The sequence below is a fragment of the Cynocephalus volans genome, chromosome 4 (assembly GCF_027409185.1).
Source record: "Cynocephalus volans isolate mCynVol1 chromosome 4, mCynVol1.pri, whole genome shotgun sequence".
Taxonomy (NCBI): Eukaryota; Metazoa; Chordata; class Mammalia; order Dermoptera; family Cynocephalidae; genus Cynocephalus; species Cynocephalus volans.
This window is the reverse complement of record NC_084463.1, coordinates 65,141,094-65,204,851: the sequence shown is the minus strand read 5'-3', so window position 1 is coordinate 65,204,851 and position 63,758 is coordinate 65,141,094. Positions and strand designations below refer to the sequence as shown.

At 38.2% G+C, this 63,758-nt stretch overlaps 2 protein-coding genes across 2 annotated transcripts in view; both read right to left on the bottom strand.

Annotated features, from left to right (window-relative positions):
- Positions 1-19,746: 19,746 nt before the first annotated feature.
- Positions 19,747-52,528, bottom strand: LOC134376172 (tripartite motif-containing protein 77-like). The gene is made up of 7 exons (XM_063094815.1): positions 52,419-52,528; positions 27,203-27,602; positions 26,591-26,686; positions 23,452-23,682; positions 22,706-22,728; positions 21,948-22,045; positions 19,747-20,240 (listed from the first exon to the last, which is right to left on the bottom strand). The coding sequence occupies exons 1-7, from the start codon at positions 52,526-52,528 to the stop codon at positions 19,747-19,749; spliced, it is 1,452 nt and encodes a 483-aa protein (XP_062950885.1).
- Positions 52,529-62,961: 10,433 nt separating this feature from the next.
- LOC134376171 (E3 ubiquitin-protein ligase TRIM48-like) overlaps positions 62,962-63,758 on the bottom strand; it is a 6,685-nt gene continuing 5,888 nt past the window's right edge. Inside the window, 1 exon segment of the mRNA XM_063094814.1 lies at positions 62,962-63,455. Within this exon segment, the coding sequence (XP_062950884.1) occupies positions 62,962-63,455 (494 nt within the window).

Genomic DNA, 63,758 nt, shown 5'->3' with positions numbered 1-63,758 from the left:
CTTTCAGCTTTTCCCCATTCAGGATGATATTGGCAGTGGGTTTGGCATATATGGCTTTAATTATGTTGAGATACTTTCCCTCTATACCTAACTTATAGAGGGTCTTTGTCATGAATGAGTGCTGAACTTTATCAAATGCTTTTTCAGCATCTATAGATATGATCATATGGTCCTTGTGTTTGAGTTTATTAATATGGTGTATCACATTTATTGATTTGCATATGTTGAACCAACCTTGCATCCCTGGGATGAATCCCACTTGATCGTGGTGAATAATTTTACGTATGTGTTGCTGTATTCTGTTTGCTAGTATTTTAGTGAGGATTTTTGCATCTATATTCATCAAGGATATCGGCCTGTAGTTTTCTTTTTTGGTTATATCATTACCCGGTATTGGTATCAGGATGATGTTTGCTTCATAGAATGAGTTTGGGAGATTTGCGTCCGTTTCAATCTTTTGGAATAGTTTGTAAAGAATCGGTGTCAATTCCTCTTTGAATGTTTGGTAAAATTCTGCTGTGAATCCACCTGGTCCTGGGCTTTTCTTTGTAGGGAGCCTTCTGATAACAGCTTCAATCTCCTTTATTGTTATTGGTCTGTTCAAATTTTCTACGTCTTCACGGTTCAGTTTTGGGAGCTTGTGTGTGTCCAGAAATTTATCCATTTCCTCCAGATTTTCATATTTGTTGGCATATAGTTGTTTATAGTAGTCTCGAATGATTCCTTGTATTTCAGATGAATCAGTTGTAATATCACCTTTTTCATTTCTAATTTTTGTTATTTGAGTCTTCTCTCTTCTCTTTTTTGTTAGCCATGCTAATGGTTTGTCAATTTTATTTATCTTTTCAAAAAACCAACTTTTTGATTCATTGATCTTTTGAATTGTTTTTTGGTTTTCAATTTCATTCAGTTCTGCTCTGATCTTAATGATTTCTTTCCGTCTGCTAACTTTAGGTTTGGATTGTTCTTGTTTTTCTAGTTCTTTAAGGTGAAGTGTTAGGTTGTTCACTTGCCATCTTTCTATTCTTCTGAAGTGAGCATTTAATGCAATAAATTTTCCCCTCAATACTGCTTTTGCAGTATCCCACAGGATTTGGTATGATGTATCATTGTTTTCATTAGTTTCAATAAACTTTTTGATTTCCTGCTTGATTTCTTCTTGGACCCATATGTCATTAAGTAGAATGCTGTTTAATTTCCATGTGTTTGTATAGTTTCCAGAGTTTTGTTTGTTATTAATTTCTAGTTTTAATCCATTGTGGTCTGAGAAGATACATGGGATAATTCCAATTTTTTTGAATTTATTGAGACTTGATTTGTGACCTAATATGTGATCTATCCTGGAGAATGATCCATGTGCTGACGAGAAGAATGAATATTCTGAGGTTGTTGGGTGGAATGTTCTGTAGATATCTGCCAATTCCAATTGGTCTAGAGTCTTGTTTAGATCTTGTGTTTCTCTACTGATTCTTTGCCTAGATGATCTGTCTAATATTGACAGTGGAGTGTTCAGGTCCCCTGCTATTATGGTATTAGTGTCTATTTCCTTCTTTAGGTCTAATAGAGTTTGTTTTATAAATCTGGCTGCTCCAACATTGGGTGCGTACATATTTATGATTGTTATGTCTTCTTGATGGATCAGTCCTTTTATCATTAAGTAGTGTCCCTCATTGTCTCTTTTTATGGTTTTTAGTTTAAAGTCTATTTTGTCAGATATAAGAATAGCCACTCCAGCTCGTTTTTCTTTTCTGTTTGCATGGTAAATCTTTTTCCATCCTTTCACTCTTAGTCTGTGTGAATCTTTATGGGTGAGGTGGGTCTCTTGTAGGCAGCATATAGTTGGGTCCTGCTTTTTGATCCAGTCAGCCAGTCTGTGTCTTTTAATTGGGGAATTTAAGCCTTTAACATTAAGAGTTGTTATTGAAAGGTGTTGATTTATTCCTAGCATTTTATTGGTTGTTTGGTTGTCTTAGGTGTCTTTTGTTCCTTGCTTTCTGATTTACTGTTTGGTTTCTTTGTTTGTTGGTTCCTTGAGTTGTAGATAGTGTTTTTGTTAGCTTGTTTTCTCTTCATGAATGCCATTTTTATTGTACTAGCGGGTTTAGATTTTTCTTAGGTCTTTATGGCAGTGGTAGTTATTTTTCAGGAACCAAACCCAGTACTCCCTTGAGGATTTCTTGTAAGGGTGGTCGTGTGGTAGTGAACTCCCGCAGTTTCTGTTTGTCTGAGAAATATACTATTTGCCCCTCATTTCTGAAGGATAGCCTTGCAGGGTAGAGTATTCTTGGCTGGCAATCTTTGTCTTTTAGTATTTTGAAAATATCATCCAATTCCTTTCTAGCTTTTAGGGTTTGTGATGAAAAGTCTGATGTTAACCTGATTGGGGCTCCCTTATAGGTGATTTGACGCTTCTCTCTTGCAGCTTTTAAGATTCTCTCTTTGTCTCTGAGTTTTGCCAATTTGACTATGACATGTCTTGGAGAAGGCCTTTTTGGGTTGAATACGTTTGGAGATCGTTGAGCTTCCTGGATCTGAAGATCTGTGATTTTTCCTATACCTGGGAAGTTTTCTGCCACTATTTTGTTGAATATGTTTTCAATGGAATCTCCATTTTCCTCCCCTTCTGGAATACCCATGACTCGGATATTTGAGCGCTTGAGGTTGTCTGATATCTCTCTCAGATTTTCTTCCATGTCCTTGATTCTTTTATCTTTCTTTTTGTCTGCTTGTGTTATTCCAAACAGCCCATCTTCAAGTTCAGAGGTTCTCTCTTCAACTTCGACAAGCCTGCTGGTTAAACTCTCCGTTGTGTTTTTTATTTCGCTGAATAACTTCTTCAGTTCAGCAAGTTCTGCTACATTTTTTTTCAGGACATTGATTTCCTTGTATATTTCCTCTTTCAGATCCTGTATACTTTTCCTCATTTCATCATGATGTCTAGCTGAGTTTTCTTGTATCTCATTCAGTTTCCTTAGAATTATCACTCGGAATTCCTTGTCAGTTATTTCAAGGGCTTCTTGTTCTATAGGATCTAGAGTATGAGATTTATTAACTTTTGGTGGTGTACTTTCTTGATTTTTTATATTTCTGGTGTCTTTTTTTTTGGTGTTTATTCATTGTTGCAGGGCGTTTCACAGTCCACCGGTTTGAGACTAATGACTAACTAGGATGTTGCTGTGGTTGCCAATTTGGTATGGCTCCCGCCGTGACTGCTCAGTTGGCCTCTAGTGTCTTCTGTGTGTGGTTGCCTCGGGTCTTGGGCTTCTCCGGGGATCCACCTTTCTGGTCAGCTTGGACTCTGCTGGGCTGGTGGATCACATACCACAGGGTGTGTGATCTCTGTTGAGCTTTCACTTCCTGTGCAGGACTTCTCCCCGTTCCGTGTGCTCTGGCCCAGGCTGTTAGATCGTGCAGTGGCGACCCCACCGGGTGTGTGGTTTCTGTCGAGTCTCCGCCTCCCTGGCCGCACGTCTCCCCCCTCTGTGCACACTGTGCTGGGCTGGGGTGTGTCTTCTGCACCCCTCGTCTATCAGCTGGGCCTTCAAGACCCTGCTCAGCACCGCCTCGCCCAGGAAGTCTACCAGGTTTCTGCTAGGCACAGACGACCCGTCTCTCTGGGTGCCTTTGTAGCACTGTGTAGATCTTTCTCGGGTCTTGTTCACCTTTGTATCCCCCCGGTATAAACCGAGTCTAGTGCCCGCCTGCAGCTTGCTCTCCGGCAGGTTCAAGCGGACCTGGGAACTCTCCTACCACACTATTCCCAACCAGAAATTCGTTAGGCTTTTTTCCAAACTGGTGGTCGCAGAGATGGTATCTGCCTCCCAGTAACAGGAAGTTTACCAGGGCGGAGTCCAGGGTGTGGTGGAGTGACAGTCGGCCCGCCCGTACTTCCTTGCCCTCCCAACACTGGTCGGGACGCCCCACACCCCCAGCCCCGCCAGAGAACCGTGGAGGGAGTGGGAGTGGAGGCCGGCCTGCTGGCTCCGGAAAGCCCCGCGCCAGGCCAAGCAAATGGGCTCAGTGATGGCCGAGCAGGGCGGAGCTGCCCGCACCTGGGAAAATGGAGGCAGCACCGGGCGGTGAGTGGCCTGGTGGTGCAGGCGGGAGCCGCGTGGGCATCCACCCGCCGAACAGAGCTGTGCCAGGGATCACTCACAATGCTGTGCCAGGTCGGGCGCTCGCTCTGTCTCTGGTTTGTTGCCTTCCGTGTTCTCGGCGCTGCCACCTCGGGCTGTTCAGTCGCTGCGCTGCTCGGGCACTCCCAGGAATCTTCTTTAATGCCGGCCTGAAACCTCGAATCCTGAATAGGGCAGCTGGCCGCCTTCAGTGCGGCCCCAGCCTCCGGGATCCTGGCTGCATCCATAGCAGCCCTGGCACCGTGTTCCCTGTTTCAAGACTCGCTTTTGCAGCTAAGAATCAGTTCTTTTCCTGCTCCACACTTCAAAGCTGTTGCCTGTAAATGAGGCAGTCTCTCCTGCCGGGGGCAAAGTGGCGTTGAGCCCCCACGACCGGCCAGCAGCAGCAGTCCTCCCTTAAGAGATGGCAAGAGGAAGGTCCACAAGTTTCCCGGCTGCCTGAGGCCCAGTGGCCACCTTTTCCACCTCAGCTACTCCGCGCCAGCCGCCGCAGCCGCCGCCATCTTGCGCTCTTTTTTCTGACTTAAATTTTAAAGAAACCAGAAAGTGGTTGGGCATGAAGAATAGTGACCCTGCTGACCACGCAGAAATACCAGAAATTAGAGAGGCATCCTTACTTATCCAGTGTAGAAATAAGAACCATTTTTTAAGCAAAATATTTTTTAAAGAATAATTTGTTTTGGGGTGTGTGTATGGCAGTTACGTCTTTTCACAATGTGAAGGGGTACAAGGTAAAGGACAACCAACAAGGTTTTCTACAGACCCTGAGAGCTCCTTTTGTGCCTCAGTTTTCTATTTATGTTATATGTAAAAGGAATCCTACTCTTATCTAGACAGAAGTATATTATTGAGACACAACCTGAATCAAATTTTATGCCTTTGTCTCTCCAGTGCAGAATAAATTCTTCCCATTTTTTCCTCAGAAAAGTGAACTAAGACATCCCACAAGTCTTCCAGAAAGAACTTACCTGCCTCACCTGCTTGAACTACCTTATAGACCCAGTCAACATAGGCTGTGGGCACAGCTTTTGTAGACCCTGTCTGTCTCTGCCTTTCCTGGGAGGAAGCTTAAATTTCTGCTCATTGCCCAATGAGCAGGGAATCATCACACAAGATAGCCTTTAAAATCCATATTCTTCTTAAGAATCTGGTAGCCACTGCCAGAAAAGCCAGTCTCTGGTAATTCCTGAGCTCTGAGGAACACATGTGTGGGACCCACAAGGAGACAAGATCTTCTGTGAAGGGGACAAGAACCTGCTCTGTGTGCTGTGCTCTCACTCTCAGGGGCACGAGGCTCACAGACACCGTTCTGTTGAAGGGGCTGCTGAGGAATACCGGGTAAGTGGTGCCTCTGAGGGTACTATGGAAGCTGGAGGATAGTAGACGTAAGTGATTATAAGGAAGAAGATGATCAAGATGATGATTAATCTGTTCTTTACTGAGTGTCACAAATTGTTGTAGGTAGCAATGATGAAGTTGTGAAGAAAATTCACATGTAGATCTGCCTATTTGGAACTTCCATTCCCCTGGAAGAATGATTAAGCTAGTGGTCATTATCATAATTTGATTATATGTTATAATTCTCAAGGCACTGTAAAGCACTCATTATCAGAAAGAGCTCCTGGCCACCAAAACTGAAGTTCAAAAGGCTTGTACATTGGATACATATTTACTAACACTGGAACTTAGCAGGATAAAATACGTTGGAATTAGCAGGGGGAAGTATCTGTATATGAAAATTCTGATGCAAGACACCACACTATCTGAAAATCAGCCATATTTATTTGTCAGTCTCCCTAAACAAATGGTTACATTATATTTTGTGGCTCTACAGCCTGAAATATCTTGAAAGTTATAGTTATTCAGGGTCAACAAGGAAACATTATGATCCTTCCACTTTCTGTAAAGTATTTGTATCTAGCAACATCCCTTGATTCTCTCTACCATTGAGTCTAAATCCTAAATTTATGTTTCTCTTAGGTTCATATTAATACCGTATGTCTTTTCACAGCAGAAGCTCTTAAAGCCAATGAGATTTTTTATGGGAAAAGATACAAGAAAACCAGAGAAATCTAAATGAGAGCTGTACGATCAGTGTATTGTAAGTATGACACTGAATTTCCCTCAAAATCAGCCTGAAACAGACATGCTGGAGACTTATCCATGCATCACTTGAGCTGAAACCATCATGGCTCGAATTTTAGGAAGACCTCTTCTAATAGCTTAGAGTACAATGCAACATTGCTGTTAAGTGAAAATGGTCAGTGTATGGAGTAGGGAGGTTTGATACTAAAGACTTATTTACTGACATAGAGATCAGAATATCACAGAAGAGTGCTTATGAATCAACCATAAGTTACAATGGTTCATCTGTAGTCTTTCAGAGCAATGAAAGGCTTTTCTCCAGGTGTTTCCAAAACTCATTAGATGAAAGTAGTTTGAAGGAAGAATGGGTTTGGCTCTTCATATACTTAAATAATAGAAATAAATGTAGGAAAGACAGGAATTAACATATGGTTTCTGGAGGACATGAATTTGCGTGTATAGAATATTGGTAGAAGACATGAGTCAGAGAGAAATAGGTAAGGGTTAAGTGGAGGAGAGTAAAGTCAGCCTAGGTATATTAGCTAGGAAACCCATCTTCCTGCAGAGCTATGTGTATGTACAGACAGAAATGACCAGGGCTGAGTTTAGGAAGCTACATCCTATTCTCCAAGAGGAAGAAAAACAACTTTTAAAGAGACTTATAAAGGAAGGCAAAAGGATTTTTACAGCAACTCAAGAAAAGCAAAGCTAAAACAGTTGAAAGAAGAAACACCTAAGGGAAATTTATAAAGAGCTGATGAAAAATTGCTATCAACCAGATGTGGAGCTGCTCCAGGTAAGAACTGGGGACATACCTGATATTTTATCTTGTGGAGGGGAACAGCCTGTATGTAGGTTTTTATAGTCATATTTAGTTACGTAGCCCCTATGATAATATGGAAAATACATAAAAGCTTGTATAATGATAAACGCGATTCAACCCTGTCATATATTACTTATATAATGAGGAAGAGGAAACTCCAAAACAGGGCTCTTTGATCATAGAAACATTATTACACACAATGTTGGTTGTGTAGTGAGTCATACTAATGAATATTAAATTAAGGTATTCGAGTTTCAAGTGCAGTTAATTATGGTGACAGACCTATTAATTTTATATTTTAAAGTATTTTCCTTAAATGTTTCTCAGTAATTTGATTTGTATTTTGCACTGTAATTGATATAATCAGAAAATATACCTGACTAAACATAAAATAACTAAATGCAGAACACAGTTTATGAACAACAACAACAAAGCAAGTTGTCAGTTCAGGGAATATATAGAACTCTGTAGTAGACCTAAACCCAGAGGCTTAACTTAGCAGAAAGAGGAAGACAAGGGCTCAGATAGGGAACCAGATGTGAAAGGCAGAAAATTCTTAGTGGGGAATAACTTTTCAGAAGATATATTTAGATTTTCTTCTTAAACATAAATTTCCGTGCTTAACTGAAATATCATAATATCCCTAATAAATTGTTTATTTAGGTCTAAGATGTAATTTATTTATTTATTTTGCCTGAGAAGTAGCAGTGGGGGTGAGTTATATAGTTATGGAGTTGGCACAAAGCATAAGTCCCAGATTTTCAGGTGTCATGAAAAGTAACTCTCCAGAAGTAAGCTTTATAATCTCTTAACTTTTAGGAAGCTTTTTCCATTGTGGTTAAGTATTTGTTTCTTCTGCAGTTTTATTGGTAGCTCTTGAATCTCATATTTTTCTAGCCAAAACTATCCCTCTAATCTTTGTCTGATTTTTTTCCCAGTAAGACTCTATATAGATCCCCTCATCTCACAGGAATTTAAAAACTGATTTTGACTAGCATATTCTATTTTTTCCACAATGGAGATTGTTTTCAATAATAAAGTAACCAATCACAACATCAGGCTATTTAACAATGTGAGAAATTTGAGTTGTAGACAAGACTGTCAAGATGCATCTTTGAATTCTGTCAGGTATAACTATTTTACTGCACAGGAGCCCAGAGTTTCACCTCTGGAAAACATTAATGGGAGCTGAATGTGAGTGATTCTTGGGACTGGGCTCTAGGAGTCTGTAAGAATTCCAGGATAAGGAAGAATGGCCCAGTGACTGAATCCGATGACATATTTCTTCTGTTATGTGTGAGGGAGGATAATCATTGTGGCCTCCTGATCACTTTCTCAATGCTTTCTCAGTACACTACCTCTGGGCAGGGTTGGTTTGTTCCTTGATTTTGAAAGTGGAAGTGTGAGTTTTGTGAATTTTGCCAAGAGTTCCCTGATGTGGAGGTACCCCACTGGCTCCTTCAAGTTCCCTGTGAGGCTTTCTTTCATACTGGCCACACATGATCAGGGATAAGTCAGGAACCTGATGTGTGCTTGAGAACTCCATATCTGAGGGAGTCTTTCTCAGTTGAAGCAAATCAATAATACTTGACTGTCTTTTAACTTTTTTCTACTTTAATGTAACCTCATTTTATTGTTGTTAAATATAAAGATAGTGTGAAATATAGAATTTTGTCTATTTCCTTTAAATTAAGATAATGTCTTGTGTAGATTATATATGCTGTGCTTGTTCACCTGCTGTGTGAGCTTGCTGGAGTTCAGAAAATACTTCTGTGTGTGATTCCAGTTTAATGGTCTAATGCAGAAATATAGTTTGCACATCATGGACCGACCTGGTTTTCTACAATGCCTATGTCAGTCTGAGATTTTCTCCTCCTTGTTGATCTAGTAAATCTTACATATTTATTTACCCTTAGAGAGAAAAAAAAATCAGTTTTATAGTCATATCTCCACTGAACCTCTGAATAGGCCTTTCCTTATATAAACTCAGAATAGCTGATTCTTATTTTTTTTAAATAACAGTATAAATTACAATAGATAAAAGAAGTGTCTTAGATTCAGGCTATATTCCCAGCAGGTAACACAATGTCTAGGGCACTTATGTAATGGCACTTAAATTCTGTAATCGGCACTTAAATTATGTAATGGGCACTTAAAAATTTGGTGAGTGAATAAATAAACAAGTGAGATAATTACCTCATTTTCAGTAATGTTGGTTTACAGGGTATATTCCATAATATTTGCTGAACTGCATAATTGTATTTCTGAAAGAAAGTTATTTTTGAAACACTATGGTTCCAAAAGTTTCCAACTAGTAATAGGGAATAGCAATAAAATGAAATGCTATTAAACATTAAGAAGACTTCTAATGTAAGTAAACCAATTTCACAAGAAATGCTAAGGACAGTATGGAATAAATAGATGAGTAAAGCTAGTAGTCCTCAAAGTTGTGTTCCAACGCCACAACATCAGTATCACCTGGAACTTGTTAAAAGTGCAAATCTCTGGGTCACACACAAGTCCTGATGAATCAAGGATTATGTGCATGGGGCCTGCAATCTGTGGTTTAACAAATCTTTCAACCGAGTCTGATCAATATTAAAATTTGAGAAGCGCTGAATTAAGGTGATTTACAAATGCAAGGGCTCATTACATTTCCTACACATGAGAACCAAAGTATCACTAGACACTATTTGGTTTAATAGACTTGATTAAGTATTTCTTAATGAAAAAAGTAAATGGGAGAGATTAAGATTTTAAACAGAATGTTGGGGATTCAGAAAATAAATAAAAAATTTTGGATAACAGATTATTTTCATAGAACATACCCGCAAAATAAGCAAGCAAGCAAACAAACAAAAACTACTGCATTTCAGTTGATTAGAATGCGGTGCTATAACACCAAAGTCAAGGGTTCAGATGTCCCTGTCAGCCAGCCGCCAAAAAATAAATAAATAAACTACTGCATAATCATTTAAAAAAAAAAAAGAACATACCCATGGTCTTTAATTTTTGAGTCATTCACTTATTACCACTGAAGAAAAACCTTCAGTTTCAAAAATACAGGAAACAGGCAATAGCCTAAATGTAATGCAGATGAATGTCAAAAATTAATGTGTTTAACTTACCTTCTTGAATATTAATCAGAAAAGACATTGCAATAAGATATGCAGCTTTGTTATTTTCAGATGGTTTAAATCTCTGGGAGTAGCACTGTATGATGAGAAGATTCCAAGGGGCTTCTATATGCATATAAATATTAGATATGTATGTCAGCAATATTAAGCTGGTGTTCCTTTATGGGTTTAAATATTAAATATGTATTCTGAGATATTGGTGGCAGATGTTATGAACTCAGGATATCGTAAAAATTAAGCCATGGTGTAAGGGCCATTGGAGTGTGCTAACGGTGCAAAGAAAGAGAAAAAAGAGACTCCAGAAACCAAAAAGCAAGACTCAGACTCACCTGATGCATGGATGTTGATTATCACTAAGCAGGCAGGCATTGAAAGGAATGTCAAAAGGACAGAATTCCCATTAAGTATGCCTTGATATTTACCTGATATCATCCAGAGTAATCAATTTCAGATGCATTGAGAGCTCAGTGTAAAACGTAAATTTATTATTTTTTAAAATGTAAATATTAGAATATTCTTTTGGACCTATGTTAGAAAGTGATTTCTTAATAAAAAAACAAAAAGCACAAATTAAAGAAAATAACGGTATATTTGACTAGGAAAAAAAATAAAGATTTTATTATCAAAAGATAGCATAAAGGAAGATAAATGCTGGGATTAATACTGTAGTACATAAAACTAACAAAGTACAGGTGTCCAGAATATATGAAGATTGTCTGCAAATTATAAGATAAATATATGCAGTCTTCTCTCTCAACTACAGAAGGCCAGAGCAATTAATTCATGGGAAAAAAAGTCTAAAATCATGTAAAAGATGATCAAATTCACTAGTGATCAGGAAAAAAAAAATGATGAAATAAAAAGTCACTACCTTCAGATGAAGATTTAAAAAATGTCAGCTTTGGTGGTGACATGGAGGAAGTCAAAATATCCCATGATGTGGGGTGAAAATCAGTATAACTCTCTCGGAAACCAATCTCCAGTAAAGCTCAAGTTGTACACAATTAGACTCCTGAATGAACAGTTTAGGGAGAACTGCTGTGGATGTCAACTTTAAATTGGTCATAACAACAAAATACACAATCGCACAGTCACCAAAGAAATAACAACAACAATAACCACAAAAACCTGGGATCCATGGAAAATCCATCGATTGTGAATGGATAAATAAAGCACACTGTCATTAAGAAGTACAAGGTGTAGTAACCCTGAAACAATAAAATTTCTTAAAGAAAATACGGGAGAAACACTTCAGGAAGTAGGACTGGACACAGACTTCATGAATACGACCCCAAAAACACAGGCAACCAAAGGAAAAATGAAACAAGTGGGATTATATCAAACTAAAAAGCTTCTGCACAGCAAAAGAAACAATTAACAGTGTCAAGAGACAACCAACAGAGTGGGAGAAAATATTTACAAAATATACATCTGACAAAGGATTAATAACCAGAATATACAAGGAACTCAAAGAACTTTACAACAAAAAAACAAGTAACCCAATTAAAAAATGGGCAAAGGAGCTAAATAGGCATTTCTCAAAGGAAGAGATACAAATGGCCAACAAACACATGAAAAAATGCTCAATATCACTCAGCATTCAGGAAATGCAAATCAAAACTACACTGAGATATCATCTCACCCCAGTTAGGATGGCTAAAATCCAAAAGACCCTGAACGATAAATGCTGGCAAGGTTGCGGAGAAAAAGGAACTCTCATACACTGTTGGTGGGACTGCAAAATGGTGCAGCCTCTATGGAAAATGGTACGGAGGTTCCTCAAACAATTGCAGATAGATCGAACATATGACCCAGCTATCCCACTGCTGGAAATATACCCAGAGGAATGGAAATCATCAAGTTGAAGGGATACCTGTAGTCCAGTGTTTATTGCAGCTCTATATACAATAGCCAAGAGCTGGAACCAGCCCAAATGTCCATCATGGGATGAGTGGGTACAGAAAATGTGATTTATCTACACAATGGAATACTACTCTGCTATAAAAAAGAATGAAATACTGGCATTTGCAACGACATGGATGGACCTAGAGAGAATTATATTAAGTGAAACGAGTCAGGCACAGAAAGAGAAATATCACATGTTCTCACTTATTTGTGGGAACTAAAAATAAACAAATAAATACACAAAAAAAGCAGGGTGGGGGGGGAGACACAACACTTACAATTCCTTGAAGTTGATACGACAAGCGGACAGAAAGGACATTGTTGGGAGGGAGGGGGGGAGAAAAAGGAGAGGGGGAGGTTTCGGTAATGGGCCACAATAATCAACCACATTGTATATGGACAAAATAAAATTAAATTAAAAAAAAAAACAAAAGTATATGGTGTAGTAAAAACTAATAAATTACAGCCACATGCCACAAATTGGATAAATCTGAGAAAACAACCCTTGAGGTAAGGAAAGAAAATCACGGGAGAATATACAAAGTACAATATTTCTATAAATTTCAAAACATACAAAACTGAAAAACTGTACAATAAATTATTGGGGGTTAATCGATAAAGGTAAGAAAATGTGTGACACAAAGGAAACTGGCAGACCGTTGCTGCTCTGAGCAGGACAGTGGAAACAGGAAAGGACACACACTGGACCTGAGAGTTAAGGGCACAGCAGTCAAAACCACACAGTCTACACAATTACTGAAAATCAACGTTGTATCCCACATGTATATATAATAAAAAATTTAAAAATAAAGGGTAAAAATAAATAAATGAAATGGAATGAAGTGAAAAAAAAGAGGGGAGGGGTGAGAACAGGTGCTTCACAGCTCTATTCTTCCTCACCAAAAATTCAAGAAAATGCCATGAGGAGACTGGAAGAAGTGGCTTCCACCTCCCCATTTACAATTACCTATTTTTTAAAAATTTTCTCCTGGGCCGGCCCCATGGCTCACTTGGGAGAGTGCGGCGCTGGGAGCGCCGAGGCCGCGGGTTCGGATCCTATATGGGGATGGCCGGTGCGCTCACTGGCTGAGCGTGGTGCGGACCACACTGTTCCGAGGGTTGCAATCCCCTTACTGGTCAGAAAAAAAAAAAAAAAATTTCTCCTGTACTGGCTTCAGCAGCTGTGACTACAGTATCTTCTCCAGGACACACACCTGACCATGGATCAGAACTTTCCTTAGCCCCAGCCACCCACTGTAGCCTAGCATTGTGTTGGGCTCTGGGACAAAGGTTTCTCTGCCCATCAAAAGGGTAAGGAATGTCTGGCAGTGACATCAGAGAGGTAAGTTGGCTGGCACCAGGACAGTTTGAAGGCTGTAGGTTTTATTTGCCTTCAAAGGGACAGTGTCTGGGGGTGTCAGGCTTCAAGCACTTTTGGTGCAGCAGGGAGAAAGCACAGTGATTGCAAGGTCCTTCTGGCATGTGCAGCACTCAGAAATCACCAGGGATGGGCATTGCTCAAAGGAATTGGGAAACCTTTTGTCCAATGCCACTGGACAGTACCTGGCAGTCTTGGTTGGAGGATCCTAAAGCACCTTCAGCAGGGAGAGAAACCCAGTGCCAGGGGTCATCAGCCCCTGAGGGAAACAGTGTGATCCTGAGAGTCCCCAGGCATCATGATGGACCACAGCAATGGTAATCCTGGAACTCCCTCCTTTTCTGCCTTGGTTCTACACTTTCTGATGACCACAAGGGCTTCTCTTTCACCTGGTTTTTCCTGTCATGGGGGTGTGATGGAGTTAGGGGGCACTCATCTTACATCTACCCTTTAGTGGGGCCCACTCCTTACAGAACTACAAGGGCCTACAGCCTAGTTTCCAGAACTCTGATAGGAGCCCCAACCCTATCACCACCAAAGCCTGGTTTACATAATTTATTCAGCCAAAAAAGAAAAAATCTAGTAAAGTCCAACGTTGGTAAATTTAGCAGCTGAAATGAAATGGATCAATTCACTGAAAGACACACACTACCAAAGCTCACTGAAGATAAAAGTAGGTAAAATGAATAGGTGATCTATGTTAAGGAAATTGAGTCCATAGTTTAACAGACTCCCCAACAGACATGTCTTGAACAAAGACTAACAGGGATAGGATTTGCTCTCTCATCTTGAACATGTAAAAACACTAGAAATATAAAACAGTAATGTTCAGACACTGGACAATAGGCGTCACAGGAGACTAAACACTGAGAGAGAAAAAACAAGTAATGGAAGCCCAGGGATAGCTTCAGTGTACTGCCTGGAGATTTACAGACTTTAGCAAAGAGAGGAGGAAATCAGGTAGGGCCCATAGGTCTTCCTGAGATGAGGAGACAGCATTGGAAGTTTGGGAAGGTCAAGGTGGCTGGAGATCTCAAGACTGAGTACTGGTTGCGGGTAGAGTTGCAGAGAGAGATTTCCACAGCTGGAGTCTGCAGATGAACTGCAGATCAGTCAATGAATGTGAGAATACCCAAGATCAAGGAAAGAATCACCTCAGAGGAACAGAGAGAACGATACCTGCAGACCACACAGGGCTAGGAATAATTGATGTTCCCTTCATCCAGAGTGAAAAATCCTCATACTGCAGGAGACATCTGGTAGAGTACTATAAGGGTATTGCCTTAATGGTGGGGAAAATTCAACAAGATTGAAGTCTTCTTTGGTCCCTCTTTATGCAGCTTAAAAGCAAGCCTTGAAAGTCAGGGATTGCTCAGACTTAATCCCCACATCCCAAACTGAGGTGCAGTCAGTGGGACTGTGGCTGCTCTCAGATAAAAGAAACAAGAGAAAAAAAAAATTCTCACTCATACACTTTGCAAAACAGGGGCATCATTCCTGGTACCTCTGGCCACAAAGGATGCTTCCTAGGGGCAAATTTGCCCAGGCCACTCCTGCCACTTCATTTGTGCCCAGGCCACTCCTGCCATTTTACTCTTGCCATACAGTGCAGCTTCTTGTCTGGGGTTGGTCTTGGGGAAGAGCTGGGGAGGGGAGTGGGAAAAGGGAGGGGTGAGAGGAAAAAAAGAAAAAGAAAAAAAAAAAGGGATTTGCTACTACACTTTTCCATTTGCAGGGTCTTTTCCCGGTCTGTTGGCTAAAGAGTGGGAATTTCATTTGGAACTTTTGCTCTGCACTCCTGCTGTACAGTTCAGAAAACTGGGCCTTCATTCAATCTTGTCAATGCCGAGAGAGAAGAGAAAAAAATTGCACAAATCTAATTTCCATTATGGGTAGCTATTTGCCTTAACTTTCTTCTTCACTTCACCTTCTTTTGATAACTTTTCAGAGTACTCATATAGTTATTTTTGGTGGTCTATTCAGATTTTTAATAGTAATGAGTAGGATAGACTGGAGGACTTATTTCATTCTGGTCAATGCCAGAAGTCAGTACAAAAATTTTAAGTATGCAACAATCTTTGGAACACTCCATAAAATGAGGGGGAAATGCAGACTGCTTTAAATAATTCCTAAGCTGCTACAGGCATACCTTGTTTTATTGCACTTTGCTTTACTGTACTTCACAGAGAGTGATTTTTACAAGTTTAAGGTTTGTGGTGACCCTGCATCAAGCAAGTCTATTGGTGTCATTTTTCTAATAGCATGTGCTTACTTAGTGTCTCTGTGTCACATTTTGGTAATTCTTGCAATATTTCAAACTTTTTCATTATTACCTATTATGGTGATCTGTGATCTTTGATGTTACTATTTTAATTGTTCTGAGGTGTCACAAACCATGCCCAGATAAGACAGTGAACTTAAGTGATAAATACTGTGTGTGTTCTAACTGCTCCACTGATTGACCATTCCTCCATCTCTCTTCCTCTCTTTGGGCCTCCCCTAAACACAACAATATTGAAATTAGGCCAATTAGTAACCACAATGGCCTCTAAGTGTTCAAGTGAAAGGGAGAGTCTCACATTTATCACTTTAAATCAAAAGCTGGAAATAGTTAAGCTTAGTGAAGAAGACATGTCAAAAGCTGAGATAGGCCATGTGTTAGGCTCCTGCGCCAAATAGGGAGCCAACTTGTGAATGCAAAGGTTCTAGAAGAAAACTAAAAGTGATACTCCACTGAACACATGAATAAAAAAAAAAAAAAAAAGCTAATCAGCCTTACTGCTGATATACAGAAAGTCTTAGTAGTCTGTACAGATCAAATCAGCCACAACATTCCCTTGAGCCAAAGCTAGTCCAGAGCAAATGCCCTAAATTTTATGAAGGCTGCAGAAGAAAAGTTGGAAGCTAGCAGAGGTTAGTTTAAGGAAAAAAGCCATCTCTAGTAACATAAAACTACAAGGTGAAGCAGCACGTTGCTAATGTAAAAACTGCAGCAAGTTATCCAGAAGACCTAGCTAGGATCGTTGATGAAGGTGGCTAAACTGAACAACAGATTTTCAATGTAAATAAAACAGCATCGTCTTGGAAGATGTCATCAAGGACTTTAACAGCTAGAGAGGAGAAGTCAATGCCTGGCTTCAAAGGACAGGCTGAGTCTCTTGCTAGGTGCAAATGCAACTAGTGACTAAGTTAAAACCAATGTTCATTTACTATTCCGAAAATCCTAGGATCCCTAAAAATTAAGCTAAATCTATTCTGCCTGTGCGTTATAAATGAAAGAACAAAGCCTGGATTACAGCACTTCTGTTTTCAGAATGGTTTACTGAATGTTTTAAGCCCACTGTTGTGACGTACTGCTCAGAAAAAAAAAGATTCCTTTCAAAATACTACTGCTCATTGGCAATGCACCTTGTCACACAAGAGCTCTGATGGAGATGCACAAGATTTTTTTCATGCTTGCTAACACAAGAAATATATTTTGTGAGGCTGTAACTGCCATAGATAGTCACCTGATGGATCTGGGCAAAGTAAATTGAAAACCTTTTGGAAAGGATTCAACATTGCAGTCGCTATTAAGAACATTCCTGATTGATGAGAGGATGTCAAAAGGTCAACATTAACAGGAATTTAGAAGAAGTTGATTTCAACTTTCATGGATAACTTCAAGGTTTTCAGACTTCAGTGGAGGGAAGTAACTACAAATGTGGTGGACATAGCAAGAGAGGTACAAGTGGAGCCTGAAGATGTGACTGAATTACTGCAATCTCATCATAAAACTAATAAATGAGGAGTTGCTTCTTATGGAAGTGCAAAGAAAGTTTCTTGAGATGGAATTTACTCTTAATGAAAATGATATAAATACTGTTAAAATAACACAGGATTTAGAATATTACAGAAACCGAGGTAACAAAACAGCTGCAGGATTTGAGAGAAATGACTTTAATTTTGAAAGAAGTTCTACTGTGGGTAAAATACTATCAGACAGCATCACATGCCACAGAGAAATCTTTTGTAAAAGGAAAAGCCAATTGATGTGGCAAACATCACTGCTGTCTTATTTTAAGAAATTGCCACAGACACCCCAACCTTCAGTAACCACCACTGTCATCAGTCAGCAGCCATCAACATCAAGGCAAGACCCTCCACCAACAAGAAGAAGACTCTCTGAAGATTCAGATAGCGTTTTTTAGCAATAAAACATTTTTAATTAAGTTATGCACACTTTTGAAACATAATGGTATTACACACCTAATAGAGTACAGTATAGTGTAAACATTTACGTGCACTGGAAAATCAAAAAATTCATGCAACTTGCTTTATTGTGCTATTCACTTTATTGGATTCATTTGGAAACAAACCGATACATGTCTGAGGTGTGCCTGTATCTGAAAATCTAGATCTAGCTTCTTTTCTGTTAAACCTTCACAGAAGTGAATTTAATCACCAGACTATTCCCTACTTAATATTCAGTTTGAGGTAAAGCAAAAAGGAAGGCAGAAGTATGGAAGGAGAAAGAGAAGGTGAAGGAAGATGGAAGGGATGTCGGAGGAGGAGAGAGAGAGAGACGGAGACAGAAAGAGAAAGGTGGAAGTATTTTAATGTCTGATTACTTTGTAAACTTTTTATATCTGGGTCTAGAACATTTGCAGAAATGAAATTTGACTACTGGCTGTTGGATAATTTTCTGAGTTTAAGAAGTCATGTTTATTGCTCATTCTGGGAAGTGTATTTTCCAGATATCTTGACTACATGTATTTTTTCTTAAAAATAGTGAAGTACATAGTGCTCAGATCTTATCATTTGAACCATTATAACTGATAAAATTTGAATATATTCCTGTAATACTTTGTTCATCACTGAGAAATCCATATAGCAACACTGAGGAACCAAATTGTATACATTCTTTTGTAAGTTATAAAGCATTTCTGAATCCATAAATCTGACAAACATAATTCACTTTTTCTTAAATATTTCTCAGCACTTTCTGTCCCACTCATTGTAGCTACAATCTTGGATCTTTGTGTTGAATTTATAGCTTTTGGTTTTAATAATTTTCTTACACATTTATTTATTTATTTATTTATTTATTCAAATATTTCTTGAATGTCTCTCATATCCTTAGCCTGGCATTTCATTCCTGGAATATGGCTGTGAGCATAACTGACATGGGCCTTCCCTTCTCGTATTTTGCAAAGCAGAAAAGAAAACCCAAATTCTGCTAAGAGTTTTACAAGGAAAGATATAAGCTGTTCTTGAGGTCATCTTACAGTGAGACCTTGTCAGGTTCAGAAAGCTAAGAACTGATGGAGGAATAGGATTTAGCCAGGTAAATAGAGGGAGAAGAGAATTCTAGGCTGACACTGGGTTTTCATGAAGGCTGTCTGGAAGGCAAATCATCTACCCTTTGCATTGACCTATTTAGCTGGGTTTTCACACACATGTACTCTTTTACCTCTAGCTTGTAGAATGTACTAAAAAGCATATGTACTTCACAGGGCCTGGCTTTCCAAAGTCTTGCAGTTTCAAATATTGACCTTGCAAGGACAGGAAATTTTCCTCAGGCTATAAGTCTCCAGTGTAAGATAAAGAATTGTGGCACAGCAAGTTGCTGGCTCAAAGACAGACTAGTTACTGATTGTTATGTAAAGATACTGAGAAACTGCTAGAGGGAGAAGGAATGTTTGTTAAGATCAAAGCTTTTGTTGATAGCCTTACTGGAATGTCATCTGGCTTGTTTCACTGAAAGTTACCAGCCTATATTTTTAAACTATAACCCCACCTTTGTTCTCTTCCTGCAACTTCCTGGACTGGAAAATAAATGCAAGAAGAGAACCCCAATTTGGCATTAATTTCCCAAGGAAGGGATGGCTCTCACTTGAGGGATCTGTTGGGAGATTAACCACTTCGGGGCCTCTCACTGCTCAGAAGAGATAGGCTTTGAGTAATCTTTTGCATCTCCATTACCCAGGGGAAGTGGGGCGACAAACCATGGGGGGCGAAGCAACACAAAGCAACACTAGCTAACTCAGATAGTTAAAAGAGCACACATCCTTCACAATGTAATAAAAGATATTGCTTTTATTTAAATAAAATAGAAAAGACGAATGCACATACTTAACATGATCAACACTTTAAAAAATGGTAAAATTATTATATCTCCTGAAGGTAAAATGAAGTTAATGAAGTATAACTGATTTCCCCATTAAAGAAGTCACCAGGATAGGAAAATCCTTCACTATTAGAATTCCCATCACCTTGGTCAGGTGTGTGACCTGACCCTGATCATTTGGGTCCATAACAAATGAAAGGTCTGAGAGGGAAACAGAAGAAACATGAGAGAAAACTACAAATGAGGGAACTTTTGGCAACATTAATAAAGCTTACTGTACCACATTCATAATCCAGAAACACCCCTAAGAAGCCCTGAGGCCTTTGAATATAGTGTGGTAATAATGGGGAAGTAGAGAAGAGATTGAAATGGTCATCCACCTTGACACAAAGAAGTAGAAAGATGCCCTCAGAGTCTAGTCGCATGTCATTCCTCCTTGTCCAGGATTCTCTGCAAAGTCCTACAACACAATTACAAGAGTTTCCCACATCTACCTCCCAGTAATGTTTGCCAGAGGTGAAGGTCTGAGCTCCCCATGAAGGAGCATACTCTGAACTTGCCGGGTTATGAGGCATGTTTGGATAGTCAGGGCTGCCTTGCAAACGTCTCAGGTCTTCAAAGAGAGGCACATGATAACTGCCTATCTTGTGATCCAAGGTAATATATACTGCAGTAAAAACAAAACAATGAATTCAGAAAAACAGAATTTAAAAGTTCAGAGGGTGGTCTGGCAAATGTTTGACAAGCAAATCCCTGAAAGCAAACATACAAACAAACAAGCACAACTAGTTTGTTTGTTTGCTGGAAATGTTCCTATCTCACTATGGTGAACTTCAAGCTATCAACCATTTAATAATCATTCACAAAACTCCAAAACATTTAACAATTAGTTTTCATGAGTCAGTATTATCTGGCTCCAGCATAGCACTTTATCACAAGTGGGATACAGAGTGTGTCACGGGTAATACTGAGACACTTTAGCAAGGGCTTCTTGTTCACTTGCAGAGTAAACAAATCTCTAATCATACAACCAGATAAAACAAACCTTGAAGAATACATAAAGCAGTAGAAGGTCAAGGTATGACTTTATTTTTACTAGCCCATTGATAATTTGGGAACTTGCTCATAAGACACCAAGTAAATAGCAAAATGACTTTTAATTTACTTACGCCTTCCCACTAATAAACTGTCACAAAGTAAAATAAATGCGACAAAAATAAACATATTATATTTAATCTATGATATTATTATTATTATTAGTCCTAGGTAGTGACGATTTTTGCCTAAGGTGTGAGAACTTCACAAACTTAAGCAAGCAAAGGTGAAATGAACTGAAAATCTGTATGTGCCATTTTTAGAAGTGGTTTCCCTCTCATCATTTCTGACTTTGGCACCATTAAATCAGAGTTCTCCTGATCCCTTCCCATGGCTGCTTCTCTTCTGTCGAATAGACACACCATTCATTTTCATCTGTCTTATGCAGCCCTAATCTGCTTTGTGGTTGTACCTTTTGTTTACAAACATATTTTAATGCTTTTGTCAATCTTGTTTTTCAAATACATTCTTTGAAAATTCAATCTTAGGTAAACATTTAAATAACATTAAGATGTTTCTAAGAAAAGAAACATCTCAATATAACCTTAGTTGAAATGACCTGAATAAATATGCAGTTTACATGCTACATTGAAAAATTAATATGTATCATAACATCCTTCCATGTCTTTTCCTAAGTGAGGTATATATATATAATTACTCACTGTAAGTAATCACATAACAAACAGCCTGCCACATTGTTTTGTTTGTTTATTTTTACCAGGCTTCAGTTAGCTTTCTCTGACAGTAAAGTGGCAGTTGTACAGTTAGTTATAAAGGTTTACATATTAACCTGCTTCCCTGTTCTCTTCAAAGACTAATAGAGGAAATTGACCCTAACATGAAATTTCAGCAAGACTTTGTGTATATATAAAAAAATTCAATGTCATTTTTAATGTACTTTGCCTTTTTCTAATTCTCACTGTAGGTTAAAAAAGAAATACAATAAAATCAAAAAAAGGAAAGAAAAATAAAAATTACATAATCTTTCATATCAAAATAATAATTAGTCAAATAGAATGCACAATTTCAATTTGTTGAACTGGCTTGTAAATTTAATGGTTTTTTTGAAAACCATTTCAAGCCATGAATACATAAAAACGTATATGATATCTTTTCTACTCTTGTGTTCCATAATGATTGTGCAATTTAGGATTAATTAAATTGAACCACTCAAAAACTAAAAAATAAAAAAAGAATAGAGAAATGATGAGAGGCCACCCTAGTGCATCTACTCATGTAGAATATACTACAACTGCCACACCAGAACACTGCCTCTTACCTCTGAAGAAGTTAAGCCTTTCTGACATCCCTGTGATGGACCATGCACTGAGCTGTGGGTTCACAGGCTGAGGCATGTACAGCTGCACTAACTCACTCCTGCAAAGAAGAAGACCCACTTACCACCAGGCCCACAGGTATCATTAGCAACCCGTCGACATGCTCCATCAGAATCCTCACAACTAGGTTTAAAGGATGTGAACTAACTCAATTTGAGAAATACTGCAATTATCACCGTATTTTACAAGCTGCTTCTCTGCTCTTAACACTCAATCTGAGTAGAATGTCATCTTAGTCATAATCGTATCAGTTTCCACTCTTCCAGTTTCCCTAGTGAGCCATGCAGCAATTTTCACTAAATCCCAAAAATTCAATAGATGCCAGATTTTTAGAACATGTCACCTGCTGCATTTGAAGCCTCAGCTCTATAGCATGTTCCTTCATGGTGATGCTCCCGTTCTTCTAATCTCACCATTCTTCTACGTGCTGCCTCTGTGAGATTTTTGCCTTTTCCAATTAGGATTTGGAAGGAAAAAGTTGTCTTACTGCTACTTTTATATTAAGCCTTGCAAATGAAACTGCTCCCCATCCTTCACTTTTATCTGAGGTGAGTCAGTATAAAGCCTAGATGACTTTTAGAGAAGGAAGGAATAAATAAGACAGAAATAAGTTTCTCACTAAAATGTGTGGGTCTGTCTCAGCAGGAACAGCCTGATCACTGTTGTAATTACCATGATTTGGATAGAGGGGCAAACTTACCTTTTTATTATGTCTCCCAAATCCTATAGAGAGAGAGAGAGAGGGGAAGGCTTAGTTTAAAGCAGAAGATGGCTCTCCTGTCCACAGTAGTCTGAGGATATCACTCTGGACTGAAAAACTCAATATTTCTGCTTTCCTTCTTTAGGTAAAGTCATTTGTCATTTTCTTAATCCTTATAACAATGAAACTCAGTCTCACATCTGTATAGAGTTGATAAAATGTAAAGTCCGAAGTTGTTCTTAGGTTAAAAAATGGAAGCGTAAAGAAGATGCTCTACTATGTGGTAATCTACAGCAAGATTGACAGAAGTCTTTCCAAAGTCCTTGTAAAGGTATGTGGGCCCCAAAATTAGAACTTGAAAACTGAAAGAGTACATAAATTATATAAATCCCACATTTTCACATATTGACAAGTCCAGGTCCAAAATTATGTATTCACAATCTGCTGCATTGCAGTTGATAAGAAACTGTAAATATAGCAGGAAAAGTTTAGAAAGGATTTTCTGGGATCTGCTACTGGAATCTTTCCACATATTTTTCCTTCTGCAGTATAAGGCAAGAGTGAGACTGGGTCTACAGGTTACACTGGAGGAGTAAAACCTGCTATTACAAAGTCAGGAGAGGCAGAATCTGGACTGTAGAACCAGAAAAATAACAGAGATCAAATAGGATGCAGACTCCAGCAGATATAAATGACTCTTATGCAGGCTGGTGTTCAGTACCCTGACTTCTTTCCTCAGTCCTTACCTGGAGCAGGGCCACATCAGCTTTATGGCACATTTTCTTCAGCTCCTCATACATTTCTTTCAGGAGTATCCCCCTCTTAGCCATTCTTGCTTCACTTCTCTTGAGGTGCTGAAAAATTATCTTGCCTTCCTTTGCCAGGGTCTCTAAATGTTTTTGCTTTTCTTCATGGAGGTATTGATACACCTTAGGATATTCAGCCCTGATCATGACCATCCGCAGATTTACAAAACCCTGCAGTGACATTGGGTTAATTAGATCATGTGTCCAGATGGTTTCATTCTTTCCTTATCACCTGTTCTTTGTCTCCTGTTTTGTACTGTTTTATCAAATGTAGTGTTTTGTTTTTGTTTTTTCTTTTAAACATAACTGATTGTACATATCTATAGGGTACAGAGTTGAATATCCATACTGGTGTGCAATATGTGAGGCTCAAATCAGGATAATTAGTATATTTAACATTATACAATGTAATCATTTTTCATAGACCTTTGCAATAAACTAGCAGGAAAAGAAATCAAGAAAGCAAGCCTATTTACAAAAGCCATCATACCTAGGAATCAATTTAACCAAGGAGGTGAAAGATCTCCAAAAAGAACAACTACAAATTGTTGCTGAAAGAAATTAAAGAGGACACAAAAAGATGGAAAGACATTCCATGTCTTGGATTGGAAGAACTAACATTGTGAAAATGTCCATACTACCCAAAGCAACCTACAGATTCAATGCAATCCCCATCAAAATACAGTGACATTCTGCACAGAAATAGAAAAAATAATTCTAACATTCATATGGAACAACAAAAGACCCTGAATAGCCAAAGCAATCCTGAGAAAAATAATAAAACCGGAGGCATAATGCTACCTGACTTCAAATTATATTACAAAGCTATAGTAACCAAAGAAACATGGTACTGGTGTAAAAGTAGACAACGGAACAAAACAGAGAACCCAGAAATCAACCCACATACTTACAGCCAACTGATCTTTGACAAAGGCATCCAGAACATATATTGGGGAAAAGACTGCCTCTTCAATAAACGGCGCTGGGAAAACTGGACATCCATATGTAGAAGAATGAAACCAGAACTGTACCTCTTGCCATATACCAAAATCAACTTGAAATGCATTAAAGATTTAAATATGAGACCTGAAACTATAAAAGTCCTAAATATAGTTTTATGCCTTTGCACTTCTGAAAAATCACAAATTTAGTTTCTTCCCTTCTTTTTCTCCCTCCTCTCCTTCCTTCCTCCATTTATTTCCCTGCATTGTTGTTTTCACCTACTTTCCCTCAAACCTCCACATTTTATATATATAGAAAGGAATTTATGATCAGCCTTTATGTTGTGTTATATATTATAACGTCTTCATTACTAAATCTAAATAATAATTCTCATCAACAATCCTACTCAAATTAAATGTACACTTTCAGGAGAAAGCAACAATTTACTTCCTCAGGAAAACAGAAGACACCATACATGATCTTTCTAAGTCACCTCCATTTCCAAACCATTGTTTTTGCCAGTGCTTGACTCAGCCTGCTTCTTACTCAAGACTCCTCATACCTCCCTTTCTCTAGATTGCCGTCCCACAATATCTATTCTCTCCTGCTGCCTCTGTGTCCCACTGTCTCTGTCTCTCTTGCTTGTTTTGTCTTTCTGTTTCCCTCTTTCTGTGGTGTCTCTCTCTCCTCCTTCCTCTCCCTCTCCTTCTTACTTAATTACTTTTTCACACTATCTTTTCCCTTTTCACACAGCCGTTAAACATGCTAAAACTTTTATCGCAAGCAAAGCCAGGCATAGTGATCAAATGTAATCAAACTTGCTATGCTCGTGTGTGCAATGACCCCTCCCCTACAACTCACCGAGAACTTCCTCTTTCTAAACTCAGATAATAAGCTTTATTGCTAAGGAAAACTCCTACTTCACTTTCCTTCCTGATTCAACACTATTTTCTACTCTTTTATTTTACTTATTATACCTTGTGTTTCCTGCCCCAGAAAGATATGGTCCCAGAAAGCCACTAGTTCATTCCCTTAGCCCCTTCTTATCTCTGCCCAGAAGTAACCTCACAATGGATCCTCCCTGACCAGTGCACGTTCCCCAAACCTGTATTCTTTATACCAATTTTCTGCTTTATTCTTATCCCAAGCACTTCACACACATGACATATTATAAAGTTAACATTTTTATTTGTGGATTGAATACCCTCAGTAGATTATATGCTCTGGGGTCAGTGATTTGTTTCTACTTTTGTCCACTTCTGTGTCTCTTTGTTGGGCTAGAACACTGAGCAACACATGACAGACTCTCATAAGAATGCAAGATTCATTAGCAAATCCATCCTAAATGATGAACATAATTTTATTGATCCCCTTTGGAATTCTTGCAGCACCGTATACAGATTCCTGCTTACTAAGCTATTATTCCCTATTAGTGCCTGTTAATATGTCTCTTTCAGGAGTGCTTGAGTTCTTTGAAAATAAAAAATGTAGTTTAGTTTACTTCTTCAGTTTCAATTGTACTTTCAGGTGCTCAATTGTAAATTAATGAAGATACAATCCAAAATCCGTAGCTAGGCATCCACATTCTAGACCTGGCTATCATTGCATTTCTAGCCATACCTCTCATCACTGCCTAATTTCTTACTTCACATACTAATCAATAGGAGCTATGTACAGGTCCAAATAATTTTATGGCTTCTTTCATTTTTAGCTTTCTTGCTCTTCAAACCACTCTGTCACCAATGCCCATGAATTTTCAAATTCTACTAACACATTAGCATCAGATAGATTTTCAATTGTTTGAGAAGCTTTTGTAACATTCAGTGTCAGTTAAGCTCCTGTAGAATCACATTTTTACTTTTACCTTAGCAATCTTACATTCCATTTTTAGCACATTTTCCTTTCTAATGTATTATTGGTAGATACTGCTTTATCCAGAAAATCAGGAAAAATCATTTAGTTACATATTGGATCCAACATGAAATCCCACATGGAAGTTTATGATACCCTGTAGCAAAACATACACAGCTCATTTTTCTGGTCATCCCTCCCAGGGGACATTATGAGTTCCTTCCCTGTGTGTTATCACAGTGTCTGTCTCAAGCTGGTTCTGAGGAAAAAGGTTCCTACTGCTTACCTCCCATGCTCTGATTATGTTGGTCTCTCTGTTTAGATTTCTCTTATTTTTCTGTTTATTTTTCCAAATAGATTTCATTTGCATCAGGAGAAACTCCTGCAAAAGAACTATAAATTTGAGCACTAGAAAAGCAAATATAGTACATTTTAGATGCTTCAAAAAGAGAGGGGGACAGACATGAGACAAATAAAAAGTATAGAGAGCAGAGATGTCAGGGCTTGGAAACACTATGGTCAAATCTGAGAGGCCAATCAAACCAAAGGTAGAGTTTCTGAACTTCAAAAATGTGATCCATTTTTCTGAAGAATCTGCTTCATATTTAATCTGAAAACATCAGTCCTCAGTTTTTCTATGAAACTGTTAATACATATTGGCCAGTGTTTCTAATCTGCTATTAGAACAGGTTCATTGTAATCGCGGTTGTGTTAGTAAACTTCAAGTAAGCAGCAATGTTTGGTTTCTTCAGTGCTTTATTCCTAGTGTTTAGAGCAGTACCTACTACATGGTGTTTAGTAATTCTATTTGTTTGTTGCACAAAAGAATGTCTTCACTTATTACCTGTCAGATCACGGGTCCTTCACATTTCAAAGTGCATTCAGAGGCAGTACTTACCCTGTAATACTCAGCAGCCTCCTTTACTGGACAGTGTCTGTGAGTGGCATGCCCTGGGGATTGAGAGCACAGCAAACACAGTAGGCTCTTGTCAGTTTCGCAGATGAAATTCTTGAGTTGCTGGTGACTCCTACAGACCTGCATCGCAGAGGTTTGTAACTGGTAGACAACTGGTTTTGGTTTATTAGGAAAAATAGTGCTTTTGAAGTCCATTTTCTGTGATACTGTCCTACACGTAGGGCAGCGAGCAGATGGTTGGGCATCTTCCCATAAGAGGCAGAGACAGGGACTACAAAATCTGTGCCCACAGCTTATGGTGACAGGGTCTGTAAAACAGTCCGTGCAGATGAAACAGGTGGATTCACTGGGGGAACGCTGCATGATAGCACAATCTGTGTTTCTGAGAAAATAAAAGGAAAGGGACATTCTTTACCCCTGGGCATGTGAGGTGAACTTACGATTTCTCTCATCAATATATGTATGCACTGTGGCAGGACAGGCTATGTTCTGAATATGACTGAAATAGGAAGGCGAGGCACAGAGAGTGCCAAAGGTTGATAACATGCATTATTCCTTGCCAACCTTGGCCTGAAACACTACTTTTCAGCTTCCTATTAGAAATCCAGTATTTTCACATATGTTGTCTCTTCTACAAAGACACAGAAATCACAGGTCCTGGGCTGATCCCTAGCCACAGCAGGTAGGACATAATTTTTCCAAAGATATCAAGGTTTCTCTCTCTCTCTCTCTCTCTCTGATTGGTTAGTGTAAAGCATGTACTCGAATTCTGGCCAATGAAACAAGAAAGTAATGCTTAGAATTCTGTAAAAGGTGTTCTTGCTCCAGAAGAAATGCATGGAAGGAAAAACTGCTTTTTCTGCCTTTGGACATTATTTGGATGGAATACCCGTTTGTATAGCTATTTTGTAGTCTCAATGGAAACTAGCTTAAGTACAAAAGCCAATACTCTAAGGATATCAAAGGTGTGGAAAGAACCTGAGTCCTTAATAATGCATGAACACTGATTACCTAATTCTGCAGAGGCTAATTAATAAAGTAGAAGGAATGGTGGAAAATCACCATTTTACAGACATAATATCAATTATTAAATTAGTCAAGAATTATTAATGGATGATAAAATAACTAAGTCAAAGATTTTGGGGAAGACACTATTCATGTATCATCCAAGTTCCACCCATGTATTAGCTTTTTTTTATCTTCAGTGTTACTAAGGTATGATTGCCAAAATTGTATAATTTAGGGTGCACAGAGGTAGAACATTAAGGACAGCAGCACCACCTCTGTAGTATTATTGTCAAAAAAGTTTTACCTGAAACTAACCATGAGAGAAAATTAGACAAACACCTTTCAGAGACACTATGCAAAACCATAAGCCTGGCTTATTCAAATAATTTTAATTTCTAAGGGGAAAATGTTTAGAAACAGTTATATAGCAAATGTTACTAAAAGAAACATGAAAATTACATATGTGATATCATTAATTTGTTCCTGGGTTGAAAAAAATAATAGTCAATAAGGACATTATTGCGTATTCATGAACATCATAAAAGATAATAGGGTGTTCCTGTTTCAGCTTATAAATGGAGAAGGTTGGAAATACTATTGCTGCCTTCCTACAAGAACAAAAAGGCTAGACGTACTAAAAATTAATGAGTTTTCTTGAAATCCTTAGAGAACTGAGGTAGCAAGAAAGATAACTAAATCAGATTCAATAGAGACAAAACAGAAGCACAGAGAAAAACAGAATTTGTGCATATGTTTGTCTTGAGCAGATTCCACTAAAGGCCATGAAAACATATAATAAACAAGGTAGCTTTAATTAAGTGCTAAAGACCAAAGTGTGGTAGAGTGAGTGTACAAGACCTTTAGGGTTATGGACATAGAGGGGTTGTCACCACAGGGAAGGTCTTTCAACAGGAACCCCAAGAGGCTCCCACAGGGAAAATAAGGAAGAATCAAGAAAAGTCTTTCCCTCCTATGATCCTGGCTGGGAGAGGAAAATGGCATCCACTGCCAAAACCACCCATCCTTTTTCACTTAAGTAACCAAATGTTTGATCTTCAGTAGGGAGACCATTAAGATCTATATAGAGCTCTGATGGAATCCCATTGCAGCTGGGAGAGGAGAATTGATGCTGTCAACCTTCACCAAGGCCTATCTCCTCAATTTTCTCTAAGTAAAAAAAGGTCTTAAATCATCAGGGGAGGCATTAAAACCGCAGCTTGAGGTCACTGGCAGATGGATACTCAGTGCAGCTGGAAGGAAGAGAATATAGGGCTTTACTCCTGAAGGAAAGAAAGAAAATCTAGTAAAGGTCACACATCTAAGACACAGGTTCTTGGTGCTTCCCAAGGCTGGGACTTAAACACAACATAAGAGAACACCCCATAGTACTACCTACCACCACCACACTAACAAACGCCTAGTAAAAATTGAGAGGAATATAGCTGGAAAAATGCAAGAGATAAAGCCTCTCTGATAAGCAGCACAAAAAGTGAGAGCCCAAAGCCAAAACAGGAAGCCAAAGCAAATATCTCTACTGATTCTCACTTATGGGTTAGCCCTCCTGCCCCAATCAGGGGACATTTGACAATGTCTGTGGACGTTTTGATTGTCACAACTGGAAGGATACTGTTGGCATCTAATAGGTAAAAGATAGAGATTCTTCTAACTATCCTACAACGCACAGCATACCCCCTTTACAACATGGAGTTGTTACTAACTGTGCTGAAGTTGAGAAAACCTGTACTAGAGGTATTGAAGACACTGCTGCCCATAGCACCAACATGCTTAAACTTCATAAACTTTATCAATAACCAACTTTAAACCCAGGCCAAATTCTGACTAAACTAACACAAATTTCCATATAAAGCCCTAGTAGAAGGAAGTATGTGCACGTCACCAAACGTATAAAGATCTTACCTCAGTGTCTACCATCACATATATGTCAGATGTTCAACAAAATTTGAGGCATAGCAAGAGTCAAGAAAAAATTCAGTCTGAACAGACGAAACAATCATGAGAACCAGGCTTAGATACAACACAGATGTTGCAACATTCAGACAAGGAATTTAAAATAGCTATGATTAATATGCTTTGATAGAAAATGTAGAAAACATGTAAGATCAGATAGGTAATTTTAGAAGAGAGATAAAAACTATAAGGCATAATCAGATAGGGTAGAAATAAAAGATGCAAAGTTAAAGAACGTCTTTGCTGGGCTCAGCAGCAGAGGCAATACAACCAAGGAAAGTATCAGTGGCGATGGACATAGGTCAATAGTTTGCTCAATAGTTATTTACTCAAATTAAACACCAAGTGAAAAAATAGTGAAAAATAAAAACAGAACAAAGTATGGAAGAGCAGTAAGACAATATGAAATGATGTAATATGTATAATTGGAATCCCACAAGGAAAATAGAGAATAGGGCAAAAAACACACACACATTTAATAAAATGATTTTTGAGAATTTTCCAAAATTAGTGACAGACACCAAACCAGAGATTCGAGATGTTCAGAAAATTTCAGGCAGTACGAATAAAAAAACCCATACCTACACTGAAGCAAGTCAAACTGATTGAAAACCAATGGCAAAGAGAAACTCTTGAAAGCAGTCACAGTAGTAGGAAAAAAAAAAGTTAACCTACAGAGGAATGAGGATAATAATTACAGCAAAAATCTTTTCAGAAACCATGAAAGTCAAGACATTTATTAAGTGTTGAAAGAAAACAACTGTCAACCCACAATTCTCTACCCAGATAAAATATTCTTTAAAATTGAAAGTGATATTAGAATTTCTAGCCAAAAAAACAAAACAAACAAACAAAAAAAACACACACACTAACTAAAAAACTGACGTAATTTAATGCCAGAAGACCTAATCTACAAGAAATATACAAAGTTATTTAGACAAAAGCATATGATGCTAGGAAGAAAGTTGGACATACACAAAGAAATGAAGAAAACTGGAAATGGAATAAATACGGATAGAATATAGCTTTTGAAAATCACATTTTAATTTCTCTGAAAGATAACTTACTATTTAACACAATAATTGTAACATTGTGCTATGTGTATATATATATATATGTAAACGTAAAACGTATGACAACAATGGCACAAGAGATGGAAAGGAAGAATTGGAAATATACTGTTATAAAGTTTTGACATTACATGTAAAGTGGCATAGTGTTACTGAAGGCAGATAGAGATTATATTAAAAGTATATATATATATGATTTTTATTTTATTTTTTAGAGTTGAGTGAAGCAGTGGGAGTGGAGAAGGAACAAAGAAATCTGTAACTGGTTGTGATCAATTAGTTGTAAACACCAATACACTCAGGCCCACCTAAAATGTATATTTTAAATTCTAAGGCAAACACGAAAAAGAATTTTGAAAGAGGTACAAATAATGAATAAATTAAATAAAATGCAACCTTAAAATTCCCACTTAATCTCAAGAAGACAAAGAGTGGAACAAAATTTCAAACATAGAAAACAGCTAAGAATATGGTAGATTTTATTTAACTGTGTCAACAATCACTTTAAGTGTGAAAGTTCTAAGCACACAGATTAAAAAACATAGGTTGTTAGAGTGCATGAAACATCAGATGAAACCATATGCTGCTTGCAAGACTCCCACTTTATATGTAAATAATTAGATTGAAACTAAAAGGATAGAGAAAGATACATCACACAAACCCTAACCTAAAGAGTTCTGCAGTAGCTTCAATAATTTCAGATAAAGTAGACTTAGGGACAAGGAAGATCATTAAGAATTAAGAAAATATTACAGAATCATAACAGGTCAACTATCTGATGGTACATAAATATCCTGTGTGTGTACATGAAACAAAAAGGTTTTGTAATACATAAGGCAAACACTGATATATCTGAAAAGAGAAAAAGACAAATCCACAAACATTTTTGAAGATATTAACACTTCCTTTTCAGCAATTAATAAAATAAACAGGGATAAAATCTATAATGATATCCTGAAGAGCACCATTAACTCACTTGATTTAATTGACATCTATAGAATACTGTATCCAAAACAACAGAGTACACAAGTACACATGGAAGATTAATCAAGATAAGTCATATACTAGGCCATAAAACAAACCTTAATAAGTCTAAAAGAATAGTAATAATACAATATTTTTCTTGGACCATATTAGAAATTAGGTAAAAATTATCAGGAAAATCCCCAATTACTGGGGGGAGGGGGCAGGAGCAAAAAACCACACACACACACACACACACACACACACACACACACACACACACACACACAAATGAACAAACACACACTTCTAAATAATCCATGGGTCAAAAAATAAATCTCAAGGGAAATTTTAAAAATACGTTAAACTCAATGAAAATGGTGATAAAAACATAGAATTTGGGGATGTGGCTAACCAGTATTTAGAGGAAAAATTATAACATTAACTGTATATGTTAAGAAGGAAGATAAATCTAAAACTGATAATGTAAGATTCCACCATAATAAACTACAGAGAGAAAAACAAATTAAACCTAAAGCAAGCAAAAGGAAGCAAAAGTTACAGCAGAAAAACAGTGATGGTGTAAACAGAAAACAATAGAGAAAATAATTGAATTCATAATCAGACAAAAGAAAAAGAAAACTACAATCCTATATACCTCATGAACATAGGGACAAAATCTTCAACAAAATATTAGTAAAATGAATCTAATAATATATAAAAAGGGTAATAGATCATGACAAATTTGATTATTCCAGGAATGTGAGGCTGCGTCAACATTTCAAATATAATCAGTATAAATTACTACACTAATTTACAAAAGAAGAAAAAACAAGTTGTATCAAGAGATGTAGAAAAAGCATTCGACAGAATTTAACAGCCATTCATGAGTAAAACTCTCAGCAACCTAGGAATAAAAGGTTGCACCTTAGTCCAATAGAGGGTTCCTATGGAAAATCTACAATTAACATCATACTTACCAGTGAGAGACTAAAATCTTTTTCTCTAATATCAGGAATAAGGCAAGATGATGGGATCGCTACCCTCAGTACGGTGTCGTCTGCACCACGCTCAGCCAGTGAGCACACCAGTCATCCCTATATAGGATCCGAACCCGCGGCCTCCGCGCTACCAGCGCCGCACTTTCCCGAGTGAGCCACGCCCCCTCCATTTTTTAAAAATATTATTATATTTTGTCAATATACAGTGTGATTGATTATTGTGGCCCATTACCGAAACCTCCCTTCCTCCTCTCTCTCCCCTCTCCCTCCCAACAATGTCCTGTTTGCTTGTCGTATCAACCTCAAGGAATTGTAATTGTTGTGTCTTCTCTCTGCCCCCCCCCCCAGTTTATTTGTGTATTTATTTATTTATTTTTAGCTCTCACACCACTTCTACTCGACTTTGTACCGGAAGTCTTAGTACAATAAAGAAAAAAAAAAAAAAGAAAGGAAAAAGGAGGAAGAAATACACGTCAAAGTAAAGCTCAGGACCTCATACCATCACTGATGAATTCTACCACACATTTAAAGAAAAACTAATTCTACCACACATTTAAAGAAAAAGTAATATCAATTCTTCCCAAACTATTCCCAATAATTGAAGAGGAGAGAATACTTCCAAACTCACTGTATAAGGCCAGTGTTACCCTGACGCCAAAACCAGACAAGGACACAACCACCACAAAAATAACTACAGGTCAACATCCCTGATGAACATTGCAAACCAAATTCAACAAAACATTAAAAAGATCATTTACCATGATGGAGTAAGATTAATCCCAGGGATGCAAGGATGTTTCAACATATCAAAATCAATAACTGTGGGGCCGACCCCGTGGCGCACTCGGGAGAGTGCGGGGCTGGGAGTGCAGCAGCGCTCCCGCCGCAGGTTCGGATCCTATATAGGGATGGCCGGTGCGCTCACTGGCTGAGCGCGGTGCGGCCGGTCACAAAAAGACAAAAAAACAAAACAAACAAAAAAAAACTGTGAGTCATCACATTAAGAGAAGGAAGAACAAAACTATATGATCACTTTAATAGATGAAAAAAAAGCATCTGACAAAATTCAACACCCCTTCATCATAAAAATACTCAACAAATTAGGCATAGAATGTATGTGTCTCAATACAGTGAGAACCATATATGATAAATCAATAGCTAATATCAAACTGAATGGGGAAAAGTTGAAAGATTTTCCTCTAAGATCTGTTAGAATGGTTATTTTCAAAAAGAAAATAAATTTGGCAAAGATATACAGAAAAGGGAACTCTTACATACTGCTGGTGGGAATGTAAATCAGTACATCCATAATGGAAAACAGTATGGAGATTTCTCAAAAAAATTTAAAATTATTTAAAAATTTAAATAATTACCATATGGCCCAGCAATCGTACTATAGAGTATAGGGGTATATATCCAAAGGAAATAAAATCAGTATGTCAAAGAGATATCAACATTCCTGTGTTATTGCAGCGCTATTCACAATAGCCAAGATACAGAATCAAACTAAATGTTCATCAACGGATGAATGGATAAAGAAAATTTGGTACACGTCATAATGGAATACTTATTTGGCCATAAAAAAAGAGTGAATCTTGTCATTTATGTTAACATGTATGAACGTGGAAGATATTATATTAAGTGAAATAAGCCAGGCACAGGAAGGTAAATACCACATGATGTCATTCATATGTGGAATTGAAAAAGTTCTTCTCATAGAAATAGAGAAGAACAGTAGTTACCACAGAACGGAAAGGGGGGATGTGGGAATGATTAGGGATGAGCCAAGGGTACAAAGCTACAGATAGCTAGGGAGAATAAGATCTGGTGTTCTATTGCAGAGTACGATGACTAGAGTTAACAATATTGTGTTGTACATTTCAAAATAGCTAGAAGAGAGGTTTTTGAATATTCTCATTACAACAAAACAAAAGTTTAAAGTGATGGATATGCTAATTACCCAGATTTTTCATTTTGATGAGCCAGGCAAAAGGAAGATAAATACGCCTGATCTCACTTATATGTGGAGTATAAAAAATTTTGAACTAATAGAAACAGAGAGTAAAGTGTTGGTTACCAGAGGTTCAGGGGTGGGGATGTTGGGAAAATGCTGCTTAAAGGACACAAAATGTTAGCTAAGTAGGAGGAATAAGTTCAAGAGATCTGTTGTATATCATGATGACTAGAGTTAATAACAATATACTGCATATTTAAAAATTGCTGAGAGGTTTTAAGTGTTCTCACTAAAAAAAGTGTGGAAAGTAATACATTCGTTAAATAGTTTGATTTAGCCATTCAACAATGTATACATATATTAAAACATCATGTTGTACTCATGAATGTACACAATTTTTACCAGTCAATTAAAAAATAATTTTAATAAAAATTTTTATATGAAAATGTGATTAGAAATCCTTGTGATACTGGGCTATGCAAAATTTTTTTTTAGTTACAACACCAAATGCATGATCCATAAAAAAAAATACAGTTGTGCCTTGGTATCTGCATGGCACTGTTTTCAGGAGCTTTCAGATACCAAAATACTCAAGTTGTGAATATAAAGTTGTATAGCATTTGCATACAACCTATGCACATCCTTCTATATACTTTACTTTTATTTTTTTTATTCAGAGTATTTTAATATCTACTTGTACATATTTGAGGGGTACAATATGTTGTTTCAATACGTGCATATACTACACAATGATGCACTTAGGGTAGAGAACATAGTTTTGTAACCATTAGCCAAACATTTCTCCTCCTCCTCCTCTCTCCCCCTACCCCAGCCTCCGATGACCATTATTCATTATTCTACTTTCTACTTCTATGAGAACTACTTTTTTTTTTAGATTCCACATATGAGTAATATCCTGTGGTATTTATCTTTCTGTGCCTGACTGGAAATCATCATGTTAAGCCAAACTTCTTAGTTAGTGCCATAACATATACTTTAAATATTTGTGTATTCATGTTCTTGTTTCATAAAATATCCACTTCTGTCACGTCTTTTCTTAAGTAATTTTTATTATTTCTTATAAGCATATTCATTATTACAAATCATGATGCCCTTTACCCAAACTATCCCTCCACAAACTCCCACCCTGCCTCCCCACCACCACTAATATCCTTAGGTTTGTTCTCTCCTTCTGAAAGTTCAACATATTGTTTTGTTTTGTTCTCTCTCTTTCTTTCTTTCTGTCTTTTTGTCTTTCTGTCTTTCCTTCTTTCTTAGCACCCAGAGATGACTGAGAACATGCAGTATTTCTCTTTCTTTGTCTGGCTTATTTCACTTAAAATAATTTTTTTCCAGACTCATCTATGTTGCTGCAAATGGAAGAATTTCATTCTTTTTTGTGGCATAGTATTCCATTGTGTATATATACCACGTTTTCTTTATCCAGTCATCTGTTGATGGCCATTATCAAAAAGACCAAGAACAACAAATGCTGGCGGGGATGCGGAGAAAGGGGAACACTTCTACACTGTTGGTGGGACTGTAAATTAGCATAGCCATTATGGAAAACAATATGGAGGTTCCTCAAACATCTTCAGATAGAACTGCCATATGATCCAGCAATCCCACTACTGGGCCTATATACAAAGGAATAGAAATTATCATGTCGAAGAGATACCTGCAATCCCATGCTCACTACAGCTCCATTTACAATAGCCAAAATATGGAACCATCTTTCCATATACTTTAAGTCATCTCTAGATTACTTACAATATCTAATGAAATGTAAGTGTTATGTAAATAGTTATTATATTGAATTGTTTAGGAAATAATGACAAGGAAAACAGTCTGTACATGTTCAGTACAGACATGATCATTGTAGGCCTAACTGCATAGTACATATCAGCAACAAAATAATATTTTCAATCCACATTTGGCTGAATTTACAAATGTGGAATCTGTTATATGCAGGGCTGGCTGTACTAATAAATTGAACACATCATCAAAATTTTTTTAAATCTGCTCTTTAAAGATACCATAAAAATATGAAAAGACAAACTATCAGACTAAGAGAAGATATTTGTAAATAATATATCTTATGAAGTATTTGTATCCGAAATCTATGAAAAATCTGAAACTTGGAAAAGAAAATTAACCAATTAGAATGTAGGCAAAAAATTTAAAAAGACATTTCACCAAAGAAGATATGTAAGTGGGAAATAAGAATAGGAAAAATAGTCAACATAATTTGTCATTGAGGAAATGCAAATCTCAACACACCCAGGAGAATGGCTAAGATTTAAAAAAAAAAAAAGAACAAAAATGCCCCATAGCAAGTATTGTATGAAAATATTCATAACTCATTATTTGTAATAGCTCTAAACTGGAAAAAAAAACTCCAGTGTTTACCAGCAGGCCAACTGATAAATGGTGGTATACATAGAATGGAATATTACTCAGCAATAAAAAGGAATAATCTATTGATATGAGGGGTCTTTAAAAAGTTTATGAAAAACTATCCATGGATTGCAAATCATTTTGCACCAAAACAAATGCATACTAACTTGTTATAAAATGTATGAATAAAGGCTAGTTTGAGGCACTAACAAGGATAAGACATCAGTTTGAATAGAGTCCCTATCACAGCGTCATGAATTCTGCTAAAACTGAAGCAAGAACAAACATTAAATTGATGGTGAAGTGTGGGTAGAAAAATGGTGGAATCATTGATGCTTTACAAAAGGTTTATAGGGACAATGCCCCCCCAAAATCAGCAGTTTATAGATGAATAACTCATTTTAAAAAGGGATGACACAGATGCTGTTGCAGGTGAAGCATGCAGCAGCAGACCATCCATATCAATTTGCGAGAAAAAAATTAATCTTCTTCATGCCTTAATTGAAGAGGACCAACAGTTAACAGTAGAAACAATAGCCAACACCATAGACATTTCAATTTGTTCAGTTTACACAATTCTAACTGAAAAATTACAGTAGAGCAAACTTTCTGCTTGGTGGGTGCCAAAACTGTTGCACCCAGATCAGCTACTGACAAGAGCAGAACTTTCTATGAAAACTTTAAAAAGCTGGGGTCAAGACCCTGAAGTATTTCTTCAAAGAACTGTAACAGGAGATGAAACATGGCTTTACCAGTACAATCCTGAAGACAAGGCACAATCAAAGTAATGGCTGCTAAAATGTAGAAGAGGTCAAGTAAAAGAAAAATTGGACTGGTCAAGAGCAAAGGTCGTGGCAACAGTTTCGGGGAATGTTTAAGGCATTTTTGCTTGTTGACTTTCAGAAGGGTCAAAGAAAAACAACATCACTTATTATGAGATTATTTTGAAGAAGTTAGCCATAGTGTTAGCTGAAAAATGCCCAGGAAAGCTTCACCAGAGAGTCTTTCCGCACCACAACAATGCTGCTCATTCCTCTCATCAAACAAGGGCAATTTCATCAGAGCTTCTATGGAAAAATCACTAGGCATCCACCTTACAGTCCTGATTTGAATTATTCTGATGTCTTGTTTCCTAATCTTAAAAATTCTTTAAAGGACACCCATTTTACTTCAGTTAATAATGTAAAAAAGACTACATTGACATGGTTAAATTCCCTGGACACTTGGTTTTTTCGGTATGGACTAAATGGCTGGTATCACTGCTTACAATAATGTCTTGAACTTGATGAAGCTCATGTTGAGGAATAAAGTTTATATGTTTTATTTTTATCTTTTAATTTCATTTTTTCACAAACTTTTAAAAATTCCATATATATGATATATTACAGATGAATATCAAGATAAGTATATTGTATAAAAGAAACTAGACCAAAGTGAGTACATACTGTATGGCTCCATTTATATTCATATCTAGAAAATGCAGACTAATTTATAGTTACAGGAAGCTAATTAATGGTTGCTGGAGAACAGGGTAAGACAAGAGGAGTGAGAGGGAGGAATTATAAAAGAGGATAAGAAAACTTCTGGAATGATAGATGTATCCAGTATCTTGATTTTGGTGATAGTTTCACAGGTTTATACATATGTCAAACTTATCAAATTGTATACTTTAAATATGTAATAGGGTATTATCCATGCACTAGGAGAGCAAAAAAAAATCTATAAATCAAATTTACAATTTAATAGTTTCAAACATCAAAGATGATCAAATATTCAGGAAAAGCAAGTCATTTATTGAAAAACCTGAGAGCCTAATGATCTTGACATCTGGATGGATGCCCCTAAGAAGTTTGGCTTCCAAGATTTCTCTGGATGCACAATTACTACAGAGGTTGCCACCCTTTTTATTAAACTTAGAACTGCTTTGGAGCGAGTTTGCAGAGGTTTCTAAGAGTCACTAGGGAACCTACTCAGGATCTGTCCTCACCTTTTATTCTGGCTTGTTTAAGTCTCAGCAAAACTCAGACAGAAAAACATGTGGCCTAAATGGGAGTAAAATACTATACCCCAAAGTATCTGAAGAAATTATTCAGCATGTAATTTCAGAAGCTGGGGGAGTCCCTTTATGACTAGATTTTGAGGATACTTGATCAAGGAGGACAACATATGGGATAAGACAGAGTTTATTGGGTTGGGAGCATTTTCTGAGGATATAGAATATAGTAACCTAGAAATGACATCAGGGAATGGGGCACACTTGATAATTGGTGGCTCCCATAGGCCTGAAAAAGAATCAGTGGTCCATGGTAAGCAGCACTGAAGTGGTGAAATTACTGTAATAGATGGCAAAGGACAGAATTAAAAGGCAGAGGGGCATTTGCATGTTGGAGCATGCATATTATTATGCCAGACAATCAACTACAGAATTATGTTTCTTAGGATTTCCAAGAGGATACATCATTCACCAAGGTTATCAGGAATATGCTGCTGAGAAGAAACTAGCATCAGTAAGAAGTTCAGTGATAGCTACACTCTCCAAGCCTAAGCTGATGTTAGAAGTGTTTACAGAGCTTGGTTGTTGATAGCAATCAGGTGATGAGGTATTTAACCTCCAGATGCCAGCAGATTGCAATTTTTGTAATTACTAAGAAGGGCTAAGCAGTAACCAAGAGGGCTTGACTCACATAGAATTGTGAAGATGGTTAACAAACAGTATCCCCAGGGGAAAAATAGATTGACTACCAAGGGTACTGCTTTAAGATGTAATTAAAAAGAAAGGAAGAACAAATAAGCAAGAGGCCAAGGATAATTTCCACTGATGAATTTAGTGAGCCCTTTCTCAGTTCCTAAGTCTAAAACAATTTTCAGGCCCAGAGCTCTTTGATTGATGTGACAAGCACATCCCTAGGAGTAAGTCACTATGACAAATATATTCTGTAATGATTTCCCATTTTTAACCCATAGAAACCTATGGCTTTTTACTTGAGTGAATGTTCATTGGGGAAAAGGAAATATGCATACATTCGAATTCACACAGGTTGTGAGTTTTCACTGATACCTGGAGACTGAAAGTATAATTATCTTATGTTAGAGTGGGAACATGTGAGCATTAGGTAAGAAAGTAAAGTCTGATGAAAATTCAGAAGACTGTGAGTCAGTTGGATCTATAGACTCACCTAGTGGTCATTTTCCTGATCACTAACTATATAACAGAAAAATGAATAGTTCACTTACAAGTCTGGAAAATGGTGCTGGATGCTGGCTGGTGTACCTTAGCTGGGGCTCTTGCCTAGCATATCTTGATTTGGCCACTCCATGTAGCTGCTTGGGCTTCCTCGCAGGATGGGAGTTAGTCTCTTAGAAGGAGCATCCCAATAGAGCCAGGTGGAAGCTATATTACATTTATACTACAAAAAATATCTCATTTACTGTAGTTACAGCCCTACACAGATTCAAGGGGATGGAACACTTTCAGTGGGAGCAGTACTTAAGTTAAATTGTAGCAAAAGAATGTGGAATGGGATGTATTGTTGCAGCTATTCAGTGGGCGTGGGGTGGTGGAGGTCATGGGGTAGAAGAGAAGAAATGCAACCTTCTACATCTAATCTTCCTAATAGGCAGATATCAGAGTCCTAGATCCAGAGTGAGCCTCTTATAGATCTATCATTCAAACTCCAGATTCCTATCAAAGGTCCCTCTGATTCTCTGGATTATGGACATGGTAAATATTCCTTTGGAGAGGTGGGTGCCCTGCAAGGATTTGAGGTCAAATGGACAATCATTCTCTACACAACATTGTTAAAGTGTTGACACAAATATACACAATAGTGAAGTAGGGGGATGGGAGAGTTGTTGTCTACCTCCTTGTCAGGACCAGGAGCAAACTTGGTAATTCTAGGATAGTGAGGTGGAAAAGGTCAATACCTATCCTCATAAAAAGCCCCTTTGATGGCTCTATATTTTTGTTTTTGTTTTGGTTTTTTTTTATTTGTTCATTTTTGGTGCCTAGCCAGTATGGAGATCTGAACCTCTGAACTTGCTGGTACCAACACTGCACTCGAATCAACTGAACTAACCAGCCAGCCCATGATGTCTCTATATTTGACTGAAAAGTCTCACTTAAGCAGACCTTCTGGATGTTCTTTACTTCCCATGACTTCTTGATTACAATGACCATATTCTGGGCTTCTGTCCACGTGAGTGTTTCTTAGTGAAGAATGAGGAAGTCATTCCCTTAATAGAGGTTCAGAAACCCACAGCTGAGTCATCCGCTGGACTTGACCAGTAAGAGTGGCCTGAAAACAGAGAAACTTTGGTCCTGTCCTTGGGCAAAATCTGTTTCATTCTCACTGTTCTGTACCTCACTGTTCTGTACCTCCCATATTCAGAAGGGAAAATCAAGCTAGTTCCTGTGACTTCCCACTCTTCAGAGCTGTGGAAGTTTTTGATGCCGGCTCAGAGATATGTCATCTGTTTGCTAAAATATAATGTCTTATTAACATTCTGTGGTGAAAGATCGGCCCTGTCCTTGCCACGGGCCCTGACCCTTTTCCCATAAGCACCTTTACTCTGGCCCTAAGTGACTCTGAAATCCTTCTCTGTCTTCAGTTCTCTGTCTGGCTCAGGTCTCAGTATGCATGTCTGTTCCTACCCACGTTCCAAGGCTCTTCCCTAGCTCTTCACTTTCATAACATAAGAAGAACTGATCATCTAAATATCCCAGAATGAGAAATAGGGGTTTCCTTTTGTTGCCTAAACCATAAGAATGCAGGATCCTGAGGGAGAAGAAGGAGGCGAAAGCAGAGGCTCCCCAAAATGTTCAGTCACATCCTTGTGATGGGATTTCAAGTAGCTGGAAAGAAGGTTTTCCTGTCCTGATGGATGCAAGAAACATGAAAGGAGGTCATGCCTAGTAGGACAAGGGGTATTGGGGATTATGTAATAGGAAGAGAGGAAGAGGAAAGTCAAGTCCAGGTAAAGGAATGGAGATGACAGTGGGACTAGAGAGCCAATAGAAGTAGAGGGGAATTTGGAGAAAATACTGGAAAAGGCAATATAAAGAAATTGGCAAAAAATTTTTAAAAATGTTATACAAAGTAAACTTTCCTTACTTTAACTGAATGCACCAATGAATACAAGATACACATAGCCCTTGGGGAATAGCACAACATTGTATAAAATATTGGATCCTGATAAGGAAGAAAACAGGCCAAACTTCCTGCGCATTTTTAAATGAATCTTGAGTGCTTACATTTTGAGCAACTGGCATGAAGTTTCTGCTGTTCATCAATCCTCAAAGTGAGAAAGACAGTGGAAAGCAAAGGGGCATCACGGTTAAGAGCACGGGCTTGAAGCTAAACTGCTCATGTTTGATTCCTAGACCCACTGCTTACTAGCCCTGTCACACGTGGTATCTCAGTTTCCTAACTTGAAAAGAAAAATACCTATTTCAAGGTGTATGTGTATGTGTGTGTGTGTGTGTGTGTGTGTATTACATATTAAATATATATTTATATAGAGTAATAGGATATATAGTAATATATATAGCCTACATGTACTGTGTATAGTAATTGGATCAGTGCCTTGTTAATTGTTACTGTTAAGTACGTGAACAAAATGACCAAAAAGAGAGAGGGTCAAGAGTGAGCACACCCATGAGAAAGGCACACAGATGGGAATGAGAGAAAAAGGAGAGCAACTTAGGAGGAGGCAATGAAAATAGAGCAGGAGATTAATTGAGAGAGAACCCAAATTTGAGACAGCAGTAGGTGAAATATCCAGGAAAAGTTTCTTAAAAGCACCTAATAACTTTCAAAATTTGTCATAGAAGAATGATTTTTAAAAAGGACACATTTGGATACAATTCTGGATAGAGATTTCATCTGTTTCTCACACTCATCTACGACCCCTATGGTCATGACCCACAACAATAACAGGTCAAGGATCACTACCTAGACCTCCCCAATGTAGATCAAAAGACTCAGCCAAAGGTGTCTGACAAGAAACTCACAATCTAGGAGTTGAGCTTTAGCAGATGGGACCTTCTTTCATGTGGTCCTCAATTTGTAGGGTTGGGGGAAAATGCTACTTTTGGGCTTCCAGCAAACCCCAAGATGAATCCATGCACTGTTCCCCCAGGCTCCTGGACCTTGCTATGGATTTCAGTAAAAGCCTCTCAGAACCACAGCTGGTCTCAGCTACCCTTAGAGTTAAGTGAGACCAGACTCCTCTCAGGTCCCCAGTAGAGCCACAAAAGGATGGGAGACTTTATGAGGCTGTGTGAAGACCATAGGCACGTGAAGTAAGGAGAAGTCACTGCATGTGTCTTGGCCACCTCTTTTTGGTTAATCACCCGGCTGGACACACGACTCAGTTTTCCCTTTGTTCAGTTATGCCATAGCATGCTGAATGTCTCCAAATATAGCTCTCATAGATTAGGGTCTGGATCTTAGTTTCCATTCTGAGAGGAAGCACCCCAGTATCATGCACAGCAGAGCTTCTTATAACCTTTCCCCCTTCCCTGGGAGACGTGGCCACTGTATCACGAGTATATAGGTGGGGTACTAATCATGTACCCGAGTTCCAACATAGTTTTCTTGAAAACAGGCATTTAATCACCCTCCTGGAGTCAGGGTTTCCAGGTAGGACTCTTCTGCCCTCTGTTCCTCAGAAACAAATAATAGTATTTCAGAAAGAGAGAAGGAATAACCATAAGAAAGAAATGAGTTGAATTACCTCCTTTATACAAACTGATTTTTACAATTCCACTCAATGAACACTAACAAAAGAACCATCTGTACAGTTCTGCTACAAGACATTAAGTGAAGCCTTTCTCCAGTATCCATCTCTACGTTGCCTATCCCTTACCTCAATAAGCTTCTCACTACAAACGCAGGAAAAAAAGAAATAATTTTTTAAAAAATCCCAAATCTCATTCATCCTTGAAAAACATGGCTTCTATTTCCTTTCTCATCTCAGAGACTACAAAGTTTTGGGGAGGACTGGGAATATCTGACGTTCTTCTCTCCTCTTTCCATGTGCTCATAAGTGCTCACACACACATGCACGCAAGTTATTTTAAAGATTTAAAAAGATCGTTGTGATTAGTGATTAAGAAAATAAAATTGAAAACATCATTTAAGGCTGGCTGGTTAGCTCAGTTGGTTAGAGTGCAGTGTTACAAAACCAAGGCCAAAGGTTTAGATCCATCCACCGGCCAGCCACCGAAACAAAACAAAAACATAATTTGATTCCTAGAAGTTTTGCTCATTATGCATTTTTCCCAAGTAGTATATCAAAAGTGCAACCGATTTCATGCTGTATCTTCTCTCTTTACCTGTCTTTCTCTCTCAATACATATAAAGAGCAACATTTCCACTCAATCCCACTCAATTTTTTGTTTAATTTTCTTAACTTTTCCCCCAATGGAATGCAAAATGTAGAATAACTTACACCAAAAATATTTTTAAAATATTAACAAAGACTAATTATGTATAATGGGTTAAAATAATTTAATGTAATTTATTTTTATATTCTTTTGAATTTTACAAGTTGGAGAATAGAGGTAGACAGCTCTCTCTGTGAGATCCATACACCCTCGAATGAACAATTTCAAAACTCTTTCATTGATAGAAATAAAGCCCATAACCTGCCAAGGAGCTCTGGAGGGTAGTCTCCATGTGTGGAGGGCAGTTCTCACTCCAGTTCTACTTCTTTGAAGGCTTTCTGAATAATCACTGCCACCATCTAGGTGACCAGAGGTGGAGCTTTTCCACATTAATATGCTTACTGAACTTTTATCTCATTTTTTGTTTTCAAACATAGGGCAGAGATGAAGCTGAAATTGTGATTAAAGTGTTTATTAAAGGCTCCATGTAAACTACAGGGAAAGAAAAACAAACAGTGTCTGGGAGGCAGGTAATCTGGTTTATACAGCTCACTTTTCTCACCTTCTAGTTGGTGCTTCTCCTTGAGGAACCTTGGCTGTCTGATCCTGTCTGCATCCACCACCTGGAACTGAAACTCTGCACCTCTACCCAGACTGTCCGCATCCAGGAAGGGGCGGGGATGGGAGAAGGTAAAGAAGCTTTCCTTCCAGCTGTGCTGTGTTTCCTTTCTGAGAAGGGATCCTTCTCAGATTAACATCAAGGTTGATGACTTAGCCTTCTAGGTGCATCAGAATCACCTGCAAAGCTTGTTAGACCATAAATTGCTGGTCCTCAACCACAGATGTTCTTGATGCACTAGATCTGGGCTAGGGCCAGAAAGTTTGGATTTCAAATGATTTATAAGGTGCTGTTGGTGGTTCTGGTCCCTGGACCATACTTTGAGAATCTCTGATGTAGCCCAAAAAAGATGGTATTTTTACGTTGTATGAGTAGGGACAATTTAAAGAAAAATCTTATTGGAAAGCACAAAGTCCAGCTGTGGACTTGCCAGTGGTTTGCGGTGGGGAGAACAGAGTGGTGGGAGGTGCAGCCCCTTCTGCCCACACAGCCACAGCTCTTTTGGGGAGGGGGCGATGGTTACCATGTAGCACACTTTGTTTTCGTGGTCTAGGAGGTAAAGCAACAAGATGCATGACTGGTTTTTACAGGCCCAGACAGCCCCACCTTTGAACTATTCCCTTCCCCACTCCAACACCACAACCAGTAGATGACCAAAAAATGAACCCTAACTACAGGGGTTCTCAGAGTGTGGTTCTGAAAACCTTGGGGCTCTTAAAGTCAAAATTATTTTAATAACAATATTTAGACATTATTTTCCCCTTGAACTTTTATTTTTCTACCAGAGTACAGGAGAATTTTGCAGGGACTACATGACATGTAATATCAGAAAACACTGAGTGGAAAACAGATATGAAAATCCAGATGTCATCTACAAAGCCAGACATTAGAAGAGATTTGCAAAAAAGTGTAAAACAATGTGACTCTAATTATTTTTATAATTTTGGAAAATAGAACTATTTTTCCCAAAATATTGTTACATATTATAATTTTATAACTGTTATTAAAAATTATTAATAAATACATATTTAATGATTTCCAGTTTTAATTTCTAATATGGCATATCTTGACATTAAAAACCCACATAAATAAAAGCTTTGGGGGACCCACAGTGATTTTTATCAGCTTAATTTAGGTGTAACTTATAGACCATAAAATTCACCCACTTAATAGATAGGTACAGTTTGATGATTTTAATAAATTTTTGTTAAATTTATTTCATGCCACCATCACCAGATCCTCTTTTAGAACACTTCTATCCTTCCCAAAAGATCTCTCCTGTTCTTTAACAATCAGTTTCTCGTAGCATCCCTGGCCTCAGGCAAACACTAATCTTTCTGTGTATAGAGTTTTGCCTTTTTAGAAATATCACATATGTAATTATACAGTATATAATCCTTGTGTCTGGCTTCTTTCACTTAACATAATGTTTTTGAGAGTCACCATGATTTTGTGCAAATGTGGGTTGCATATTCCATAGTATAAATATACTAAATTTTATTTATCTATTCATCAGGTGATGGACATTTGCATTGTTTCCAATTTTTGGCTACCATGAGTAATGTTGCTGTGAAATTCACTAGCAAGTTTTTCATTTATCATGGGTAGTTGCTTAGGAATGAAAGTAGGGAATTATTTGCTGTGTATGTTTAATTTTTTAAGAACATGCCAAACTGCTTTTCAAAGTGGCTGTACAATTTTACACTGCCACCAGCAATCTATAAGCTTATAGTTTCTCCACATCTTCATCGACACTCAGTATTTTCAGTCTTTATTATGTAAGCCATTTCCTTTCCTAGCGTGTAGTGGTATCTCATTGTGGTTTTAATTTGCATGTATCTTACTAATGACTTATGATGTTGAGCATCTCTTTATATCCTTACATGCCATCCAAATATCTTCTTTAGTGAAACATCTACTCATGTATTTCAGGTTGTACAAGAGTTTCATTGGATATTTTCTCAATTATTGAGTTGTAGGAGTTCTATTTGATATAAATGCTTTATCAGATATATGTTTTGTAAATATTTTCTCTCAGTATTTGGTTTATCTTTTCATTGTATTATCTCTGTTGGTGAACAAAAATTTTAATTTTGATAAATCCATTTGTGTTTTTTAATGTTTCTTTTTCTGATACCATATGCAAGAAATATTTGTTAAACACAGGTCACTGATTTTTTTCTTTGATTACTACCAGAAGTTTTATATTAGGCTTACACTTAGGCCAATAATATATTTTGAGTTAAATTTCGTGTATGGTGTGATTTGGGTTTGAGGTTCATTTTTGCACATGAATTTCAAATGTTTAAGCACTATTTGTGGGAAAGGTTATCCTTTACTCCTTCAAATGATCTTGTCAATCAACCGTATATATATATATATATATATATATATGGACTCACACAATACATATATGTCTTTTTTACTCGGTATAATGTTTCTGAAATTTACTTATATTGTAGCATGTATCAATATGTCATTATTTATTTATATATAATTATATTTTGCTGATAATATCTCAATGTATGGATATATTATATTTTGTTTAGCCATCCAACATTGCTGGAGATTTGTATTGCTGTCACTCTTTACTATTATAAATAATGCTATCATGTACATTTGAGGTCAAGTCTCTGTATAGACATATGTTTTCATTTCTCTTGGGTAGATACCAAGAAATATAATTTCTGAATTTTCTCATAACATTATGTATAATATTTTAAGAAAATGAAAAATTGTTTTTCAAAGTGGCTGAACCATTTTACATTTCTACCAGTAATTCAAGAAGGCTTCCATTTCTCCGTATGCTTAGCAACAAACGTCATTGTCTGTCTTTCACATTATAGCTGTTCTGTTGGGTCTATAGTGGCATATAATTGTGGTTTTAATTTAAATTTTCCTAGTGAGATATTGAGCCTCTTTTTGTGTACTTATTAGTTATCTCACAGAGTTGCAACACGCATACCATTCATAAGAATAAATGTGAAATAAATAAATGCAAGAGGTCTTAACTTACCTATTAGAAGAATAAAGTATTTTATGTAAGCTCAAAATATAAATCCCAATATGTTCTGTATACAAGAAGCACACCTAAGGCAAATAACTCAGAAAGGCTACAAGTGAAGAAAAGGGCAAAGTTATGTCAGAAAGGTGGAAACATTAAGAAAGCAGCATCTGTGGTCCTGATAACAAACTAAGTAGAATTCAAACCAACAACATTCAGTGTGACAAAGAAAAACATTTTGATGCTGTCAAAATTTACAATTAAAAAATTTAAAATTATGAATATCTGTGTATCAAATGTATAGCAACCAAAGTAATAAAGCAAAAAGTTAAAAGAGATGCTCAGAAACCTAGCTAGAACACACTAAAATTAGGAGATATTTATATAGCATTTTTAATGCAAGACAGATGAAGAGGCTAAAACAATATAAATAAGCATATGAAAGACCTTAAGATTATGATTAGTATCATAGACCTGTTTATTTCTACACTGTGGAATTTACTGATATTTTCATTGTGATGTAATTTATGGGTTTTTTGTTTGTTGGTTTCAGGGAATATTTTATATTCTTTTGAGAAAAATGTGCATTCTGTATAATCAAGACAAATAATTACACACACACACGCCTGCACAAACACACAGTAGTTATGATTAAGCCTCAGATACAGGAAGGCAGCGTGTTCCTAGGGCTTGTGGGTGGGAATCCTGCACTGTTCCCAGCTCTGGGCTTTAATCCACCACATATCTGCTCCTTTCTTCTCTTTTACTTGTATTTCCTTTTCCCTGCTCTGAGCTGAAATAAGTTTTCACCAGTGTCCTAGAAGCAATAGTATTTCTTAATCTTCCTACAGTGATTTATGCTTTTCTTGCATTGGAGAGATATGTCTTTCTCATCATGATCTTCATACTTTTCTCTTTGCTGACAAAATACTTAGTATGCATTAACTCAATGACAGTTAAATCTTCCAAATCTTCCAAAAGAAGAAGCATTTGCCAACTATGTGTGGGTTTTGCTTGTAATAGTGAGAATAGCTTAGGATGTCATAGAAAGATATGCAGAGTAACTATGAAATACAAGGCCCTACAAGAGAGACAAAAACAGCTATTGTGTGTGCAATGTCCCAGACACCTGGAAGAACCAGCATGTGTTTACCACAGAAAGTAAGAGGGAAGTCATTTCCACAAAAAGAGCAAATGTCTAAAAAGTGTATGAGGCATGAAGAATGACAAGCTTCTACTGTATAGCAATGGTAATAAGCAAGACCCCAGCAGGAGCTTAACTTCACCAGTGGATATGCGGTGGTTTGTCCTTCTAGGGCTTCCTCTGTGAAGAAAAGAAAGAAAGACAAAAGTAAGAGGGGACTCAGAAATGAGGGAGATTGGCATTTTTGTAGATATCTGCCTCTACTGAAGGAATAGGGACACTGAATAAGGAAATGACATTTCATCAATGCAAAGCACTTTTTATGTCCCTTTAGTTACCCTTGTTCTCAAAAGGCCTTATTCCTGTCAGACTCATTTATTTTTTACTGGATTTCTCACCATATACATCACTACATTTGCATACAAATTACCTCTTTAAAAATATATGTAGTACATATATTTTCCCATGTATCAAAGATTTCTGTTTTTATATGAAAATTCAAAATGAGAAATAAAATTTGGGAAGCTTCTATCCAAATATTTTTGGGGACAGAAATTGTCGGCTAATGGATCACAAGATTTTGGCCAAAGCTATCCCAACACTGAAGATAAATCTGTCAGGCTTGTATCATCTGGGTTCAACTGGAGAAGTGGAGACAGTAAGAGGGAGAGAAGGAGGGAGGGAGGAAGAACAAGGGAATTGACTTAAATGACTATGCGGACTGGCTCAGCAAGTCAGAGATCAGTGGACAATCATTTAGAAAGAAAAAAGAATAGAAAAAGAAAAGAAAAAGAATTAGCAGGCTGGAATCTAACTAGCACAGCCAAAGATGATGCTGTCCACAGGCAGTCAGGAGCATTTGGAGCAATGTGGACCCATTTGCTGTTTGGAGTTTTATTCAGGGAATACCTGAACTTTCTTTAATGGCATCTCATTGATTAAGCCAAGTTCACATGGATAATTTCCCTAGTTCACAGTCAAGATTACAGACTTTAACTGCATCTGCAAAATCCCTCCACAGCAGTCCCTAGATTAGTATTTGCTTGAATAACTGGGAAAGCTGTGTGTGCTACAAAACGGCTGCCTCCCTCTCTTACATCCTTGCAGTTTAGCCAGGTTAACACATCAAAAACCATTACAAAGCTATATGCCACTGGATTTAAAAGGTATAAAAAATATAGTTTGTTTCATACCACGTTTAATTTGCAGGATACCCTAAGGAGAGAATGCCCTAATTATGCAGTCCATAACTAAATAGGTACTATTTTAGTTAACATTTTTACTGTAATGTTAATAATATTATAATGCAATTAACTAATGCTAATAAGGTGAAAGTCTGTTTTTTTAGATCATCCACTGTGAGCTTGACTAATTTCAGTGCATTTCTAATTTTATATTCTTCAGTAGTATGAATTTTTGGGTGGTAGTTGTTGCCATGTGGATGCATTGGATTTAAAATATTAATAATTCTGTTAAAAACACACACACAATCCTTTATGTGCTAAATCAGTATTTATGAACATCTTCATTTATATAATGTGTTGAATATTATACAGTATTTTTTACTGACTTATTCTCCATATCGTAACGCATTCAGTTTATACTCTATTGTATCAGCTCATTTTCTGTTGCTTTTAATGGAATACCTGAAACTGGGTAATTTATTAAAAGACAAAATTTACCCCTCACAGCTTTGGAAACTGGGAAGTCCAAAGTCCAGGGGCACGTCTGGTGAGGGCATTCTTCTCAGTGGGAACTCCCTCCAGAGTTCTGTGGCGACACAGGGTACCACATAGACAGGGCTGAGCAAGAGCGTTTTAACGTGCTGACTTGCTCTCCTTATAAAGCCACCAGTCTACTCCCTGATAACCCATTAAATCTTTAACCCATTAATCCCATTACTGAATGGATTAATATATTCATGGGGACACAGTCCTCATGATCCAATCACCTCTTAAAGCCCCCACCTTTCAAATACCATCGTCAGATTTTCCACCTTCTTAACACTGTTATAATGGAGACCAAGCTCCAACATGAGCTTGGAGGGACATTCAAACCACAGCAAATATTTCTTTTTTTAACTACTGAAAATAATGCTACTAAAACATATCCTTTTATATATCTCCTTCTTTGTGAGAAATTCTGTTTTAAAGATTCTAGAGATGATATTTCATGTTTAAAAGGGTTTGTGGATATGATTTTGACAGGTACCTTGGAACTGTGCTGATACAGAGTGGGATGGTCCTATAGAGTGGTGACTCTTCTGAACTTGTGTCCTAAACCATCCACTGAATGAGAAGGAGTACAGTGAGTGGACCCAACTCAGATCCAGGTGAATTGAGTGGTCCCTGCAGCCCCCAGCACCAGGAATGAAATGGAACCACCTGCCTGGGATCTGCTGCTTTATGCTCTAGGAAATTTTTGAGAACAAAGTCTTCAATGAACAGGAGCCTGCAGAATGGGGGTATAATGACCAGGGGCCCAGCAGGCATGTGCAGTGCAGCTCCACCAGCAGTGAGGGAGGGATTAGGAATCTCTCCCTAGAGGGAGGCACATTTAGAAAAGGAACCAGAGCCCTTGATGCAGCAGGTATAGAGTGGGGCAATTCCAAATTGTCTTCTTGAGAGTGCATGTCCCCCTCAACTACTCCCAACCCCCCCCCCCACACACACATAACACCTACACACAACAGTGCTCCTGTTGCTGGGATTCCGGGTTTTCCTCCGGATTGCTGCAGGAGTGAGGCGCCAGGGGTGAGCCACCATACACCTCAGCCCACTGCCCATGGGTCATGTCGGCGCCTTGGCTTCTAGCTCCAAAACAACTACAGCAGATTCTCAGGGAACCCACCTGGTTTGTGCCCCTGACTTTTCAGTATTGTCACCTGCTACTGGTTGGTAGTTGGGTGTCCTGCCACTCTAACCTGCGGATGAACAGTGCAAATAGTGGTTACCAAAAACCTGTTTGGTGACTAGTATGTCTATGACTGGGGAGGGTTTTGATGGATGGCTGTGGGTAGTTTTTGCGGATATGTAAATTATCGTTCAGTTAAATCATGATGTTGTTCTGTATTGCTCTGTTGTTATTATTATTTAGTTCTTGTAGAATAAAGTCAACTATTTATTCTAGAAATCTAATTATACTGACAATGCTTCAGGCTGCTTTTCTTTGGCATAAAAACTTGACATCCTAAAAAGTGGATTAGAATTTACTAATGAGAAAGTTGACATTTGGTTGCTTAAAAATAGTTTGTTTCTGCATTACAATACCTATTTTTTAAAGGAGAAAGAAAATAATAGAAATAACTTTCTTCTTTTAACTAACTAAATGTATAAATTGAGCTATGGAAAAGTATTGAGAATATAAGGGTAGAGTTGGTCCTGAGATCTAGCAAAAGCTATGTGAGTGAATGTTCACAGCTGAAATTTAGCTCAGGGGTCTTTGCCAGGTGGCTTCAGGACAGAGGGAGGTCAAGTTCAAGAGGGAGATTTAGTTTTGCCCTTGGTTCCAGCACCCAGCTCCCCTGGAGGGAGCCAAACAAACCCAGCTCAAGAGCTAGATGGGTAACTGGGACCTTCTGCCCTTCTGAAATAAGTCCCATCTCACCCAAGAAATTTCTATTTCACTGGGCTGCTGCTGCAGTGCAGTTTTTATGTAGATGGGGCCCAGGGACAGAGAACCCAACTGTCCAAGTGGCAATGTGTCAGGCAATGGCTCCCAGGAACTTAGGGTGCAGTGCAGGCTCCTCTCTTCCAAGAACTTGATCTCAGGAGAGTGTGAGGAAAAACCTCAGGCTCCATCCATCCTCAAAACTTTCCAGGAGTAGCCACAGCTTATGGAATGGAAGGGACTTCACCAGCGTTAAATGAGAAGTACTCTAGGTAGTTTTAAAAAGGTCCTCATGTCCAGAAGTGCCTAGTAGCTCCTTAAGATACTGGACACAAGAGAGATGTGGTCAGAGTGTCCTTACAGAGGTGACATCCAACCCTGGACTCAAGAGTCATGGTCCTGCAGGGCCCATCTGTCAGAGCAAGGACCTTGCAGACCATCTCAGCTGAGATCTGCAGGTGCTCCAGCATTGATAGTCCTGAGCGTCTGTTCTCTGGAACCTGCTCCTGCTCATCAGTGAGGTCCTAGGCAGGCTCCTTTACACAGCACATTCTCAGTAAACATTAGGAGTGAGGTCTTCCTGGTCCAGACACCCCTGGTGGAGTGAAGTCTGCAGGGGGTGGTGGGGTGGCCTCAGAGCCACTCTTCTGCCCTTTTGGTTCTCAAAGTCTGCACCCCTCTCCTCCAGTGCCTGCCATTCAAGGAAATCAGGTTGGGATGCCTGTCGAGCAGAGCAAAGCTGCTAAGTGGGGATGGTGCCCTGAAGAGCTCAGACTCACTGCACTTGTATGAAAGAGCAAGGAAAGGGGAAAGCGACAATCCTGTTGGTGGAAACTGTAGCATCCCTATTTTTTCTGGGATTCACCCAGTGCTGTTCCTTCCCATCACGAAGAGACCAAAAGTTCAGGCTGGGAAGGTCCAGAAAACCCAGACCGAATTAAATGGAGCATCTGAGCCTTCTAGCCAGAAAGCCAGAAACGCCTCTGTGCCTGAGTTACTACTGGGTTCCGGATTTCAATTGTTTCCAGGGTAAAAAAGAAAAACAGTGTGGTGAGAGCCTTCCCACCCTTCTCGGATGAGTTCTTTCAATCAAGGTATATTTTTAGGTTCAGCACAAATTATCTCTCTTCCACTATGGCAGCTTCAAGGAACAAATAATGTACTGGAGAAAGAAGTTTTTAACCAAAGACTGGGAAGTAATTTGTGCTGAAAAGCGCAGAGGGAAGTTTACAAAGAGCCTATGCTGGGGGTGTCCTAGAAAAATTTACTTGAATTCATGAACTCTAAAAGTAAGTTTTAAGTAAGAATTTAAGAAAACAGTTATTGCAGGAAGAGTCTCCTATTACTGCCAACATCCAGAGACTATGTCAGTACAAGTACCCCAGAGGGAGAGGAGCCTGGACCCAGAGTTGGCTGTCCTAAAGGTTGAAGAGAGAATGCCGCACCGCTTCCATCTTTCACTGTTCTGTGATATGAGGAAACACAATCTAAAACCAGCCAAGCTTTGGAAAGGAACTTTGTGAGAAGGAGAGGCTAAGAAGCCTGAGGTAGAAAGAAAAGGGAAGGAAGACTTTGAAGGTGGAGAGAAGAGGGAAGAAAAATAGTATGTTGCCAATCTTCTTCTGGATTCCATAACTTCTCTATACGTGATCCTAGTTCCTATCCTGCTGATTTGTAATAGATCATGTATTTGTTATATGCTGTTTGGCCTTAGCACATATTATTCTTTGTACAGCCTCCACCAACACATTGGTCCCTCCACCAACACATTGGTCCCACACAATGTGTTTAAGAAAGAATCATTCCAATCAACAATAAGAGACACTAAGCATAGAGGATGGGTAAACACTGGCTGGGCACAAACAGAACAGGTGGTCCAGGAGGGCCAATAAATGGGGAAAAATATATTTGATATTCCAGGTTTGAAATCAGAAAGGTGTATGTTGGAATCTAAATTCTACATTTTACTGGAGGAGAGACTCTGATAGTGTTACTCTTTCCCTTCCACCTTATATATATAAAAGAAAACTAGGACAGTAAAAGATTTCCTGCAGGTTGAAGTGGGAATTCTATGCAGCGTGTGCTAAGAAAAGCAGTGTTTGGCACGATGTCATCTTCCCTAATGAGATCATTCTCTTCATCTCTTCATGACCTTTCCTGTTTAGCACAAAGTTCATTATTTTGTAGAGAGAAATTGGAGGAGGAAATGGTGTGGACTAGTTCAAAATTATAAAATGAAAAAATAAAGTGAGAAGAAAGAGACTACCAGAGGGAGCCTGAGACATGCAGAGGGAGCCTGAGGCCAGGAGGCAAAAGAGAAGTTGTCACAGAAAAATGTTCTTTAGCAAAGAAGAGAACTTCTACAGATGTTTCTCCATTGTGAGAAATTCAACACCTAACAATTACCTATCAAATATTTTGTGAGGGACTATATACATTGGTTTTACAAAGTTGTTAACCATAGGTCAGTTTCATGATAGTATATTCCCATACTGTGAAACTAATTAAGAACCAATATTTACACTATTTTCCTGGAAACAAGTATTTCATACTTAACCAATTCACCATTCCCATTCCTACCATTGCATAGGAGGCTAGAGATGATCATTTATCACAGATCTTTCCAGTGTTTTCCAAAGATGACTTACTACAGAGAAGGATGTGTGTGTGTTTTAATCAAAAATTAAAGATTTAAAGTCTGTATGGGTAGAATCTAATTCTTTCTGACTCCTGGCTGCAGAGACCTGTTTTTATGATGGGGAAGAGAGGCAAGTTGGGAAGCACAGTGGCCCCTCACCCTCCAGGACTGTAGCATCCCTGGGAGCTTGTGAGGCTTCATGTTTCCCTGCAGGCTTAGGAATCTGAAGGAAGTCATCAATGGCTAGGGCAATGTGACCTTCCTGAAATCCATGTGTGGCCCTCTGCTCAACTCCTTCCCCTGCTTCTCTCTCCAAATCCATGTGATCTGAGTTTTCTCTTTTTCTGTGCTCAAGATCGGATGCACAGTATTTACCCAGCTACCGGCTGCAGCCAGTGCTGCCCTGACCTGAGTCAGGCAGAAATTTTATAAAATAAAGATGGTACAAATTATGATAAAATAATTTCTCAGTCCATCATACAGAAAGCACCATGGTGTATTCTTTCTTTTTCTTTTCTTTTCTTCTTCTTCTTTTTTTAAAGTTGTACTTCAATTACGAAAGAATGGTGCTTGGAAAATTAGCTTACTAATTGAAAAAGTATGTGTGAAGATTGCTTTGTTTTTTTTTTAAAGTGCAACCTTCATGTGAGAATAAGTGTCTGAGATGATAACATTCATAATTAGAAAAGTTTACTATAGATTCAATTAAACATTAAACTGAGTGTAGTGGATTGAATTATGTCCCCCAAAACTCACTGAAGCTTGAATTGTGTCCTCCAGGTTTTATGTATTAGAAACTTACCCCCACTGCGACTGTTAAGAGGGTGGGAAATCCTATTATAGTAGTTGATAGGTGGAGCCTTGAAAAGGTGATTAGATTGTAGGACCGCTGTAGTGAATGGATTAAAAATGGTAGTCAGGAGCATGGTTCTAAGGGCTTTAAGAGAAGAAAGAAGAGACTACCTCTCTCTCTCTGCTCTCTGTCCGCTCTCTCTGCTTCCACCATCTTGCAATGTGAGGCCCCTGGGTCACTGTCACTACCAGCAGATGGTCTTTGGACTTCCCAGCCTCAGAAACTGTAAGCAATAAATATTGTTTTTCTTTATAAATCACCCAGTTTCAGATATTTTGTTATAAGCAACTTTAATAAATGGACTAATATAGAAACCAGAGACGTGGGGTGTTGCTTATGACAAGTACTTAGAAATCTGGAAGGAGCTTTGGAACTGGGTGTTAGACAAATGTTGGAGGAGTTTGGAGGACTCAGAAGAAGACAAAAAGATGAGGGAAAGTTTAGAATGTCTTAGAGACTGGTTATGTGGTGGCAAGCAGGATGCTGATAGAAATATGGACTGTAAAGACCATTCTAAGGAGGTCTCAGAAATAAGAAAGAGTTTATTGGAAATGGGGGCAAAGATTAACCTTGCTGTGAACTGGCAAGGAATTTGGCTGCATTGTGTCCATGCTCTAGGACTTTGTGGAAGTTGGAACTTAATATGTGTGAATCAGATATTTGGCAGAAGAAATTTCTAAGCAGCAAAGCATTAGAGAAGCTGCATGGCTACTTGTAACAGCCTACACTGAGTTATGGCAGCAAAGGCATGACATAAAGCCAGAATTTAAAAGGGAAGCAGAGTGTAAAGATTTAGAAAATTTGCAGCCTGGCCATGTGGTAGAGAAGCAGAGAGCATGTAATGGTTCAGCCTGGAGACCATCAGCTAAGAAGATTAGTACAAAGGAAAGGGATTATCAAGAGAAGGAGAAAAAAGGCCCTGAAGGCATTGCAGAAGCTTCTGGGCCAACTATTCCATTTCTGGCCCAAAGACCTAGGTAGACAGAATGGTCGTGGGGAACAGACTTGAGGAACCCTCCATGGGCTCACTGCCCAGGACCACCTCTGGAAGCTGCCTCCAGCACCAGCATCCCAGCTGCTTTGGCTACTCCAGCTGTGGGTAAATTGGCCCCAGGTGTGGCTGGACGTGAAGCTTTGGAATATACTAGCTTGAAGCCTTGCAGCATCCACGTGGTGTTAGGTCTGCAGGCTTGCAGAATGCCAGAGCTGTGGAAGATTTGGGAGCCTCCACTGTGATTTCAACAGATGTATGAAAAAGTCTGGGGGCCCAGGAAGAGATCTGTCACAGGGGCAGAGTCCCTGCATAGAGCCTTCATTAGAGCAATGCCAAGTGGAAATGTTGTTTCAGAGTTTGTTTCAGTCTGTTTTGTGTTGCAATAACAGAAATACCTGAGATTGGGTAATTTATAAAGGAAAGAGGTTTATTTGGCTTATGATTCTGGGACAGCTGCATCTGGCATGGGCCTCAGGCTGCTTCTAATCATGGCGGAAAGTGGCAGGCAGCTGGCAGGTACAAGCAGATCACATGGCAAGAGGAAGCAAGAGAGAGAGAGAGAAGGTGCCAGCATCTTTTTAAGCAACGAGCTCTCACGTGAACTAATAGAGTGAGAACTCACTCATTAATCTGCCCTCCCCCAGGGAGAGCATTAATCCATTCATGAGGGATCTGCCCCAATGACTCAATCAGTTTCCAACACTGCCACATTGGAGATCAAATTTCCACATGAGTTTTGGAGGGGACAACACATCTAAACTCCATCAGAGTTGTAGCAGAAAACCTCAACAGCACCACACTTAATGGAGCTGTGGGAGCAGAACTGCCACGGAGATCCCAGACCTGTGGAGCTACCAGAGTGGAACACCAGCCTGGGAGAGCTGAAGTGTGGCCTGAGTCCAGGAAAACCATCGAAGCGGAGCTGCCCACAGACTTCTGGACCCAACCCCTGCACCAGCATTCAGAGGACACCAAACATGGAGTCAAGGTACATGATTCACTAGCTTTGAGATGTAACACCTGCCCTGCTGGGTTTCAGATTTGTTTGGGTCCTATTCCACCTTTCTTTTGGAACAGGAATGTATACACTATGTTTGTCCCACCATTATATCTTGGAAGTAGATAACGTGTTGATTTCACAAATGGGACTTTGAACTTTGGACTTTAGAGCTAAAACAAATTAAGACTTTGGGGATAAAATGAATGTATTTGTGTGTAAAAAAGACATGAGTTTTGGGGGCCAGGGGCAGAATGTAGTGTATTAAATTATGTCCCCCAAACTCACTGAAGCTTGAAATGTGTCCCCCAAGTTTTATGTATTAGAAACTTAGCCCCCACTGTGACTGTTATGAGGATGGGAAATCCTATTATGGTAGTTGAAAGGTAGAGCCTTGAAGAGGTGATTGGATTGTAGGACCATTCTGTAGTCAATGGGTTAAAAACGGTAGTCAGGATCGTGGTTTTGAGGGCTTTAAGAGAACAGAGAGGAGACTGTCTTTCTCTGCTCTCCCTGCTTCCACTGTCTTGCAATGTGAGACCCCTAGGTCACTGTCACCACCACCAGATGGACTTTGGACTTCCCAGTCTCAGAAACTGTAAGCAATAAATGTCATTTTTCTTTATAAATCACCCAGTTTCAGGTATTTTGTTATAAGCAATATAAACAAACTAATACACTGAGCAATATCCATACGTATTTATCTCTATTTCTATCTTCATCTGTATTTCAAAGGTTGTGCCTAAGCACCTTTAGCTAGTTAGATTTTTGCCCTCTAGTATTCATGTGTGTTTGGCTTGGGGATGGCTTTCATGATTCAGGGAATTTATAATTAAGTCCCACACTAAGTCATGGACTAGTGGCTAGGAGATTCCCTTTCTGGTTACTTCTGAGACAGTGCCTGGGCAAGTCTTACAGATCACAAAAGATGACTGTCATTTAATTTTTAATCCCAGCTCTAGGCATCACCCCCTGGAGCAGAGTAGCTTATTGCTCACCCTGTGTTCACTCAGAAGTTGTGCTTTAGCTCTTACAGCCAGTAGGAGTCAAGGCTCTTTGATGATGGATCAATGAGTGGATCAATGAATACTTCCAAATCTGTCCACATCCCACTTTGATTGCTCTTGAGTGGGTGTAGCCTAGCACAGATGCAGTCTCTGAGGTCCCCGGGAATGAATGAGATTCCAGGAGGGCTTTTCTTGGCTATCTCTTTACCTGGTTCTCTCTGTTAAAACTTCTGGCTGATGAGACATTTCACTTGTTGCTGCTACACAAAAATGGAGATTCTAGGCTCCTCTTAAGTGCCTGTAACTGGGATCTCCATTATTTTTGACAATGTCCTTAAGAGTGCACTTCACCATGCTCCATTCAAAATCAGCCATTACTCTCAGGCAGTGAGCACAGCTCTCAGTGTTCATGACCTGGCATTCCTCCTTAACAGAATCCCTGGATCATTGCACTGGAGTTGACAGTGAGACAGTGGCGTGCTTCTCCAGCACTCACACACAGTCTACAAGTCTGCATTGGGAGAAAGGGATGGTATCTCCTTGTCTTTTGTTTTATGCCTTGAAGCATAGAAGATACCAATGAGTAAACTTGGGTGTGGCAATCAGGGATGTGCTGTTCTGGGGTAGAGATTGTACCCTATGAGTGGAGGCTGTGTGGGGAAAGGCAGCACTATCCTTGGGGTTGCATTCCCTGAGAATATTACTTTCACAACATGTGGCTGGGGCTGCTGGAAAACACAAGCAGACTGCTCCTCCCGGGGTGAAACCTTAATTCTAGACTGCGAGTCGAGGGTATTAGGAGACTCTGTCTCTGCCTCACCATCTTTGAGAAAGGCTTTCGTAATATGGAGTGTGGGTGATGGGAGGTGGTTATGGATCAAACGTCACACACTCTCACTGTCTCCTTGAGATTTACTACAGTTTCTTGAAAAAATGTTTCTTCATTTGCTATATAACCTTATGATGATTTCCAGATACTTTAGATGGTGTGTTTTGTTTTGTTTTTTAATAATTTCCACCAGTTAAGAGGTCTGTTCACTGAGGAGAGGATCCATGGAGTTCCTCACACAGGTGTTCTCGTATGTATTTTTGTTCGTGAGAATATTCTTTTTATAGAGAGTTTGTTATAAATATATTTTTCATATTCTTCCTGTGTGACTAAACCTCACCTTCTTCATTTTCTAACTAGTCTTCTGAATTGAGTTGATTTCTTAACTCTTCTTGCCTTATTATTTTTTGTCTTAAAATGAAAATAAGAGTAATACCTTTCTTTTATAATTGTTTCAAGATCTTGAAAAAGGTAGTGCACTTAAAATTCTGCTATCCACTGCCTGCAAATAGTGTCCCTTTTATAATTCCTAGGTGTTTCTCTGAATGCATTCTCAAATTTTCATGAATTATTCTTGAATATTAACAATTAATTCTTTTTATGAAGGTGCAGTCATAAAGTAATTCATATTCAAGAACATATCCTATGGCATAGATGATTCTAATGATGGAAGGGGCTAAAACATAATTTAAACTTGAGTTCAGTTTAATTGGCTTTATTTATCTCTCCACAGTAAATGTTAGCCATTCTCCCTTATTGTTTTAATCTTTTTTATTCTAATACACAGAGATATTATATATAAGATGAGGATGGTTAGAAGTGTATAATGCTGTTAAAATATAAACTACTACAGAATTGTATGTTTGCCTCACTCTTATCATTGAAATGGCTTATTATGCAACATATCTGTCATTAGACCTGTGGATCAGGCCTGCTTTGCATGGGTGTATTCAGACTTTCTTAAACTTTACTCTGAGCAATCTTCTTATTGAATAAACATTGTTTTAAATAAACTCAAAACCACATATTTAATAGTCTGAGTATTATTGTTGTCTGCCAATCCTCTAGTGATTAGTTTGTATTAAATACTAGAAAATTCAACATTATGCATGAGATTTGATATAGAATAGGGGAGGATGTGCATAAGTTATATATAAATAGTATGCCATTTTATTTAAGGAACTTGAGTGTCCCTGAATTTTGGTATCTGCAGGGGGTCATGAAACCAATCTCCCATGGATACAGAGTTACACTTACACATATTATCAATATGAGAACAACGTAGATATTTCTAATTATAGGGATATTTTAACATTGAAAAATTCTAAGACCTAACTAAATTTGGAACCTTATTAAAATGGAATATGGCTCCTGAGTAGTCTATATTTTCTGAGTCAAAACTTGAGTTTTATTGTCTATTCTGGTAAGTGTTCCGAGATAACTGTGTCTATAAGGGGTTATCAGTGAAATTACTGAAATATTCTAAATTTTCAGTCTTGTTTTCTGTATCATTGTCATTTTGTTAAATTCTGAGTCCTTTGACAGTCAGTGTCTGTTACAGGAACTTTGATCAGCCTGTGAATTTGATAAGCAACTCTCCCTGTTGTTTTTGGTTATATTTGGTAGCCTTTAAACCATCATGTAATATATTTTTATTAATTATTTCATGCATCTATTATTTTATTCAAATATTTATCAAGTATTAAGTGTATCTTAAGCTTTTTGTACTCCTTTAAATATACCTGTGTGAAGTGCTAACATGATCCTTCTCTTCTTATAATTTATAAAACCAGCAGAGAAAGGACCAATATTACATTGTGAGATTTACAAAGAAAAGTACAAAGTTTTCTGAGTCCACTTAACAAGTGAACTAATCTAGTCCAGGAACATAAGCAAGAATTCCCTGAAGAAGAGATGTTAAAACTTACACTTGAAGAAATGGCAAGAAACAGATGTGCAATGGGGAAAGAGAATTCCAGGTTAGTGGGAAGAAATTTTGTCTTGCATTAACCAATTTAACCTATTAAACTGGATAAATACAGGTTTTTTTTGAGGGGGGGGTTGTTTTTTACCCTAACTGGCTTAGAAATCAAGTGAAAAGAAAAGACACAGCATAGATATTGCACAGTATTCTGAGATTATTTTTATTTTAAGAAAATTGAAACACTTCTAAAAGGAGTAGAATCAATACATTTTATAAGGGTAGATGACACTGAAGACCATCAAGTAGGCACCAAGTCAGCTTTCTCAGGAGCTGGCATTCCAGATACATGTCGTCAGGTTTCAGACCTGTCTCTGATCATGTGGTTCCAGCGCAAAAGAAAGCTCGCAGAGGAGAAGAGAAGGAACAGGAGAAGAGACTGCAGCGGAGGGAACTATGGGCCTCATTAACAAAGCTCAGTGTACCACATTCATAATCCAGGAACACCCCTACGGGACCGAGAGGCCTTTCCACATAGTGAGGCAGGAGTGGGGAGGAGGTGAAGAGACGGCAGCAAGTCTCCTCCTTGACACAGAAAAGTAGAAAAATCCCCTCGGAGTTAACCATCATGTCATTCCTCTTTGTCCAGGAATCATTACAAAATCCAATGATCCAGTTCCCACACACCCCCACATCCACCTCCCAGTAATGTCAGCCAGAAGTGAACGGCTGGGCTCCCCATGCGAGGAAACACTTTGACCTTGTTGGATTATGGACAACATCGAGAAGAGCAGGAGTAGAGAGCAAATGTCTCAGATCTTCAAACAGGGGCATGAGACAAGCAGCTATTTCATCTTCCCAGGAAATATATACTGCAGGAAGAAGAAAACAGACATGGTAAAAAATAATGTTATAACTTCCTGGTAAACATGGGCTCTGCGTAATTTCTAGATGTGCTAGGTTATCAGTGGAAATATGGGTCAGGACAGCAAGAGAACTGTGGAAATTACTGATGTTCATACTAGTCAGTATTTATAACAAGCGAATCCTTAATTCGACCAATGGTAGAAAATCATAAATATTCTTAGAATATATGAAGAACAGGGATAATGCCAAGCTTTGTTACTTTTCCTGGAACATTTAAAATTGTGTAATTATTAATCATTAAATGTCAG

Coding starts and splice junctions, on each gene's coding strand:
- LOC134376172 (XM_063094815.1), bottom strand. CDS start 52,528: ATGACCCATGGGCAGTGGGCTGAGGTGTATGGTGGCTCACCCCTGGCG. Junction 27,603..52,418: donor CAACAGGAGCACTGTTGTGT/GTAGGTGTTATG, acceptor TTATTTTCTCAG/AAACACAGATTGTGCTATCA. Junction 20,241..21,947: donor AAGGCTTAACTTCTTCAGAG/GTAAGAGGCAGT, acceptor TTTTTACTGCAG/TATATATTACCTTGGATCAC.